Source organism: Solenopsis invicta, chromosome 7 (assembly GCF_016802725.1).
Source record: "Solenopsis invicta isolate M01_SB chromosome 7, UNIL_Sinv_3.0, whole genome shotgun sequence".
Lineage (NCBI taxonomy): Eukaryota > Metazoa > Arthropoda > Insecta > Hymenoptera > Formicidae > Solenopsis > Solenopsis invicta.
In genome coordinates, this window is record NC_052670.1 from 17,406,547 (window position 1) to 17,478,635 (window position 72,089).

The 72,089-nt window shown below is 36.7% G+C and overlaps 6 protein-coding genes across 7 annotated transcripts in view; 4 read left to right on the forward strand and 2 right to left on the reverse strand.

The window, feature by feature from the left end:
• Nucleotides 1–3,893: 3,893 nt before the first annotated feature.
• LOC105203445 lies at nt 3,894–5,909 on the reverse strand. Its single transcript, XM_011172244.2, has one exon. It carries the CDS (start codon nt 5,907–5,909, stop codon nt 3,894–3,896), a length of 2,016 nt encoding a protein of 671 aa, XP_011170546.2.
• Nucleotides 5,910–7,467: 1,558 nt separating this feature from the next.
• On the reverse strand, nt 7,468–8,532 carry LOC120358229. Its single transcript, XM_039451740.1, has 3 exons — nt 8,392–8,532; nt 8,244–8,306; nt 7,468–8,059 (listed from the first exon to the last, which is right to left on the reverse strand). Exons 1-3 carry the CDS (start codon nt 8,436–8,438, stop codon nt 7,486–7,488), a joined length of 684 nt encoding a protein of 227 aa, XP_039307674.1. The 5' UTR covers nt 8,439–8,532; the 3' UTR covers nt 7,468–7,485.
• A 493-nt stretch (nt 8,533–9,025) lies between these two features.
• Nucleotides 9,026–12,975, forward strand: LOC120358228. The gene is made up of 2 exons (XM_039451739.1): nt 9,026–10,192; nt 10,276–12,975. The coding sequence occupies exons 1-2, from the start codon at nt 9,063–9,065 to the stop codon at nt 12,806–12,808; spliced, it is 3,663 nt and encodes a 1,220-aa protein (XP_039307673.1). The 5' UTR covers nt 9,026–9,062; the 3' UTR covers nt 12,809–12,975.
• A 4,429-nt stretch (nt 12,976–17,404) lies between these two features.
• LOC120358292 lies at nt 17,405–20,170 on the forward strand. Its single transcript, XM_039452036.1, is given in 3 exon segments — nt 17,405–17,943; nt 18,365–18,512; nt 18,515–20,170. Coding segments are annotated over 3 exon segments (1,710 nt in total). The 3' UTR covers nt 19,538–20,170.
• Nucleotides 20,171–37,999: 17,829 nt separating this feature from the next.
• On the forward strand, nt 38,000–40,360 carry LOC113005677 (THAP domain-containing protein 6-like). 2 transcript variants are annotated; one of them, XM_039451879.1, is made up of 5 exons: nt 38,000–38,140; nt 38,461–38,626; nt 38,816–38,914; nt 38,998–39,277; nt 39,922–40,360. In XM_039451879.1, the coding sequence occupies exons 1-5, from the start codon at nt 38,043–38,045 to the stop codon at nt 39,948–39,950; spliced, it is 672 nt and encodes a 223-aa protein (XP_039307813.1). In that variant the 5' UTR covers nt 38,000–38,042; the 3' UTR covers nt 39,951–40,360. The 2 variants fall into 2 exon arrangements, with proteins under 2 accessions (XP_039307813.1, XP_039307814.1); XM_039451880.1 differs by having other exon boundaries at nt 38,003–38,140; nt 38,319–38,626.
• Nucleotides 40,361–68,072: 27,712 nt separating this feature from the next.
• LOC105202639 (ribonucleoside-diphosphate reductase large subunit-like) overlaps nt 68,073–72,089 on the forward strand; it is a 6,563-nt gene continuing 2,546 nt past the window's right edge. The window contains exons 1-5 of the mRNA XM_039451737.1: nt 68,073–68,569; nt 68,652–68,961; nt 69,041–69,208; nt 69,327–69,712; nt 69,781–69,980. Of these exons, the coding sequence (XP_039307671.1) occupies nt 69,535–69,712; nt 69,781–69,980 (378 nt within the window). The 5' untranslated portion in view covers nt 68,073–68,569; nt 68,652–68,961; nt 69,041–69,208; nt 69,327–69,534. The remainder of the gene's footprint in view (nt 68,570–68,651; nt 68,962–69,040; nt 69,209–69,326; nt 69,713–69,780; nt 69,981–72,089) is intronic.

Below are 72,089 nucleotides of genomic sequence, written 5' to 3' on the forward strand. Positions count from 1 at the left end.
TTAACAAAGAGACACTACGCACATAAGACACTTTGCGTAGGATAATCGTGTATTGTACACTCTCTTTTACAATAAATATTTATATTAAACAACACAAATTCCTAATTGGGGCTCAGCCAAGATATACCACGTGAGAACAGCAAGAGAAGAACGGGCCGTACATAATCTACAACGGAAAGACGATAAAAGACAAAGACGGCAAAAGATTCTAGAAATCAAGGTTAAGTTTGTGTTAAAAGGAAAAGAGAAGGACTATTCGGTACCGGCGTCAGAGCACATCCAGGTGGGAATTATATAAGATATAGCGATGGAGAGACTTGATCAAATTAAGATAATTGCAAATAATCTTAAAACAAGTTTGGCAAAGATGATTTAAGCGTTACATAGAGTCGTTTTTGAGCAAGACGGAGATAGAAGCAATCGAAAACGACTGCGAGAGTTTACAGGCTTCTCGTTCGCTAAAGATTCAGGCGAGTATAATAAAAAGATATTGTTTGTAGAAGCTAATCTCAATTGGGAAAATTTAGTTGCTGTGTGTAATGTTCTAGTACTCAAATATTCAGGAACAAAGAGAGATCTATGTCAACGCATATGCGAGATATTGACAGACCTCAGCTTACTCAAAGATGTCGCAGAATCAGATAAGAAGAAGATGCGACGGATAGTGATACGCAAATAGAGAAAGTAAATGAAGACGAAAGACGGAAAAAGAGATAAGAAAAACAAGTAAAGAATAAAGACGTAAAACGACAAGAAAAGAAGAACAAAGACGTAGAGGATGAACAGGAAGAAGAGAACAAATCTGAAAAAAATGAAAACAAAAAGAATGTAGACAAAGAGGACAAAATTCAGGACAAAGATAAAGAACGACGAGTAAGTTCAAAAACAATGAACACTAAATTCACAATGACGTTTAGAGATGTGAAAGATTCCATCAGACACTACGACGGAGATGATTAATATCCGGTTGAACGCTGAATAAGAGATATGGAAAAATCAGCTGAGTTGTTTGGCTGGACAGAAATTCAGAAGTTGATATTCGCAAAAAAAATTGCAAAATTGTTTATTCAAACTGAAAAAGACATTACGTCTTGGAAGAAATTAAAAAAGTCACTCAAAGAAAAATTTAGCTATAAAATGAATAGTGCTGAGCTACACAGATTGTTAAACAGAAAAAAGATGAAAAAAGACGAATCAGTGCAAACGTACTTTTTGATAATAAGAAAGATAGCCAACAGAGGCGAAATTGAAGAGGAAGCATTATTCTATTACGTTATAGATGGCATAGACCACAGTATGGCAAATAAAACTGTTTTGTATGGAGCAAAAAATATAAGAGTTTAAAGAAAAATTAAAAATATATGAGAAAATGAAGACAAAAACGCCAATCGCTAGCAAAGCTACAAACGTAGTCACAAGCAAGAAGATGAAACCAAAGGAAAAAGAAGAAGTTAGATGTTTTAATTGCGGTGTACTGGGACATCGGTCAATTGACAAGTAAATCTACGGAAGTGTCACTCTCTAATTTTTCTGAAATTTGGATATGTTATAATACATGAAAAACTAAGGGACACGTATTTTGTTTTAGCGGTGGAAAAACATATTTAGGGGGTGGAACGACCCCTCCCCCCCAAATAGGCGGTAAAATGGAAAAATTGCAATATTTTTGAGATCAGTGAAGTAATCTTAATGATTTTTGGTATGAAAGTACCTCTTGATAGAAGACAAAAATCGGTCTAGGTATGTTAGGGGGGGGAGGGGAACGAAAATTAGAGGGTCAACTACCCTTAAAGTGATCAATTTTTTGTTGCAAAAAATCAGTTTTGATCGAAGTGAAATCTATTAAAACTTCAAAAGGAAAGCTAATTAAAGAACATGTATTTTTTGTTTTTTTTTATATAAATATTTGGGGGGTAAATAACATTTATATTGCCGCGCTCGTTTAACATTGCGCATAAAACACCTTGTGAAACTATATTTTTGAAATGTTTGATCTTTTTAATATATTGGTTTTTGAAGTCGCTGAATCCGAATCTGAAATCAGATTTTCGAAATTTAATATGGCGGATCCAATATGGCGGACGAAAACTCTAAAAATTACTTGAATAGGCAGTAACTTGATATGCGACTTTCGAAATACAATAAAAACAATTTATGACATTTATTGTTAGTTGTGTGAAATGAATTAAACATGTTAAAAATATTAATTGTTTATAACCGCCGGCGTTAGCGTTACCCGAGATGTACCGCGCGGAGGTCGCGCCCACAATCGGATTTACATCGGGGTGCTTGATTAGAGTGAGTCCCCTTGCCTCTCACTATTTTCTGTGTGTCAGAACACGACTCATTGTTAGAACGCTTATGTACAGGTAACAAAAAATTTCTTTTGTTATTTAAATTTTATTATTTTTTGGTCGTTTTAATTTTATTTTTTTGTGTTTTTATTTTATTTTTTTTTTATTATTACTGTTATTTTATAAGTGGCTTATTTGACAATTAAATCATTTTTTGAAAATTTTGCATATGTGATATTCGTTAAAAAAATGTATTATGCACAAAGATTTTTTGCAATCACATTTTATTACTGCACACACATTGCAGAACTCGCAAAATGTCTCACAATTTTTAAAACAGAAATCAACACGGTTATCAAATTCCAACGGTTTTTCTTTTATATACTCACTTTTATACTATGAGTATTGTGCGCTGAACGGCACTGGAGCGCGCTTTTTTGCACTGATGCTATTTGGCGGGATGGAGATGCCGATTGAATTGCTTCGAATGTGCTTGTTGCGTTCGAAAAAAAATATATCTTTCATTTCGCACTGAGATAATCGCTTTCTGTGACCACGATACGTCTCGAAACCCGACTGCGAAGAAAAGGCGCGCTCCCGCCGTTTGCGGGAACCTATATAGCCCGCGACACGATCCGTCCCGAGGGTCTCACGTGAACCTTTCGCGGTTTCTCAGGGAACAAATCGTGCCAGGCTTAGCCGTTCGAATACGCGAGATCGTCGCGCATCGAACGTCAATTGGTCGGCTACAGCGCGCATCGCGCTACCACGCGCGCGATCACGCGGACGCCAGACCGAGCTCACCGCTCCGCTCCGACCGGCAAACAACAACATGTTGACTCCAAAGCCAAGAATTGATCGCCGGAATTTGAAAAATGATAATTTTAGCGCTCTGCAACATTCTTGGCTTTAGAGTCAATAATTGGGAAAGAAGTTGAAAATTGCGGCGCTCCGCAACATTCCGCCCACCGTCGTTGATGCGGTCAACGACTAATTGATACCGGCCTCGCAATCGCCGGACGACGACACCGGTAGGAGCACCAGCTTAGCGATAGGGCGAGTCAGCTCGGAAGTCGCCGTACGCACTGTTACGACGCGGACTCGCCCATCGTCGCCTGGACGCACGCTAATGACCCTTGCAAGAGGCCACTTGGTCGGAGGGCTGATCTCGCTCCTCAGTAGGCACAGGCGACCCACTTCGATGTCGGAGTTGGTCGTCCACCACTTTGGTCGATGGCTAAGAGCATGGAGGTATTCCCGCGACCACCTATCCCACAGCTGATCCCGCATACGCTGCACCAGCTGCCACCGGCCGAGGCGGCCAGCGGGTTCGTCCCGTAAGGATGGCTCCGGCACGGCGCTGATGGCCGATCCCACGAGGAAGTGGCCCGGGGTGAGAGCGGCCAAGTCCTCCGGGTCATCCGAGAGAGCCTGCAACGGCCTCAAATTCATGCAGGCCTCCACCTGCGCGAGAAGCGTCGTCATTTTCTCGAAGGTGAGAGTTGTCTCACCTAGCACCCACCGGAGGTGGTGCTTCATAGATTTGACGGCAGCCTCCCAGAGACCACCAAAGTGAGGCGCCGCAGGCGGATTAAAGCGCTACTGTATTCCCTGATTGCTCAAACCGTCAGTCACTCGCCTACCCTCCACGGTGCTGTCTGCAAAGAGGTCGCGCAATTGACGATCGGCACCTATAAAATTAGTACCGCAATCAGAGTACAGGGTATGGCACAGTCCCCGACGAGAAGTAAAGCGTTTCAAGGCCGCGAGGAACGCCTCTGACGAGTAGTCGGAAACGACTTCCAGATGAACGGCGCGAGAGCTCAGGCAGACGAACACGGCTACGAAGGCCTTGTACGCCTTATGCCCCCGCCCCCGGCTTGTCCGCAGCATGACTGGCCCCGCGTAGTCGACTTCTGCGTGTAGGAAGGTTCGAGATGGAACCACGCGAGGTCGCGGGAGATCGGCCATTCTCTGCGTCAGCGTTGCCGCCCACCATCGCACACAGGGCAGACAATGGTGGATGACGGCCTTAACTGCTGCTCTCCCCCCAGGGATCCAGTACCGCTGTCGGATCAGGCCCAAGGTCGCCTGAGTTCCACCATGCAGCGCCGCGCGGTGGCAGTCCTCAATAACGAGCCGCGTCAGATGAGCCCTCCTCGGTAGAATCACGGGATGCTTCTCGTCGTAAGACAACAGCGAGTGCCGCAATCGTCCTCCCACTCGCAGAATTCCCTGATCGTCCAGGAACGGGCTCAGCTTGACCAGAGAGCTCCCCCTCGGCAGCGCCTGACCATGCTCGACCGCGACCAGCCGCCTCTCCCACCAGACCGACTGCGTTAGCCGTATCAGTGACAGGCGAGCAGCCACCAGCTCGTCCACGTTAAGGGACGCTCCTCCACCTCCAACAGCCGACCGAACGCCGCCTAGCCACCGTCGACACCAGGCAGCGACGCGGATCAGTCGATTCAGCCCGGAGAATCGGGTCACCCAAGTCGGCTCCTCAGGATCGACCTCCATGTGATGGGACCGAATGCGCACCTCGGGCAGCTCCCGGTCCACAAGGAAGGCGGAGGGAGGCCACTCAGTCATCTCCTTCGTTAGCCAGCCAGGGCCCGACCACCACAGCGGGTGAGCCACGAGCTCGCCCGGCCGCACTCCCCTGGAAGCGCAATCGGCCGGATTGTCGCAGCCCGGCACATGTCGCCAATGAGCCCCCGGGACCGTTCGCTGGATTTCCGCCACACGATTAGCCACGTACGTCGTCCAGCGAGACGGGTGTCCCTGGATCCAACTCAAGGTCACGGTAGAGTCGGACCAGAGGAAGACCGGCACACTCTGCAGACTCAGCGCGGACTGCACATGTGAGACCAGGCGCGCCAGCAAAGCAGCACTGGCAAGCTCCAGACGAGGCAGCGAGACCTGCTTCAGAGGCGCCACCCTAGTCTTGGCTATGATAATTGAGCTGGTGCTCTCCTTAGCAGATCGTACGCAAAGATAGGCGACCGCCGCGTACGCCCGCTCGGAAGCGTCAGCAAACCCGTGGAGCTCCAGCTGGACATGATCGGAGGAGCACCGCAGCCACCTCGGAACGCGAATCCGCCGCAGCAGGTGGAGCTCGGACTGAAACGCTCTCCAAGCAGTGGCGTCCGCGTCAGCCAACGGGTCATCCCAGTCAAGACCCTGAAGCCACGTTGTCTGAATATGAATCTTGGCTCTGACCACGGCGGGAGCCAACCATCCAAGCGGATCAAACATCCGGGCAGTCTGAGAAAGAACGGAGCGCTTCGTGGGAGCTGACTCTGAAACTTCACTAAATAAGAAGGTAAAGTGATCTGAGATCGGGTGCCATTGCAACCCGAGAGTAGGATGGCTTTCGAGAGGTAGCCACGAAAGAGAGGATGATGTCAGCCGGTCGGCTGGCGGGATTTCCTCCAGAAGGACGGCATCGTTCGCCGACCACTTCTTCAGAGGGAATCCGCCCGCCGAGCAGATGCGTGCCAGCTGCCGTTGAATCTCTTTCGCTTCCTTGTACGGCGCCGGTGAGGACGTCATCCATGTAGACGTCCCGCCGTAGGGTCGCCGCTCCGAGGGGATAAGCGGTCTCCTCGTCATCGGCCAACTGCCTGAGAGTTCTCATGGCCAAGAACGGAGCGCAGGCGAGGGTGTCGAAATCAGGGTGTCCACTACCTGGAAAAACCTGTAAAGTCATGGAAAGTCATGGATTTCACATTATGCCCCCTAGAATTCTGGATTTTTCTGGAAATTTGATCAATTTGATCATTAGTCCAGGAATTTTTTGAAGTTTTACTTCTAAAATTTTATATCTTTTTGACAAATAATTTCTTACATTTTTTAAATTTAGTTTATTGAAATCACAAATATTACATTATATACGGCTTTCAAATTTGCGCACTTTTCATATACCATAGAGCATGCGCATGTTGTCATGGCGCATCTTCATATCGCTATATGTACCTTATCTGACAGGTTTCCTAACCTAAATTCGTCAATTTTAAGAATTGATATTTCGGGGGGCAGAGCAGCAATTATTTCTGTTATCTTCTTTTATTTTTAGCATACAGTTTAATTTTATCGAAATTGGAGGTAAGGCCCGTATAATTATCTAATGTAGAAATTTCGTTTCTATGGTTTGGATTATTTTTAGTAACAAAAATACAAAAATTAAAGTAACAGAGTAGTATAGTAAGGCGGATTCTAACTCAGGGATCTGAGGGGGGTGCGGGGGCAGGGGGGAAATTTCACGACGCGTCTTTGCCGTACTGACCATGATGATGTCATGTGGGGGGAGCGAGAGAAACATTTCACGGCATGTATTTGTCGTGCTAACCACGCCTTGAAGGGGAGGGGGTGATGCCACATGCCTACAGAAGAAACATTTCACGGCACGCGTCTTTGCCGTACTGACCGTGATGATGTCACGTGGGGGGAGCGGGAGGAACATTTCACGGCATGTATTTTGTCATTCTAACCACGCCTTGAAGAGAGGGGGTGATGCCACCTCGCGGCGTTAGCATAGATGACATTACGTAAGCACTGCGCTCTCACTCCTTCCTGTATACCTTCTTGCTCGCACGCCAACGCTCTCAATCGTCGTTTTGGAGGGGGGGGGTGATGCCACCTCGCGATGCTAATCATAGCATAGGTGATGCGCACATGTGTTTTCTTTCTCAATATCATTTATTAAAATTATTTATCTATTTCTAACATACACAAATAATTTTATTTGTCTTTATTGGATAAATTTTGCTTCTTATTTATTTTTAATAAGTATACAAATAATTTTGCTTTCCCACGGCTTATCTTATACTTCGCACGCGTTCTTATTTCTAAGATGTTTTCAGGAATGGAAGAGAATAGGGAAAATAATAATAATTTGCTTGAATGTAATATATTTATTCTTTTTATTTTATTTATTTTAAAAGAAATACATAAAAATGGTTTTGCTTCTTATTTATTTTTAATAAGTATACAAATAATTTTGCTCTCCCACGGCTTATCTTATACTTCGCACGCGTTCTTATTTCTAAGATATTTTCAGGAATGGAAGAGAATAGGGAAAATATTATAATAATAATTTACTTGAATGTAATATATTTATTCTTTTTATTTTATTTATTTTAAAAGAAATACATAAAAATAGTTTCACATTTGTACATATTATAATATTTTATTTGTCATTTAGCGAATCGTATGCAATATTATCTGAAGCATAAGCTATTAATTCACATTCAATATGTGAACTTTTATCATAAATTTTTCGCAAAATATTTACTGCATCGTTTTTATTAGTGATGCAATTCTGACGCAAGTAAGTTACAAAATATTTATATTTGTCAGTAACATTATTCATATTCTGACACAGTGCGAAATATACATGTTCAATACAATGCTCAAGTTCAAACATAAATGATACAGTTGCAGGCTTCATGCAAATATAAGTATTGTGTAATGTTAATTTTATAATATGTTCTTCACGCAGTTTAATCTGCTGCACAATCAGTTCGTGAATCAATAATGGAGTCGTTTTTGACTGCATAAGTCCCTCGATGTCCATACGTTTCTCAATCAACGATCTCCACGTTTTATAAGGCAGAGCAATTTGATTTCCGCGATTGTCGCCCAGCACCAATTCCACGTAGGATATAGATCCTGCGTTGATTCCGATATCCAACCATTTATAAGATGTAGGAGTTAGTGCAAACCTTCTCCCCAAAATGTGTGATGTGTATCGTGGTGGCGTTCTGTAAATAAGATTACAGATTAATGAGATAAAACAAAAAATATTGATAATAATGATGATGGTGATGATGATGATGATGATGATGATGATGTTCTATAAGTAATAAATAAAATAGAGATTTTATAAGAAACCATGAAATATGAAAAATATGAAAAAATGTATATAAAATAATTATAGATACTTACGATTTCTCACATGCTTCGGTCTGGATCGGAATATAGTAGTTCATTGATGTGTGTGGCAATGTTCTGTAAATAAGAAATATGGATATGTAGAAGAAAAAATATGAAAAAATATAATTTAAGGAATGTATAAAAATGTATAGATACTTACGATTTCTCGCAAGCTTCGGTTTGGATTGGAACGTAGTAGTTCGCCATTTCTCTCGTATTTTTCAAGAGTTGTCCGCTAACAATGAGCAACTGATGAGAGTAACGTTTTTAAAGTTCTTTTTATTTTATAATCCCCACCACCATATCGACATCAAATGTGGAAATTACATATTTTATGATGAGATCATACACATATTCAAACGTAAATCTTGCAAGCGTTGACAGATGTGATGAGATCGCAGAATAGTAAAACTCAGTTTTAGACACGTTTGAATGTAATTTAATATTACAATGAAATCATATAGTATTGCAGATTTGCATTTTCAGCATAAAAGCATGCGTCAGAGTACAGCAGCTGTGATGATATCATAGGCGCTGATATCACAGATCTATAAAATTAATTTAGACACACGTTTGAATATAATTTGACATTACGATGAAGTCATGGAGCAAATGTGACAGTTTTGTATTTTTTAGCGAACGCCTGCTGTGACTCGTTTAAAAGTAATTTGATATCACGATGAGATCATTTAATAATTTTACAAAGTCAGTGATATCAAATATACATGTGAATCTTACAAGCGCTGATTTATGACAGCTAAGAAGACTTTAGACATGTATCAAACTATGATACACTGTGAATAACATTTAAAGTGATGGTGTCATTATAAAATGACAAGATCGCGATGCATCCCATCAGTCTATGCAGTCAAGCACATTGTAAAAATGGAGCAAACGGAGCGCAATTTGGTGGAGCAATCCACTCGATTAAATACGCATAAAGAGTATATGGCGTGGGAGCAACGTTGTATCGAGTTCATCGAATCGTTAGATGAACGTAGCCGCAGTAAATATCCGCGATTGTCAATCGGCGGAAGACAATCTGTGATCGCTTGTATCACGCGACTAGAAGGTTTGAAACAAATGATGCGTGGACGGTTTGTGCAAATGGGCGCTGGATATAGTGCTGGACTCCGATGGCGTGAGATAGATACAGTTTTTGAAAGTCGTATACTGACTGGTGCAGTGATTAATTTCGAACACATTGAACCGTATCAATTTCTAGAGGATGCGCGAGAAATTGTGCTTGAGCACGTGCAAAGTGTCATGCAGAGACATGGCAACGTAAAGATAAACGCTATTTTTAATGGTGAATTTGTCGCAGGTGACAAACGCGCTAATAAGTGTATCACAACAAGAAATTATGAACTCTTTCAATGCTCCGATTTGCATGAGTGGTACCAGTTACACGTCATCGAGATAATCCTAGCATCGTTGGAGGAATTCCAAGAACGCGATAGCGGATGGGCGTTGTCGCGTATACTAAATTTAACAATAAATATAAACAAATATAACCCTTTGCATGCAGGATGCAACATCCAGTTACCAAGTAAAATTATGATGAAGAAAGCGATAGTTAATGTAAAATCAAATGACAATGCATGTTTTGCATGGTCAGTGGTGGCCAGTCTGCATCCTGCTGAAAGGAATACAGATCGAGAATCTTCATATCCACATTATTCTACGGTATTAAATCTGAAAGGCATTGAGTTTCCAATGACACTGCCACAAATTAAAAAGTTTGAAATTCTCAACAAAATCTCCATTAATCTATACTGCATCGAGGAGAAGAAATTATCTATTTTTCCTATACGACTCACCGAACGAAAAATGGACAAACATATAAATCTGTTATACGTGCAGGATGACAATGTGGGACATTTTGCGTTGATAAAGAATATGTCCCGTCTCATGAGTTCACAACTCAGTAAGAAAAAGAATAAGAAATTCTTTTGTGATCGGTATGTATATATTTCGGAAAATACAAAAATATGTATATATAAATATATTTTTTCTAATTTCTCAAAAATAAATTATATTTCAGATGTCTACATTATTTTAGTTCGAACGACAAGTTGGAAATTCACACAATGGACTGTGGAAAGATAAACGATTGCGCTATCATATTACCAAGCGAAGATGACAAATGGCTGAGCTTTAAAAATTACTGTCGAAAGGAACGAATGCCGTTTATCGTATACGCCGATTTGGAATGCATCCTGGAGAAGACTGAGGATGAGAAAAATTACCAGCATCATCGAGTATTTAGCATAGCATATTATGTACACTGTGCGTATGACAATTCGCTATCAATGTATCGGTTTCATCGCGATAAGAATTGTATCGCGTGGTTCGTCGAGCAACTTAAAGATTTAGCACAAATTGTAAATAATATTCTGTCGGTTAATGTTCCCATGGATTTAACACAAGACGATTGGAAAAAATTTAACAACGCTACACATTGCCACATTTGTGAAAAACCATTTACGAATGAAATAGAACGGGTACGCGATCATTGTCATTTAACCGGTCGATTCAGAGGTGCAGCGCATTCAAATTGCAATTTAAATTACAAAGATTCGCATTATATTCCTATAGTTTTCCATAACTTATCTGGCTACGACGTGCATTTTATCATCAAGGAAATAGCTACAGCATATGAAGGACGAATAGATTTACTTCCGATAACAAAAGAAAAATATATTTCGTTTACAAAAAATGATCAGAAAAATTGCATAAAATTAAGATTTATCGATTCTTTCAAATTTCTCGCATCTAGTCTCGATAAATTGGCATCTTTTCTTAGTAAAGATAAGCTATGCATAATGCAACGGGAATATAGTAATTTATCAACAGAAAATTTCGATCTGTTAACACGAAAAGGTGTCTTCCCATACGAGTATGTTGACTGTGTGGAAAAATTGGAAGAGTCATGTTTGCCACCGCGCGAATTATTTTACAGTTCATTGACGGGTGACACAGTATCCGAGAGCGATTACGCGCATGCTGTCAACGTGTGGCAGCGGTTCTCCATCCGAACGCTCGGAGATTATAGCGATTTATACTTGAAAACTGACGTACTGTTGTTGGCTGATATCTTTGAGAATTTTCGCGATAGTTGCATCGCGAGTTATGGACTCGATCCCGCGTATTATTATACTTTACCCGGTTTTACGTGGGATGCAATGTTGAAATATACACATATAAATTTCGAACTGCTAACAGACATTGACATGATCATGTTCATCGAACGTGGCACACGTGGTGGTCTGAGTCAATGTTCAAACAGGTACGCACAAGCCAACAACAAGTACATGAAGTCATACGATCCATCGAAATCATCATCGTACCTGATGTACTTTGATGTAAATAACTTGTATGGTTGGGCAATGTGTCAGCCATTACCATACAAAGATTTTCGATGGGTAGATGACATAACAAATTTTAACTTTATGGACATCGCGCTAGATTCTCCAACAGGTTACATTCTTGAAATAGACTTAGAATATCCACAACATTTACATGATGCGCACATTGACCTACCGTTCTGTCCAATGCGTGATAAACCGCCCGGTAAGCGGCAGGACAAGCTCCTCGCAACCTTATACGATAAGAAACGTTACGTCATACATTATCGTAACCTGCAGCAGTGTACTCGTCACGGCCTTCGAGTGACAAAAATACATCGCATATTACAGTTTGCACAATCACCATGGCTTCGCGATTATATTCAGTTAAATACAGATTTCAGAACATGCGCCAAAAACAATTTCGAAAAAAATTTATACAAATTAATGAACAACGCAGTATTTGGCAAAACCATGGAGAACGTGCGCAATCACGTCGATGTACGACTTGTGACAAAATGGAAAGGCAGATACGGCGCGGAGGCAATGATCGCTATGCCAAATTTCCACAGTCGTAGTGTCTTTTCAGAGAATTTGGTTGCAATCGAAATGCGTAAGCTTGAGGTGAAATTTGACAAACCAATCTATGTGGGTATGTGCATCCTTGACATATCTAAGACATGTTTGTATGAATTTCATCATGAATACATGGCGCCGATGTTTCGCGAGAAATGTAAAATTATGTATACTGATACGGACAGCTTAATATATAACATTGAATGTGATGACGTATACGAAATTATAAAGCGCGATATTAATAAATTTGACACGAGTGATTACGCGGTTGATAATGCATACGGTATTCCGCTTGTTAATAAAAAAGTGCCAGGTTTAATGAAGGATGAAAACAATGGTGCGATCATGACCGAATTCATAGGGCTTAGAGCAAAGATGTATGCCTTGCGCGTTGATGGTAAAAACGACACGAAGAAAGTCAAAGGAATCAAGAGCAACGTTGTGGCAAAATCGATAACTTTCGATGATTACACGCGATGTTTACATGATGAGATTGAAATGACACGACAGCAGTCAAGTATTAGATCGAAATTGCATGAGGTGTATACTATATCCGAAACGAAAATTGCTCTTAGTCCGTATGACGATAAGCGATATATTATGTCAGATTCTATTGACACGTTGCCTTGGGGACATTATAAAATACCAATGTAAATAAAACACTTAATTTGTATAATATATGTATATTTGTGTAATTGTAATAAAAATTACAAATATCTTGTAAATAAGTAATACATTTTTTTACAATACATTATCCTTGTGTATCCACGAATTGTGTGAATTATCAAATCCCAGCCATTTCACATAAACCTCATCCCCTCTTTTGCGTAAAATTTTTTCAACGAGATACAAGTTAGAATTACCGACTCGCTGAAGCTCATATTCGTAAAATCCACCGCTGATATGTTTTCCACAGGAATCCTTCAATAAATACGTCACGGGATTAGTTCTCTGCACTTTGGCAATTTTAAATATCTCCATAGTCCAATTCGGTGTATAACCTTTATCAAAAATGGTCTTAAATTTGCTCACGCGTACCGATTCACCCACTTTGAACCGCGCGGGTGCAGCAATTTTTATGCGACTATACACAGTGGATAAGAGTTTTTCGGCAATCGCAGGGGTAACATTGATAGGTCGCATACCAATAGTACGATGCCTTCGCGAGTTGTATTCTAATACGAGACGTGGTAACAAATCGATCCATTTATAATTTCCATTAAGCGTAAACTGCTTCCACATGTCGTTCTTTAATGAACGGTTGAACCGTTCAACGACTGATGCCTTCATTACGGAATATGTTGAATAATGATTGATATCATGTTTTTTCAATAGTTTCTGTACCGTGGCGTTGTAAAATTCTTTTCCTCTGTCAGTCTGCAAATTTTTTGGACATCTTTCATCGTCTCGTATTATCTTTGCAATCGCATTAGCCACTTCATTGCCACTCTTGGCCTTGAGAGGCACAGCCCATGCATACTTGCTCAATACATCGATAACGGTGAGTATGTAATGGTAACCTCGGTTAAATCTCATGTAAGGTCGCATCTCAACCACATCCGCTTGCCACAGGTCATCGTATCCGCGAACAATGACATGCCTTCTCGGAAAATTTCTTCTCGCTGGAGCATGAAGTTCCTCCACTAACAGCTGCTTTTCGGAATTATTCATGTTTGATTCACAAATGATGGAGAGATCTAATGTATCGTTTTTTCTACTCTGCGCTATGAGTCACTGTATCGAGTTGTCTTTGAATTTTGTTAAGCATAATCTCCACCTTATTTTGGAGAGTAACAATCTTCCTCTCGATTTCGTCCTGGTGATCTTTCAAAATTTGTATGCTCTGTTGTACATATCGTTTATTGGCAGCATCGCTATCATCTACAGGTAACGCTACGTGATGAATCTTGCATGACTTTGCATCAAAATTGGCGTTGACCTTGCAAAGAGCATTATCGCGGACGTAACTTCTTATTAATCCGTTCCATTTGTAATACGATTCCGTTCCGCTACTTCCGAGCGATATCCCAAACTTATTGATTGACATTTCAACGTTGACTAAAATAATATGAATAGCACGACTCAATTTATAATTAAACTAGCTTCGCGAAGTTCCTCGATAATCGACAGGATCTCGTTATCGTGAGCGTTGTGTCCGGCTTGGCGTGAGGCCTCGAGCAATCGAAGACGATCGACGAGTTCGTTCGGATCGTTCCAATGAATGTAATCAATCTTGTTGTCGTTTAACGTAACGTTGTTCGGTATACCTCGTCCAACTTTATCCAGTGCTAACATGGGGGAGATTATATTTTTATACTTGTGTCCTTTGTTACCTAGTATTGGATTATATTCACCATGGTCTCGCCTATGTGCGTTTGTAGTTAATATGATATCCTTATACTTCTCTACATCGTCATTCGTGTAGATATCAGCGTTGGGTATTTTCATGAAAATTAACTCGTACAGACCTTGAGTACCCTTGTATCTTTTACCGTCTATGGATATATCATCGTTCTTGTGCAAGTCGATACGTTTGTTACCAAGCATCGTTCCGGTATTGTTGAAGTAAACTCCGTAAACATTATCTACGTTGACCGTTTTTTTACCGCTCAAAACAGCTCCCATATATTTTTGTCCCAATGGACCATAATGTATTTGTAATTTTTGTTGCCCCTCAGACGTTTCTAACTGTTGTCGAACGGACATCACAAGCGGCTCATCGGTGATTTCGAAAACCTCTTCAACGGAGGGTGCATGATTCTGCAATAAATCGCTATCTTGTAACATTTGTGATGCTTTATTAAAATTAATTGGTACAGTTTGCAATTTAATTGGAGTAGAAGTCATTATTGAATTATTAAACGAAATGTTCGACCGTTTTCGTTTTGGTTCCACGTATTCTTCATCTCCCGAAAAGAATGCTTCACTCTCAGCCTGTTTAGACCCATTTTCAATGGTATTTTCAGCTCCAACGGTATTTTCAACAATCTGTTTTAGAGGTTCAATGATTGGCTTAAAATGTCTTTCCAATGCAATATCTTCTTCCATTTTACCCGTTTTTAATGCACGATATTTTTTGCGAATTGTGTTACTTGTTTTTACAATCTGTTTAGCTATCTTCTCGCGTTCTATGTTACTATCCATGTTGAACATTCAACGTATCGACAACAACTAATCATTCTACGGTATTGCAAAGTCGTTAAATCCTTTTCTATATCTTCCATCGACAAGCGCGCTGTCCTTGTCTATTACTAGAAATCCATATTTTTGTTGCCAACAAATCTGGCATAAATCGCAGAAATCCTTGTAAGACATGTCAGTGTTTACATGATCGTTGTATACATGCTTCAGATTGGTGCCATCCTGTTTGAACATAATTAACAAATTCGCGTTGTCACGTATAAGATGCTTCGGTATCTTGGCATACGTCTGACAGAGATAGAAGCAGTCAACGTTAGCATGTCGACCCATTGCAAAGTACTCTCTTATCGTATTTTGCTTGTCGCATGCTACATCATCAAAGATAAAGATGGAATTCGGAAGTGCTTCGCTCGGAGGAATGACGTTGCTGTTGTTGGAGAATGCAAAATACCCAACTTCTTCAATCGGTGTTAATAAGTTTTCCAGATATCGATATTTCGGCTGCTGAAGCGATTTCGAGTACACATACACGTTCTCGAAACGTACACCGTGCGGGCTTTCCAGCATGCTTATCAACACGTTTGTCTTGCCACAATTTGACGGACCGCAAATGATGCCACGTATAGAAATCGGTAGCATATTTCCATGTCTGCGTGTTTTTATTTCGGGTGTTACCTTATCATCAAAATTAATTACTCTAATTGCCTGCGGTTGCTGCACAAATCGCATATTTTCTTTCCCTCTACGGTAACAATAAACTGAAAAATTTCTATTGCGGGTAGCTTCTATTTATAGAGGCGCGTAGAGTGAAATCGCTCAGTATGCAAAATGTTTCTTATCGTGTCAGATATCTGTGATGTACACAGTTTGACTAGCGAACAGTTAAAATATATACCAAAAGTTGTTTTGCTACAAAAGTTTCACAATTACATCGATCATTTATGGGACAAATTGCCCAAACATATAAAAACAGATTCGGAGGTTCAACAGTACCGTCGGTGTTTCAAACATTATAATTTACCGTCTCAGCATACGCATATAGACGGTCCGGCACCGTTGAGAAAGAATTGCTGCGAATGCCTGCGAAAGGCTGCGGTTTGTTAAATCGCGCGATTAATGCACTTCCTTTCGAATTACATATCCCCGGTTATCAGTATTGCGGTCCAGGAACACGTTTAGAAGAGCGATTGGCTCGAGGTGACCGAGGCATCAATCCATTGGATGCGGCGTGTCGTGAGCATGATATAGCCTATTCGCACAGCAACGATCTCGCGAAAAGACACGTGGCTGATAATATACTCGCCTCGAAAGCACGGAAACGCATTACAGCGAGAGATTCAAGTCTCGGAGAGAAAGCTGCTGCGACAGCAATTTGGGCGGCTATGAAAACCAAGATGAAAATCGGTATGGGTCTGAAATCAAAGAAGAAAAAGAAGAAGACAACGCGCAAGCGGATACTTCCGGTAGCAAAACGTGGTGGTATCCTACCCGTCCTGCCATTGTTGGGAGTTCTCGGGTCATTGGTCGGAGGAGCGGCTGGAGTAGCAAAGGCCGTAAATGATAACAAAGCGGCACAGCGTCAACTGGAGGAATTAAAACGTCATAATCGTGTCATGGAAGGTCATGGAGTTTATCTCGCTCCGTATAAGCGCGGCGGAGCAGTATCAAGAAAAAAAAAAAAAAATGTCGATGAAACATTAAAAATGCCAAAAGGTGTTACTACAAACCTTGAATTACTTCAACTAGCAAAACGTATGCGCATTCCACATTTCCGAGGAATTTTTATGCGTACTTCATTACCAACGGGGGGAGCACGCCGAAACGAGAGCGGTATCATGAATTTGGACAGTGTCGAAGGACCGGGTACTCATTGGGTGGCGTACGCAAAGAGGGGGAATCGTGCTATATATTTCGACAGTTTTGGTAATCTTCGACCACCACAAGAATTGGTGCGATACTTTAACAGTGATGTGACACGTATCGAGTACAATCACGCGCGTTATCAACGTTACAATCAAAGCAACTGTGGTCAACTATGCCTACGTTTTCTACAGTCGGTTGACAATCAATTTAAAGATCAACATTTCGCTATTTAACTCAGTATACAACATGTCACTGACGTTTACGTTAACCGGCAAAAGTAACGTCCTCGCGGTAAGCTACTTTCCAGCTGTAGATTTAAGCGATGGTGATTACGAGCTCGGTCTGACAGACTTTGAAACCTACAATACGATACCTAATATAAATTCCTCAAATAACAAATTTTACTATGACAAAGACGACAAGGAAGTTATCATTCCCGAAGGATCGTACGAACTGCGTGACATTGACAAGTATCTGAGACATGCTATATCTCGTGTCTCAAATGATGTTACTAGGAAGAAGTTGCTTCATAAAGAGATCGATGAAGACGAGGATAACGAGATTATGATTCGCGCCAACAATAATACTATGAAGAGCAAGATCAAGTGCTCTTATCGAATAAATTTTAGCAAATCCAACAACATTGGATCGCTGTTGGGATTTTCCTCAAATCGTATGCTTGAACCTCGACAATGGCACGAATCAGACTTACCTATAAATATAATCAATGTAAACATTATTCGCATAGAATGTAACCTGACCGCTGGTGCGTATAGCAACGACAAGTGCGTGCATACGATACATGAATTTTCACCGAGTGTTCCTCCCGGGTATAAAATCTCGGAAACGCCTGCACAGATCATTTACCTTCCGATCGTCGTACGGAGCATTACTGACTTGACTATTCGCATTGTGGATCAAAACGGTCGATTAATTGATTTCCGCGGAGAGGAGATTACTGTTAGATTGCACGTACGAAGACGATAACGTGAGATGCTCGTGCTGAATGAGCAAGAGCGAGACACAATTTGCAACAAGAAGATCACAACAATCAAAAAGACAGCAATCAAGAATATCCAATTGCTTGGTAAAAAGAAACTTACTCCATCAAACGTTGCATATTTGAGATCACTGGGATTCACCGTACAAAATTTCTGAGATGTCTGATATTCTAAACATTGGAGGTGACCCGATCTTTGACGATAGCATTGTCAAGATTGAAACTCACTCGTATAATCCATACGCTAAGACTACGTTTGGACATAGTGATGAAATAAGGATACCTATACAACAACAGGATTTATACACATTGCCGTGCGAAAGTTTTCTCTATGTCGAAGGAAGATTAGTGAAGAAAAAAAAAATGATGATGATGACGATGATGCATCAGAAATAAAACTTGGAAATAATTGTGTAGCGTTCATGTTTGATGAAATTCGATATGAAATCAACGGTGTGGAAATTGATCGCAACAGAAACGTTGGAATCACTAGTACTCTAAAGAACTATGTATCTCTTACGTTTGACAAAGGAATGATAATGCAGAATGCCGGATGGGACATGTCGTCCACTCTGTGGGAAAATTATTTCAATTTTTGCGTGCCGCTAAATTTACTGCTGGGCTTTTGCGAGGATTACAAACGCATGGTTGTTAACGCACGCCATGAATTAATTTTGATACGAGCGCGCAATGATAACAATTCTATTGTGGGAACGAATAGAACGACGGAACCGGAAATTGAATTGTTCAAAGTACAGTGGCGAATGCCACATGTTACGTTAAATGAAGTCAATAAATTGTCCATACTACGAGCTTTGGAAAGCGGGCGATATCTAAGTATGAGTTTTCGTTCCTGGGATCTGTATGAGTACCCCTTGCTGCAGAGCACAACCAAACATTCGTGGGCTGTTAAAACTGCAACACAATTAGAAAAGCCTCGATTCGTTATCTTTGCACTACAGACCGGTCGCAAGAATATCATGTCTCAAGATGCTACTATTTTTGACGATTGTAATTTGATCAATGTGAAACTTTATCTCAACTCTGAATTTTATCCGTACGATGACTTGAATCTAGACTTTCGTAAATCTAGATACTCCATCTTGTTTGACATGTACCAACGTTTTCGTAAATCTTATTATGGACGTGATTGCTACGATACGCTGCTTAACGTGGTCACATTTCTGCAAAGAGGACCTTTTACAGTGATTGATTGCTCGCGGCAAAACGAGTCCATCAAAAGTGCTACTGTGGACGTACGCATTGAATTTGATTGCAAAGAAAATGTGCCAGCGAGCACTACCGCCTATTGCCTTATCTTACATGATCGTGTAATTGAATACTGTCCATTGTCTAACGTTGTGCGCAAAATCATGTAAAATGCAGCGTTAGCAAATATCTTTAATAAAATACCGAGATATTTTGTGATATGGTACAGTCTCAAAAAATTACTTGTCATGGTTGTGCCAACATTTGTGGATCTGCAAGGATTCACCATTGGAAAAAAATTTATTGTAAAGGAAGTAGCGGTATTGAAACAAGGAAACGTTCTCACGCATTACATTTTTACGAATTCCATGCCATGGAATGCATTGACAAAATCCGAAAGATCTTGCGTTTCTTGGTTGACTGCTTATCACCATGGATTACAATGGGAAGATGGAGTAGTTCAGTATCCGAAAGCGAAGCACCTGATTTCAACAGCTGTATATGATAAAAATGATGATGAAGCTATCGTATACGTTAAAGGCCATGAAAAACGAGAATGGTTGAAGAATATACTTGATGTCAATGTAAGAAATAATGTTATCATCGAGACCATGGATGCTGATTACGAAGACATTGAATCTTTAAATAATTTGGATACAGCGAACACTATACGATGTGCAAAACATATTAAGAATTGTGCTATGCAGAATGTATTTAAATTATACAATTATTGGTTACAATGTCAAAAAGATGCTTTAAAATAAAAAATGTATAAACGTATTTATGGTTTATTTTTTTATCTTTCCCTGTAATACATAAATAATTCGTAGACGTTAGACGTTTGATAATAGTATGGTTGAACCGTCAACCATACTATTATGAAACGTCTAACGTACTACGATGTACAATAGACGTATGGTAGACGTATGGTCGATGTACGATAGACGTACGGTAGACGTACGACAGACGTATGGTAGACGTAGACGTAGACGTCTAATAGATGTTTAATATCGGTTCAATAGACGTATGATGCACGTTCAATAGTGCGATCGTGTTATAAAAAAAGTGTTTAATATGCAACGGTCACTTGGTGTAAGACACTGTCATACCTCTTGATAAAACGTATCTAAGCTGCATGGTAAGATAAAAAATTGCTCCGTCAACCATACTATTATGAAACGTCTAACGTACTACACTCGAACGTCAGTAGTACAATGTAGTAGTATGATCGTCAACCATACTATTATCAAACGTCTAACGTACTACACTCGAACGTCTGTAGTACATTGTAGTAGTATGATAGACGTACGATGTACAATAGACGTATGGTAGACGTATGGTTGATGTACGATAGACGTACGGTAGACGTACGACAGACGTAGACGTGTTATCGTATTATTGTGTTATCGAAAATTTAAGCTGCATGGTAAGATAAAAAATTGCTTAGAGGTGTTCTCATTTTACTATGAGAACAATGAGGTATCAATGTCTCAAAGATAAATCACGTACATTTTGATTGTAAAAATATATGGGCTCTGCTCGCATCAATCTGTCACTCAGTCAGTCTGTCAGTCTGCCACCATGAACTGCGACGAATGTCAACAGTATTTCACGCCTTCAAAATGCTACACATGTATGCGTTTTCATTGGGCGAGAGAACGCAACCATTTGCTCGGGAGAAATGAACAAACAGGGTTGGGTAAGTTAATAAATTTTTAACTAAATTAAGTTAAAGTTGATTGCACATAAAATTAATTTAGTTACGTTAAAAGTTATATGAATAAAAATTCTTTTTAACTAGTTACTACTCAAGCCTGTGTACAAATTGTTCAACCCTCGATCAGGGAGCTCCCTCGAGTGGTTGTAGAACCGAGAGTTGCACCACATTTGCGAAGAGGATCACCATTATGGTGGCAAGCAGCAGATCTGGAGGTGGAAGAATACAATCGATCCCACTTTATGCCTAATTCTCTCCGGATCGAAGTAAACACCATTAGTGGTCATCGTGTGGTACGGATTGTACCACCGCGCTTTTAAGGTAAGTTCTCCTTCTCTCTCCATAATTTCCTTACTGTGCTTTATAATCTATTAGTTTATTTTATCGCTTATCTGACTAGGAGAAGGACAAAGCAGAAAAAGGACAAGGAGGATAACGTCACCATGTCATGCATAACACAATTTATGTTTTATCAATTTATCTTATATATTTTTTCATATCATTTTTTATATAATTTTTTAGTCTCTTATTTTTGATAATTTTTTCCATTTTCTTATAATTTTTAAATATTTAATTATTTGTGTATATTAAAAATAAAATAATTTTAATAAATAATATGTTAATAAAATCATTTTTATATATTCTTTTTAAAATAAATAAAATGAAAAAAATATATTACATTCAAACAAATTATTATTATTATTATTTTCCCTATTCTCTTCCATTCCTGAGAACACCATAGAAATAAGAACGCGTGCGATTGAGAACATTCGCGTGCGAAGTATAAAATAAGCCGTGGGAGAGCATGAGCAAGCGAGCGAGGATAAAACGTATGGGGGGAAGGAGGATGATGCATCGCCACACAGCATCGCAGCATCTGATGAGCGCAATATATGGGAGGGAGTGAGAAAGAAAACGCATGTGCGATTCCATCACCTATGCTATAATTAGCATCGCGAGGTGAGATCACCCCTTCTCCAAGACGGCGATTGAGAGCGTTGACGTGCGAGCAAGAAGATATACAGGAAGGAGTGAGAGCGCAGTGCTTACGTAATGTCATCTATGCTAACGCCGCGAGGTGGCATCACCCCCTCTCTTCAAGGCGTGGTTAGAATGACAAAATACATGCCGTGAAATGTTCCTCCCGCTCCCCCCACGTGACATCATCACGGTCAGTACGGCAAAGACGCGTGCCGTGAAATGTTTCTTCTGTAGGCATGTGGCATCACCCCTCCCTTCAAGGCGTGGTTAGCACGACAAATACATGCCGTGAAATGTTTCTCCCGCTCCCCCCACATGACATCATCATGGTCAGTACGGCAAAGACGCGTCGTGAAATTTCCCCCCTGCCCCCGCACCCCCCTCAGATCCCTGAGTTAGAATCCGCCTTACTATACTACTTAACAGTATTAACAATTACGGTGACTATTATAATTTCTTCGAATGTGCCCATCGTAGGAATTGTAATAGTCACCGTAATTATTAATACTATCACTTTAATTTTTGTACTGAAGATCCAAATTATAGAATCAAAACTTCTACATTGTTAATTTTTATTCAATAATAAAGTTATTATTTGATTATTATGTACATATTGACGGCTTTTATGATATCAAAATTAATAAAATTTCAAGAAATCTAGCTTAAAAACTCTGAATTTCAAAACTAGCTACAGCGTATAACAGAGAAGCCAAATTATTCTCGCTGCATTTTATGTTATTGCAATATTTTTTTGAGTAATATGGGAAAGTCAGCTCTTGTAAGTCACATGAAGAGCAAGAAACACATTGACCGATGTAATTCCATATCATTAAGAGATTTTTTAGCTACAGCTGATGATTCTGCTTCGGCTGTTTCTTCTATTTCTTCCTCTGAATCAGCTCAAGTAAATCCTGAATCTTCCTGACTTATTGCTGAATCTTTGTCTACGTGTTTCTATACTAATCAATTTTTATCTAATCAATCAATGCAACATAGTATTAAAACATTTTTGTTGAAAGATGATATTATAAAAGCTAAAGTACTATGGTGCATAGAAACTGTAATGACCCACAAATCATTGCGTGATTCAGAAAAAGACGTACGTGTCTTTAAGAAAATGTTTACGGATAATTACAATGCTCAAAAAATGCAACTGATGAGAACCAAAATTGGATATATTATTATGTACGGCATCGCTCCTTTTTTTAATAAGAAATTAATAGAAAATGTACCGTGCAACTTTTATTGCTGTTGGCTTTCACGAATCTCTCAACAAAGTTATAAAACGTCAGCAAATGAATATAAATGATTTTGGTAAGATGAAGAAAAAGAAGAAGTAGGAACACGATACTTAACTTCACGTTTTCTTCAACGCAAGAGCAACGGATCTTTTTGAAGCATTTAAAGAAGGTATTGGAAATCTAACAGAAAAATTGCAAGTATCTATGGATGGACCAAACGTAAATTGGGCTTTCTTAAAATAATATAAATTGGAATTCTCAAACAACAAATTACTTGATATTGGAAGTTGCAGTCTCCATTCTTTGCATTGTGCATTCAAATCCGGTATATGTACTACAGATTGAAACATTATCTCATACATGAGAGCATTGTATAATCTCTTCAAAGATGTGCCAGCTCGTAGAGCTTTATACATTCTGGTTCTGATATTTTTCCACTTAAATTTTGCTCCATAAAATGGTTGGAAAATTGTGCAGTAGCTCAAAGAGCAATTGATGTCACACAATGCATTAAAAAATTTGTAGAAGGTTTACAACGAGACAAAATTGAACCAACGTGTGAAAGTTATAAGATAATTCTAAAATGCATTCAAGATCCTTTATTATGTGCAAAGCTTGCTTTCTTCAAATCTCTTGCTTCCGATACAGAACCTTTTTTAAGGGAATTCCAATCAAACGCACCTTTGGTTCCTTTTTTACATAGTGCTCTTTGTTTAATGTTGAAAAACGTATTAGAACGTTTTATGAAAGTCGAAATAATAGACAATATATATCATCAATCTCATTAAAAGATGTTCAGACACAGGAAAATCTACTTTTAGCAAAAAATATTATATTAGTATTTGATACTCTAAAAGCAATAAAAAAAGTCGACATTAAGAATGTAGATTTTCTTCAATTTCGATAAGATTGTAAGAAGTGTCTCCACAAATTTGTTTCCAAATTAATGACACGATCTCCGTTAACATATACTTTGACAAAAGCTGTTACTTGCTTAGATCCAAGTCTCATAACTTTAAATTTAAATTTAGCCAAGAGACGTTTACACAATTTATGTAGTATTAATGAAAACAATCGTTTAGCTGGATTAATAGCTGATATCGTAATTTGACAATTTCGAGACCTTACATCGTGACCGTACATCATGGATACCATGGATACCATATAAATCTTATAATCGTAATGAAAAACGCTTAGATCACTTTTGGTGAAATATTGTAGGCCAAGATTTTAAGGAATTCATGAATGTAATAAAAATGATTTGTTGCCTTTCACATGGCAATTCAAATATAGAACAAGGTTTTTCAGTAAATGCTGAATGTCTTTAAAAATATGCGGGAAGAATCCATAGTTGTGCGTCGTCAAATATATGATACCGTATTACATGAAGGTAGGGTAAAGACGCCTATTATGGGATAGGCTCCTAATATGAGATAGCGAGGTTTTCGTTAAACTAATAAGCGTATATGATTGATTTTATTATGAACGTATTACTCTTGGAGTGAAACCTATTTAGTAGAAAATTTATTATTAGATCATATGTGCAGTCGTTAAGAAAAAAAATTTATGAAATTGGATACTGTTAAGTTTTTTGGAAGTAAGTTTTTAAACTTTGTTTATTACATAATAAATAAATATTTGGTAACAAATTCTACATGCAGTAATAGTGTAAGGTCATATTAATAGGAAAATATGAGAGATAATGATTTGCTTAATTATAAAGATTAGATTTGGTGATCGTGAAACTGCAAGGCGTAGAACTCATAATATGAGATACTCAAGGTACTCCTAATATGAGGTATAACCTACACTCGCGCCGCGAGCGGCGCAGTTGTAGCTTGTATCTCATATTAAGAGTACTCTGGCATACGCGCGGAGATGGAAGATAATAATCGTGATTTGAAGGTATCTATTTAATATTTATACCATAGTTTCATAGTTTTTTTGTTGCTTTAATGTACTCATGTGCTATAAATGATTTATCGCGTTGATTTGTAAATTTATTGCATATTTTACCGGTTGCATATTTTATAACCTCAAAATGTCAAGTTCTGCATTCTGTCGATGTAAGAATGAAATTATAATTACTGAGTATAATTAAAATTAAAACTTATTATGTCTCTACTTTTATATAATAAAAGTGTTTATATACAAATAAATTCTTCTTTTTTCTTTGGTTTCCTATTATGAGATACTATCTCATATAAGGAAATCCTTATGTCTCATATTAGGAACCCGTTTTTTGAAATGGCAAAATTGGCACTTTTGATAAAAAAATTCATATAAAACAAAGTATAGCTATTATCGATTACTGACTTTTGGTGATGAAACTTAAATATATTTCCTATAATTTTAACATAAAAATAGAAGTTAATGTTATAAATTTAAAAAGTTACAAGCATTTAAAAAAAGGTATCTCATAATAGGCAACTTTACCCTATTAATGTTTTACAAATACCTAAAGCTCTTTTGCTTATTGTTCGAAATGCTCATTTCCGTTACATAGAAGATCTTAATTGACGTCGACAGCAAGCATCTGTTGTGGAACAAGAAGCGTCTATAAAAAGGAAAAAAAACTTTAGAAGTAACAGAATTGGAGAATAAACGTTCAAAAATTCTAGAAAATACTCAGAAAGAAGCAAATGCACTTAAAGAATAAATTAAAACTTTAAAAACATAGATATATGTATATATGTATGTAACTACTTTGTGCTTACTAAATATTCAATTATTTAATTATATATAAATATTATTTTCTTTTATTAGATATATTATGTTTGTTATGACAATTTTTAATAAGTTTATGTTTATATAATTTTTGAACTATTTTTGTCTGAAAGAGATTTATGTTACATATTTTTTGTGACTATATAATACATATTTAAAGTATATTAAAAAGTATGTTAAAAAGTGTGAAATAAAATCAATTTATTTCAAAGCAACATTCAAAAATTCTCTAATCTTATCTGGAATTTTGATAAAAATTCCTGGAAAATCCTGGATTTTCATGGAATTGATTTATAAATTTTGAGTGGACACCCTGGAAATCGAGGAGAAGCAAACTGATTGTGTATCAGCGATTGTAGTTTAATGACGTTATTTCGATGGTGCAAATTTATGTCATATTGATAGTTGTGTAAAATGACATTATCTGAAAAGTACCTAACAAAATTCTTCCAAGGTCGAAAGAAAAAGACATCTAGGAGTTGAATCATCCCAGTTGTACCAGCAGGAATGGTTTTAATTAGAACGGATTTTCCAGACGTTGATTAAGTATTAAGTATTTGTGAATTCTGTTCACTCCAAGAATCTAACAATAGAATACTTTCATTGTTAGTTGATGCAGGAAAACCTTTTTAAACCATTCTTGGACTATGTTTGACGTTAAATTATCTGATTTGGAGGCAAGTACATGGACATTTTCAGGATTGAATAAATTCTTTTTTATTCTCGGGCCGAATATACTATCTTTTTCTTGGAGTACAATTAACAACGGAGATAATAAAGTACAATTAGCAGAAATAAGAGATTGAATAGTATAACTACGAGTCATCGAATTTAAAGATTGCGCCAATGCTTCGATTTTTAGTTCTCCTTTAAATGACAGAGTGCGCCCCGTATGCATCTCCAAATTAAATCCAGACTGATCAGTATTAAATATATTACATTCTCCTACTTCTGAAATAAGTCTATATCATCAACAAATTCTGTAGTTTGTTCTGTAAGTTTAACTTGATCAAGTACAGATTTTTGCGTTATAAACTTATTGACTTTTCTTGACACAATCTTGTACTTTGTTTTAAAAGTGTGAAGCCATTTCGATGATGCTGTAAATAAATCAGAGGAAAGTGAAAAGTCATCTCGAGCTTTTAAAGCTCATCTACGAATATCAACGTCGTGAATCGTTATTGACTGTTTAACCGTTTCTTGAAATTGGGATATAACATATTCAGAAATTTTCTTCGATTTCTCATTCCTAGTTTCACCTTTTTCAAGTTGAGCTTCTGCACAATATAACTGACGCTTTGATTTTAATTGCTTAAATTTACTTGGTTTTCAAATTTCACTTTTCTTTTTTTCCTGATTTCCAATATTCAATGACTTTTTGTTTTATATTCATCATCAACTTTGGAAGAGTTTAACTGTAAGTCAGAAAATGTTTCATCCTTAAAATTAGAAATGTCGTCATCTTTGATTAAAATAGGACCTTAAATATTATTTTGATCTTTAAAAATTAAGGTTTCATGTGTTTGCAAGCCCGCTACGCGCTTACGAGGTGTGTTCAAAAAGTATCGCGAATTTTGTTTTTTCAAAAATTATTTATTTATTCATGAATATCTATTTTGTCCCCTTCAAAGTAATCCCCATGAGATATTATACACTTGTGCCAACGGTTTTTCCAATCTTCGAAGCACTTCAAAAAATCATTTTTTTTATCTTGTTCAGCTCCTCCTTCGATGCCGTCTTTATCTCGTCAAGCGTAGTGTAACGTCGTCCTTTCATGGGCCTCTTCAGTTTAGGGAACAAGAAAAAGTCACAGGGGGCCAGATCTGGGGAATACGGTGGCTGCGGCATCATTAGCGTGTTGTTTTTGGCCAAAAAGTCGCGCACAAGCAACGATGTGTGAGCAGGGGCGTTATCGTGGTGCAAAAGCCAAATTTTGTTCTTCCACAAATCCGGGCGTTTCTGGCGGATTGCTTCGCGCAAATTGCGCATAACTTGCAGGTAATATTCCTTATTGACCGTTCTACCCTGTGGCAAGAACTCATGATGCACCACGCCCCTGCAATCGAAGAAAACTATCAGCAAAACTTTCACATTCGACCGAACTTGGCGCGCTTTTTTCGGTCTTGGTTCGTGCGGCAGCTTCCATTGAGATGATTGAGCTTTGGTTTCCACGTCATAACCATAAACCCACGATTCGTCACCAGTTATGACCCTCTGGAGCAAATTTGGGTCGTCGCGGACAGAGTCCAACATCTCATTAGCAATGTTCATGCGATGCTGTTTTTGGTCGCAATTGAGCAATTTTGGTACGAATTTCGCGGCGACCCGTCTCATGCCCAAATCATTGATAAAAATCGAATGGCACGAGCCAATCGATATGTTTAGGTCCTCAGCAACTTCTCTAACGGTGATTCGACGATTGGCCAATACCATTTTCTCCACTTCATTAATTTTTTCGTCTGTTGTTGAAGTGCTCGGGCGTCCGGCACGCTCTTCGTCGTTCACATCTTCTCGGCCTTCTGAGAACATTTTGTACCACCGATAAACGTTGCTTCGGTCCAAGGTAGCTTCTCCGTATGCCACAGTCAACATTCGGAATGCATCCGCGCACTTAATTTCGTTTTTCACACAAAATTTGATACAGGTTCTTTGATCCATTTTTTTGAATAGGTAAAAATCGAAGACGATCCAAAACACGTGCAAGCAAAGCAGCTGTCAACAATTAAGTGAACATTCAAAATGGCCGAGCTTGTCGGCATAAGTGAGAGACATGAGTACCAACATAACGCCACAAAAAGATCGAAATTCGAATATACGTAACCCGCGAAAATTCAAAATTCGCGATACTTTTTGAACACACCTCGTATTTCTCAGTACATTGATTACAGAGCTGACTGTAGTCACGCCCGTGCGAAAAACCGGGCCCGTCTAACCATCATTCGGCCGCGCGGAAGCTATACAAGCAAACGGCGTGTTCGTTTGATGTGAATTCTCTCTGCGCTACCGTTTCGTTTTACTTTTCCCTGCCGAATGGTGGGGGGCCGAAATCTGTAGCAGCGCGGCGTAATTGATGGAAAAGGAAATTCTTCGCCGTTCGGTATCACTGTTTGCTATCCAAAAAATATTATACGGCTTTTGCAAAAAGCGTTTGATCAACCACAGTATAATTTTAAATCTGCTGTAAACGACGATGAGAGGACTTTTAGCTTTTAATTAGAAACTCTAATAAAAGATTCAATAAATGATGTGTTACATCCGGAGGATTTCACGATTTCCCTTTTTGCATCCATCACATAAAAAATAAAATGCGAAACAAGCTAAGGGATTGTCCGAAAAATTTATAATACTTATATCCGGAACTTCACAATTTCTCTTTTATAAATAACACTATTGCTCAGTTATTATAAGAAAAAAATCAAACATTGTCCTTTAGAATATATATATAATGGCCACACATTACATCCGGAACAATAAGTCCGTTAAATAGAAGTAAAAAAAAGGAGAAATCGTGCGACAACAAAACTATTATACAAGCAACGATGCTTATTCTAATACAATATTCCATATAAACCAACAAAGCCTGGACTCGAAAGAGAAAAAACTAAATGCTATTAAAGTCTGGCATCAATCAGAGATAAGATTGAGTCGCGACGGAAACTATAAAACTATAAAATCAAAATTTGCAACTCCGGCTTTGTTTGTTCGAACCTCTGTTTCATCACGAACGGAAAGATGATTCATATGGAAAACGAGTCCCAAATAAATTGACGTGACGATATAAAAAATCGGGACCGAACGTTCCAAGAAGAAAAACCGTAAGATAACGAATCCATTAAGCAATTGGGTGATGCAACTGCTCGCCCCTCTTAAAGTTAAGAAAAATCAGGAGAAGATGGAAAATTAGCCAACGAGAGATCATTCAAAAAGATGATTGGTAGTGAGCGTTAGTGAACTACCCAATAAATAAGCCCAGAATTTTGATAACAAAGAATCTCTAAGGAAAGGGAAAAAGCTCAAAAGGTTTTACCCAATCAAATCTCTATCTCACCCATAAAATTAACCCTACGCCCTTTTTCTAAGTCCTATAAAATGTGCAACTTTCGAGCGCCTCGGGCATTCACATTCGCATTCATATCCATGCGTTTGCAAGTCTAGAAGCTGTGCGGGTATTCAAACGATCAGTGCTCAAGCATCTTAAAAATCTTCGAGCGGCCCACCAATTGAAGCATCTCTCAAAGCGGACAGCCTGCACTGCGTCGAGCACCTTTTCAACCCACAGAAATCTACATTTTTTTCTTTTCAACTAATAAGTAAGTTCTCCATTCTTCATTTTCTGGTTCCCTCGGGATCGCGATTAATAATCAAATACGGTTAATAGTGGTCAACCACGGGAACCGTCCCACAATCGGTCGCCGGGCCGCAAGACGTCTTCGCCGCGAGCGGGTCAGACGAGCGCGGATACTCCTCGACCAAGCGTACGAGGAGTACCTCCAAGAGTTAAGGCGCGAGCCCGTGGAGCAGGAGACTGCTCCTCCAGAAGAACACCGCGCTCCCGAAGAAGCGGCCAATTCGCGAGATCCCGAACCTCTCTCTCTCGAGGCTCCTGGAACTCCTCCGGAGCTCCGACCCGAGTCCCCCGCCGTCTCAATCTCCTCGTTACTCACCTACAGGATAGCTTCCGATTCCCCTCCCGAAACTATTTCTAGCATCTCCTATTCTCCGGTTCTCTTTGATCTTCCAGCATCAAGCCCCCCCTCTTTCTCCAGCGAGCTCCACATCCAGTGTGGAGTTTCTGGAAGAAGTCGAGCTCCCTCCTCGTTGCCCGCGGTATTATTATTTCAATGGGCTTCAAGGCTCCCTTGAAGAAATAATAAGGCAATTTCCTTTAAAAACTATACCTGCCTTCTTGTCAGATTTCTGCCTGCACTTTGACTTAAATTTAGATGCCCCATATTCTATAATTACGGCCCTGAATCCTCATGACCGGATTCCTGTCTTCCTCCCTGACAATCCCTACCAATATTACGTACCCATAGATTTTTTAATAATTTTTTTTCCCATTTACGGTTTCCATAACCGAAATTGATTAGTTCCATCTCCTTTTATATACATAATAACTCGTATAGTTAAGATTTTCAAATTAATTATTTGTAATGTTAATTCAATATGTATAATTTCTAAATCAATTATTCAGTAATCCTCAATGTAAATGTTACATACAGTAGTTTGAATATGCACCGCTTAGCTTTCTCAATTAAACAATTTACACTAACGTTAATTCTTTCAAGTAGTCATAATTAATTATTTGTATTGTTGATAACTAATTATGTACTATCCTGTAATTCTCAGTGTTTTCCAAACCTCAAAAATAATGTTAATTTCTTAGATTTTTCTATCAATATTAAACGATGTACTTAAATTTTAATTTTCTAAATAAGCATTAATCGACTTAAATAAGCATAAAAAGACTTAATCGTCTCATATTTTAAATAAGCTAACTAATTATGTACTCTTGTTTTGATTTTTCCTAATTAATAATAATTACTTTGCTGTATTGTTTTCTTTTTTCTATTAAATAACGATAACCGATTATATTTATTTGCTAATTCTTTCAAACAACTTTATAGAAACCTTATGTATGTAAATTTTAAGTATCAGAATATATGTTAAGTCTAGTTAAAAGAAAAGCTTTAATGTAAAATTTTATTTCATCAATCCATCTCGTTACACTAATCTCCCAACTTAAAAAGATCGCACTCGGTCCGATCCCGAGTTATAGAGATTGAATTCTCTGACTCTAATTAGGACCAACGATCGCACGATTCTGAAAAGGCGTTAAAGCGTGTCATTACACGTTGACGCATAATTTTGAAATCATCAAAAGTACGTTCGGCTCGTGCCGCACATCTCACTACTGTGGTCACGAGAATAAAAGAGTTTTTGTTGCATCCTTCCTCAAGTCCCAGGCATCTTTTGAGAGATAGCCTTTCTTTCCTTAAGGCTGAATGTAACAGATGCCTTTTTGTAGAAACACATGAAACCTTAATTTTTGAAGATCAAAATGATATTCAAGGTCTTATTTTAATAAAAAATAACGACATTTCTGATTTTGAGGATAAAACATCTTCTGACTTACAATTAGACTCTTCCAAAATTGATGATGTTAATGATGAATATAAACGAAAAGTCATTAAATATTGAAAATCAGGAAAAAAAAGAAAAATAAAATTTGAAAACGTTCCAAGTAAATTTAAGCGATTAAAAGAAATATAGAAAATAGTGAGATGCAAGGGGACTCACTCTAATTAAGCACCTCAAAGAGATGTAAATCCGACCGTGTGACCTCGGCGCGGTACACTCGGGTAACGCTAACGCCGGCGGTTATAAATAATTAATATTTGTAACGTGTTTAATTCACTTCACATAACTAACAATAAATGTCATAAGTTGATTTTATTGTATTTTGAAAGTCACATATCGAGTTACTGCCTATTCAAGTAATTTTTAGAGTTTTCGTCCGCTATCCCAGGTAGAACACGAAATCATAATTAGATCATGATGACATCAAATATAAGTCATTTTGGGAAAAATTAACATGACGTCATTTGATACACTTTTTAGAATGATTTTGTGATGAATTCGTGATATAGAAATGATTTTTAAGTAATTTTTAACTACGTACATAATAAAGGAAATCACGATTTTATCCTTACCACAAATTTATTTTACATAACACATCGTTCAATAAGTCCCGAGACTAACAACGAAAACAACATTTTTTTTCAAAAATCATTTTTATTCATCAATATAATCTCCTTTTAGAGTGATACAATCTTTCCAACGCCTCTCCAACTTTTCTATACCATGTTTATAGAAGGATTTATCCTTTGCTTCAAAATAGGCTTCAGTTTCGGCAATGACCTCCTCATTCGAGCCAAATTTTTTTCCCTGGAGCATTTTTTTGAGATCAGCAAAGAGCCAGTAGTCGCTGGGGGCTAAATCTGGCGAATACGGAGGGTGGGGAAGCAAATCAAAGCCCAACTCGTTGAATTTTACCATTGTTTTCATGGACTTGTGGCATGGTGCATTGTCTTGATGAAAAAGGATTTTTTTCTTCTTCATGTGCGGTCGTTTTGCTGCGATCTCCTCCTTCAAACGTACCAACAAGTCAATATAATAATCACTGTTGATCGATTTACCTTTTTCCAGGTAATCAATGAAAATCACGCCATGTGTATCCCAAAAAACAGACGCCATGACTTTGCCAGCAGACTGCTGCGTTTTTGGACGCTTTGGGCGACTTTCGCCAGCCGCGCGCCACTCAAATGATTGCCGATGCGACTCCGGAGTGAAATGATGAATCCATGTTTCATCCATGGTTACGTATCGACGCAGGAAATCCTTTTTATTGCGAGTAAATAGCGATAAACAGCTCTCTGAATCGTCGATTCGTTGCTGTTTTTGTTCCATTGAAAGCAATCGCGGCACCCACTTGGAAAAAACCTTCTTCAGGCTCAATTTTTTATGAAGGATTGTAAATACGCTTCCAGATGATATCTGTGTCATTTCTGCAATGTCACGGACCTTCACTTTGCGATTGTTCATTACGATTTTTAACACTTCACTCACATTTTCCGGTACAACGGCTTCCAATGGCCTACCCGAACGTTCCGCATCGTTTGTGTCCGTACGACCACGTTTAAACTCAGCATACCAACGACAAATCGTTGATTTAGATGGAAAGGAGTCCGGATAACATTTCTCAAGCCATTGCTGGGCTTCTACGGTGTTTTTACCCATTAAAAAACAATGCTTTATCAACACGCGAAACTCACTTTTTTCCATTTTTCAAACAAATTACAAAGTGACTTTGCTCTAACCTCAATAACTCAGCTGTTTGTGGTCCGATCGACGTGAAATTTGTACACGTTTCATGTGAAGGTTCGCATTCTAGGGAAACGTGGCCAGCTTGGTACTACTAGCGTTATCTCTGGGTTAGTCTCGGGACTTATTGAACGATGTGTTACGTATGTTTATTACCGTATTAAAAATTATAAAATTTGTATATAAGGAGAATCCTATGCATTGCCTGTTTCAAAAAACACATTCAGAAAACTGTAAATTTTTTCTCTAGTGTTCTAAAGTAAATTTGCGGCAGGGATACGTATGATAGCAACATAATGGCAACTGTTGCCATCGGTTTGTTGTTCGCGTTTAACAGCATATTGACGGTATGTTGCAAAAATGTAAAATTTTATGTGGAACACCGTTTCACACAAACGTCACACTTGAAAACAATGAGAGCGAGTATTCGTCTCGAGGTTACAACAATCAGCTCCTAATTAAGATTTTTATTGAAGTGTGAGCTGGTGAGTCAGTCGTGGTGGCGCCTAGATATAATGCCTGTGACCGCAATCGATTTACGAGAAAATCCCCCGCGGCGTAGCCGCCTAGCGGTGGCGCCAGCACTCACTTGTTCGTGTGGGGCCTTATACACATTAATTCGGCTGAATTATATACTACTGTGTCCAAAAAGTAAGGTGACATTGCATTTATTTCGAAAATTCTTTATTTATTCTTGCAAATCAATTTCGTCCCCTTCAAAGTAATCCCCCCCTGATATAATACACTTATTCCAACGGATTTTCCAATCTTCGAAACAGTTGTAATAATCGATTTCAGGAATGGCCTTTAGCTCCTTCTTCGCAGCGGCTTGAATCTCTTCTATCGACTCGAAACGGTGTCCCCGGAGCGGCCGCTTGAGTTTGCTGAATAGCCAGAAGTCGCATGGAGCCAAATCAGGTGAATACGGTGGTTGTGGAACGATATTAGTCGAGTTTTTGGTTAAAAAATCACGAATAATCAGCGCAGTGTGTGACGGTGCATTATCGTGGTGCAAAAACCAAGTGTTGTTTCGCCACAATTCCGGCCTCTTCTGTCAGATAGTGTTACGCAAACGACGCATAACGTTCAAATAATATTCCTTATTGACTGTTTGGCCCGGCGGAAGGAACTCGTAATGCACAACACCACGATAATCGAAAAAAACAGTCAGCATAACCTTGATTTTTGAGCGACTTTGACGTGGTTTTTTCGGTCTCGGCTCACCTTTGGCACGATATTCACTCGATTGGTCGGTTGTTTCGGGATCGTAAGCGTAGATCCAAGTCTCATCTCCAGTGATAATGCGTTTTGTCTTGTCAATGTAGTCGGAAAGCATTGCTTCACACACTTCAACGCGGCGCCTTTTTTCCAAAAAATTCAATGATTTTGGTACCAGTCGAGATTTGACGCGTTTGAGAGCCAACACATCCTTCAAAATGGAATTGACCGAGCCTTTTGATATGCCAATCTCATCAGAAATGTCTCTAATGGTTAAACGACGGTTTTCCAACACCAAATCTTTAATTTTTTGGACGTGAGCTTCGTCGGTTGCGGTTGATGGTCGCCCAGAACGCTCCTCGTCTTCAACACGTTCTCGACCTTCATGGAAGTCTTTGTACCACTTGTATACATTTTTTTTCGACATAACCTTATCGCCAAAGGCATTCTGCAGCATCCGCAACGATTCTGCAGCAGAAATTTGATTCCTCAAACAAAATTTAATGCAAATTCTTTGCTCAACAAATCTAGACATGGCAAAAAACGAGAAATTCACTTTTAGCAGCTCACAAAACAATGCGTATCTCAAACACTAATGGATATTTTGACGTGTTACTTCTCTTGGATGTCAAAGACAGTCCTACCAACCTAAAAAAAATTTTATTCCTCCAAATCCGTGCGCGCGGGAGATTTAAAATGCAATGTCACCTTACTTTTTGGACTCAGTAGTACATTCACCAACTATAAGATTTGAATGAGGTATTCCACATTCATAACTGTATGTATTTTGAAATCAACATTTCCATATAGAAACACATTAGTCTATAATAAGCAAATTACTATAGGAACATAATGACGGTATCATATCTCATCCATCGATCATAATAAAGTCAGATATTTTAATTTTCATTTATAATTGTATTTTTTATTGTTTACATTACTTTAACAATATATTAAAACAATATAAGTATTTTGGGAACTATAAAGAATGATTTTGTCTATAATATACTGTAAATTTCTTTTTCATTTTTAAATAATTTTTGCGTCATTTCTTATCGATGACTTTTAAATGATAAATAAAGTCATGATGATATCCTAATGATATCATTATGACTTTTGTGTTCTACCTGGGATATTAGATCCACTATATTGAATTTTGAAAATCTGATTTCAGATTCGGATTCAGCGACTTCAAAAACCAATATATTAAACAGATCGAACAGTTCAAAAATTATAGTTTTACAAGGCATTTCATGCGCAATGTCAAACAAGTGCGGCAATATAGAGGTTATTTACCGCCCAAATATTTATATTAAATAAAAAAAAAAACAGAAAATACATGTTTGTTAATTAGCTTTTCTTTTGAAGTTTTAATAGATTTCACTTCGATTAGATCAAAACCGATTTTCGCAGCAAAAATTGGTCACTTTAGGGGTAGTTGGTCCCTTAATTTTCACTCTCCCTCCAATATACCTAGGCCAATTTTTGTTTTTTATCAAAAAATACTTTCATGCCAAAAATAATTAAAATTGCTTTACTGATCTCAAAAATATCGCAATTTTTTCATTTTACCCCTTATTTTTGGGGGGGAGGAGGGAGTCGTTTCACCCCCTAAATATGTTTTTCCGCTGCTAAAAAAAATACGTGTCCCTTAGTTTTTTGTGCATTATAACATATCCAAATTTCAAAAAAATCGGAAAGTGACACTTCTGTAGGTTTACTTGTTAGTACTGTATGTATAAAGTACGACATTATAATATCATTAAAAATTGATACTAGTTCTTCATAACAGGTATTCTTAGTGTAGGAGACGTCGGGAAAATTTGCTCTAATATAAAGTTCTAATATAGTTTACGCGGATGTATTCTATATAATGATGGTGTCGTATTTTTCTTACAAAAGAGTCTAGCCTTGTGCATTCCTCTGATGGTGGTATTTTATACTCATGCTAGAAAAAGTTTTAAAACAGATATGGTACTCGTACTGGCAAGTTTTCAACTAACTTTCATTGTTTCTATATTTAAGCCATTCTTGCAATGTTTTCATCACTTCTGGGACAAATAACTATTTTTTCTCTTCATTTGAGGAATCAATGATTTTTCAAGATCTATTTAGAAAGTGCTTTGGGGGTCCAATTAACAGTCCAATTAACTTTTTTAACAGTCTCTTTTGTATATTTTATTTTAGATGACTATTAAAATCATTAAATAAGATTGCCACAAGTGAATCACCCAATAAAACTGATGAAAACTAATGAAGCCTTGGATCATGATTATCGTTGAGAAATATTCTTCTGTCAAAAGTATAAAACCGAAAACTTTTTGCTCCGCAAAGAGACGTGCTTGTCTCAAATAAAACTCCCAGATAGCACAGTTAATCCATTTGGATTCAAAAAGAATTCACTTTCTTAAGTTCATTTCGAGAAATCTGTTCAAAATAAATTAAAAAAAATTCCTTTTCGATAGTTAGAAAGGGATTCCTTAAAAGTATATATTTTGACTTCTTTTGAAATTAAATTAAAAAAGTCTTTTATCTTTTCGTAATAGATTCAAAAAGAACTCACTTTTATCTTGATTCATATTTTTGATGCTAGAGGCGCTCACCGTCTTACTAGCGTTGGAAGTCAAAAGGAGTTGGACGTTGGCGTTACTACCATGGTGGAAGAAACAAGGTGTACTCGTGCCATTGATGTATGACTATCTGGACGGAGCCTAAAGGCGCGGGGAGTGAACATTTTAGGGGAGGAGGGGGCCACCATATTGTCTGGCGACATTAGTACTGCCATCTGTGAGTAGACTAAGGAAACAACTGTGTTTTCGTCTGTTTTCGTCCAGTGCTCCAGTTTCTGTGTGACGTGTGACGTGTGTTGTGTACAAAAAATTTACCTTAAAAAATAATTTGTAAAAAATGCCGCTTTGTATTGCAATCGGTTGTTGCAATAAAAGCTACCGAAAAAGCAAAGAGCAAATTAATATTGAAAAAAATATTGCAATTACATTTCACCGGTAAGTACTGTATATTTATAACCTACAAAATAAAATTTGCTTCTATTTTATATATTTAAATAAAATAAGATTTAATGAAAATGTTTTTGCTGCTTGTGTCTGAGCGTCGAACATTCTCGTTGATTCATATTAATAATGTAGATCCTTTGTATCCATTATACATTATCCGTCTTTCAAGTTGTTATAGGCTTATTGACGGAAGCTCCTCGCGTGAACCGCGTGAACGTTGTTTTTACGCACGGACTTCGGTGGATTGAAACGTACCTTGCATGCTACTATTTATTTTATATACAATTTAGTTGATATGTGTGTTTCATTAGATTTCCACAAGATGAATCAAAAAAATTAACTTGGACTAAAGTTATGGGCCTTCAGATGGAATGTTTACCCAAGTCTTCACATTTATGCTCGTTGCATTTTTCGGACGACGACTTCGATCGCAGTTCCCTGACACGAATAAGATTGAGAGAAAATGCCATTCCAATTGTAAATATCGTTTTATTTGAATTATATTATTTTATTTATGTGAATATAATTCTGTTTGAAAAGTTTATTCGAGATCACATAATTGATATATTCAAATTATCAAAAAATCATTAGATTATTATTATATAGCATTTATAATATAAAATCTATGGATAAATGTATATATTAAAAGAAATTTTATATTTACAGTCAAATATTTCAAAAGTTGCGGGTGCAGAAGAAGTCTCTTTGCAAAGTAATACATTGTCAGCTACATCAACAGAGTCGGTGCACGAGGATGATTCGATTGTGAGTACTTTTCTCGAGCATAAGATTCATTATATTCAACTAAGTGCAATGAATAAAATTTTAAATATTATGTACAATTACAGTGCGAGCCGGAAATAAGCAGAATTACATTAAAAAGAAAAAGAGAAGAAGAGTCTACTTCATTTGGTGTGTATACCGAGCGACTGGAGGATACACCACGGAAAAAATTATTGCGCAAAACTTTAATGCACCAAAAGAAATATTATGAAAGGCAAGTGCAAACATTAAAACAAAAAAATAAGCGGTATGAGAAACGGATCGCGCAATTGAATATAGTTCTAAAAGAACTCAAACAAAAAAGTTTATTGGCAGACGAACATGCCGATATATTAAAAACAATAGGTAAGAGTAATATACACTTGTTGAAGCGTTTAACAGCAAAGAGTAAAATATCAAGTAGCAAAAAAAAATCTCTTTCTAAAGAATATTCTCCTGAGCTTAGAAAATTTGCTTTAAGCTTGCATTATTACTCACCTAAAGCATACAACTATGTACGCAAACATTTCAATTCATGTCTTCCACACCCAAAATCAATAAGTAAATGGTACAAATCGATTAATGGAAATCCCGGTTTTATGCAAGAAGCATTAAATAGTATTTCTGAACGGGTAAAAGCTACAGATTATCCACTCTTAGGCACCTTAATTTTTGATGAAATGTCGATTAGACAACATATTGAATACGATGGTAAAAATTATAGTGGTTACGTTGATTTTGGGGATGGAATTATAAACGACAATACTAGCATTGCCAAAGATGTCTTGGTTTTTCTTTTTGTGTGTATGAATGCTGCATGGAAAGTACCTGTGGGCAATTTTTTTATTAATGGAATTACGGCTGATCAAAAAAGTGATTTGATTAATCAATGCATTTGCTTACTGCATGATACTGGTGTGAAAGTGGTTGGATTAACTTTTGATGGTGCTACCACAAATTTATCCACGGCAAAAAAATTAAAATGTAATTTAATGTCAACTGCTTTACAGACTTGGTTTCCCCATCCAATTACAAATGACAAAATATTTATTTTTCCTGATCCATGTCATATGATAAAGCTTATTCGCAACTTGTTTGGAGATATGAAAGTAATTATTGATGGATTAAACCAACTTATCCAATGGCAGTACATTTTAGATTTACATAATCTACAAAAACAAGAAAGCTTACATTTAGGAAATAAGTTACGGTCAGCACATATTCAATATAAAAAACAGAAAATGAAAGTTCGTTTCGCTACTCAGTTATTTAGTAAATCTGTTGCTCAAGCACTTCAACTTTGTAAAGAAAACTTATGTCTTCCACAGTTTCAAGATTGTTCAGCAACAATAGAATTTTTATCCAAATTTAATGATTTATTTGACATTTTTAATTCCAAAAACATGAATCAGTTTAATTATAAACAATCTATTAACTCTTGGAATTATAATGGACAAATTAGACGAATGTAAAACTTATATTTTGAATTTAAAATTGCAAAATGGGACTCCAATTGTTGATTCTGTAAGAAAAACGGGGCTTGTTGGATTTTTGATATGTATCGAAAGTTTAAAAGGCTTATATAATGAAGTTTGTGAGAAGCAGGAGCTTTTGAAATATATTCCAACATACAAAATAAGTCAAGATCATATTGAATTATTTATTGGTTGCATTAGATCCAAAGGAGGCTATAATAATAATCCAACAAGTCGCCAGTTTAAGGCAGCTATTAAAAAATTGCTAATTCATTCCGAAATTCGAGATTCGGGCTCTGGTAATTGTATACCTCTTGAAAACATAGCAATTTTACACGTAACTTCTTCACAAAATAGTGAACAAATAATCAATGCTTCTACTCCGTTCAATTCATTAAATGATCTGCAATTAAACTGTAATGTGACTGCAGACATTATAGAAGATCACGGGTACTTTCCAGACATTCGAATCACCGAATTTTCTTCAAGAATTATTGTATATATTGCTGGATTTGTCGTAAGATATCTTAAAAAGTCATTGTATTGCGAAGACTGTGTTCATGCGTTAACTTCAGATGATAAAAATGATGAAAACTCTATTTTGATACAAATCAAAAGCCGCGGACGTTTACAATACCCATCGTCTAGTGTGACGAAAATTTGTCACGAAGCAGAAAGAGTTATCCGCTTTGCTTTAGCAGAAAGTGGAGGAAAATTTATGAAAAAAAAATTTACAGATACTTATCTTGTAAATTCGGTACTTCGAAAATTTACTGACTCCAATAATTTATTTATTAATTTAAAAGAACATTCACATGATCAAACTGCTTTGGAAAACCATATAATACATTTAACAAAAGCAATTGCTGGCAAATATATTAAAGTTAGATTATATCATATTTGTAAAGAAGCTATGGAAGATAATAAACAAAGTGAAAGACACTTTCGCAATAAATTAACATTGTTCCAAGGACAATAGTATTTCAAATTACATTATCTTGTGTTTTAATGATATTGTATCAATGTTATTCTCGAATGATTGTATCAATTTAAATAAATATTGTATCAATTTTTTCTGTAATTATTGTATCAATTTCAATAAATATTGTAACAAAAATTATTTTATTTTACAAAAACATATTATTTTGAACGATTAAAACCAGTCTCACTTTCTTTTCTTTAATTCAATAATACAATTCTTTCAATCAATTCATGTTGAATTTCAAACAGAGCGCCAAAATGTCGCCAGACAATATGGCCGATCCCCCGTCCCGCTAATATCGATCCCCTCGCCTGAAATCCGACCTTACGCTCCGTCCAGATATTCATACGTCAATGGCTCGTGCGCATACATTTTTGTTTGCCAATAAGAGAGTGTGACTGAACTCAGCCATCTTGGGTGGAAAATTCAAATGCATATAATAAAGAAAGATTCATGCAAAAAACGTGAAATGATAACTATGGTGAATAGGTGTTATAATGTATATATATATATATTTTTTTTAAATTTAAACTTGAATAAAGAAATGTAATTAACTTAATTAGAATAAATACATTTAGTATAACAAAATAAATAAGTGTTAACATATTAATTAAAATAGAACCAATAAAAAACAAGTAATTAACATATAACTAGTAAAAAATATTATAAATATATTAAAAATATTAAACGTAAAAATTAAAAATATATAATTTGGTATAATAATAAATAATAAGTTAAGGTGAAATTTATATTCGAAATGTAGTAACTTTACGATTTGTAAATTTGGAAATTTTTTTGTTATGCTTTATTTTTTGGTTTTCTGTAAAAATTTGTTTATTAATTTTTTTAATTCGTATGTAAGTACGCGTACGTACTAAGCATAACAATACCTCTCGCGGAATCTTTATATTTTTTTTTTCTCCTGAGTCCTATCAGCTACTGTTTTAAAGATCCATAGATCTTTACAAATAAAAGTTCAATGAAAAATCTGAAACTTTATATTTATGGCTTTCGCAACTTCATATAAATGAGGAGAAGGACTAATTAATTGTCCCCTAGAAATGTAGTTAATCCAGTCATTTTCTGGATTAACTAACATTTCAGTAGACGTCCCCAAATCTTTATATTTATGTATAAATCTGTATGCTGCATAATCGGCTATGTATTTCAGTCTTTCTTCTTCTATAACATCAACGACATCCAATGTTTCAACTTTATGCAATAATGCTTGTTCTTCTAAGGAAGGGATATAATTCAAGGTACAGGTGTCTGTAGAATAAAGATGAAGTATATATTTACTTTATTTATTTTATTTTTTAATACTATATACATTCTTTTATTACATACATATTATAGTTATTATTATATAATAATAATAATAATAATAATAATAATAATAATAATAATAAATAAATGATTTAAACCAATCGGAGAAGCAGATTTAGTACTCGTTTGGTACTCGTACTAAACGATCGGTGTAAACTAAACCGTTAATATCGTTTTCGATTATACGGGATTTAAACAATCCAAGGTTGATTAATCACTATGAATGCAAGTCTTTATGAGAAAGAAAAAATATTACCAACGTCTACATCTACTTTATGATCATCAGGTAACTCGTTTTGAAAATCTGTGACATTGAGAATTCCACATTCGACGTCATCTTCAGTCGGAGACTCTTTCTCTGAATCAACGTCAATGCCAGTGGTCAGACAAGTTTCATCTACTGTGGAATTGTGTGCAGTAGTATTGTTTCCTTCAGTAAAAATATTTACAGAATGCTTTCCTAATATGTACCTGCGAAGTCTGTAGCGAATGTCCAATGCTGTTGGCTTATCATTTGCTACTCCCTTTGCTCGTATATAGGAAAATAGATTTTCCACAATATCTTGGTTCAAACGGCTTGTTGTTATATATGACATTTCTGAATTGCTTGTATTAAACTTTTCTCGTAAATCAGAGTAAAGATGCTGTAACGACGAATTGCAGAGAAGAATTCCTTTTTGGAAAGGAAGCATACTTTGACGAGTACCAACTTTCATTCCTTTTACTGTTAATGTGACTTCGGTAAGAATATTGTTCTGTTGTAAAATATTAGCGCCATAACCATTTTGTCTAGGATGATGTCCAAATTTGCAGGTACTATTAAAAACATCAAACCAGTGATTGAACAGCTTTATAAATTTAGCTGTTGCAGCCCATTTTGGACAATTGTCCATAAATCCGCGGGAACCACACCAGTCAATTGCGGCTGCATTTGTTGAAGAAAAAACTTGTGTTGCAAGTTTTACATTTTGGCGTTGTGGTCCTTGGACGTGCAAATGAGTTTCTGATAATTTGTGTGCAATTTTTAAATCGCCGCTGTTGATTTCTAGCAATCTTTTCAAGGCCATTGATGTGATGAAATGACCATTTACATGTAATCCGGAATCAAGAAAATGATTGCGAAGTAATTTTAGTAGACGAGGAGGGTCTATGAAAACATGTACCTTAATATTTTCATCACATGGATGTTCGAAGTATGTTTTGTCCTTCTCGTTTGCATCAATATTTAATTTTACCAATAGTTTTTGATTCGATGGTCCCAAATCACAGGTTATTGCAAATACTATGTAGCCATTGTTATGTAATTGAGTAAGTATATCATATAATATTTTTTTTGTCATATCTTGATTAAAAGCGTAGAAAATAGGCTGTTTCCATTTTTTAAATAAACCACGAGCAATAGCGACCTGGCATCTTTTATGAAGTCCAAGAACTCTTTCCTTTCTTTTTTCAATTTGAACTTGGTTTGACAAATAAATTTCATCAAAGCAGAGAATTGTTGCTTTTTCCATTTCTGTCATGCCTCGACTTTTTTCTTTCATAATTGTTAATACGTCTTTTAAGATGCCTTCATCAATGTTAAAATCCGCTATCCATTTTCGAAGGGTTGACATTGCAGTCGCAATATCCTGGTAAGGAAGTTGTTTTGTTTTTCTCAAATATCTATAAGCTTTTGGGCTTACGCTTCTCAATGAAATTGCAGTCGCAATATCCTCCTTAGTCCAACGAGTCATCATTTGCGTTGGATTCAGAAGTAATTTTATTTGTCCTGACGTAAAAAACTGAGATAATTTGTCCTGCATTTTTTGCTTTAACTGCTTCTAAATTCAAAGAACAATGGACGGTTTCGGAACGGACAGTTTGTGTTGAGAAAAGTTAACTTATAAGTTTGAAATTATATTAAATTTTATTTCAGTAAATTATAAATTTTTAATTTTATTATTATAACTGCAGATTTAATATTTTTCTGCATACCTACCGGGTGTGTACTTCATATAATAATTTGAATATAAAAAAAGCTTTATACAGTTGCTATCAAGCAAGGTTATCGCTAAAACATTTCTATACATAGACGTTATATGCAGATGCTGTAGCTTTCGTAAATATTTGAGTTTTCCGACACGATAATTTAGTAAAATGTTTTATTGTTTTACCTTTACTCAATAAAAATAAATTCTTTTTTAAAGATACACAATCAAAAGACTAGTGAGAGTGTTTACGCAGTGATTCTTGAACTTTAATTCTTGTTTAGATTTTTTGTATTGCGATTAGTCATCGTTTATCGTCAAGTCACTAATTCATTAAAATTTATATCTACAAAATGTGATTGTCGTTACAAATTAAGAGGTATATCGTTATTTGATGCAAACAGTGTGTAAGCGGTGAAGTTATAACGTGTATATTGATTCCACGTGTAATTTTTATACAGTAATAGCTACTTCTGATACATGCACGCATTGATAAAGTGATCCTTGTAAAAAAACTCAACAAACTCGCTCTTCTTGGACGTTCGCGAAAAGTTAATACACGTAAGATTCTCTCGTGCTAACACGCGTTGGAAAAGCATTTCAAAAAGAAGACCAAATTATAAAGACCTTATAAGTCAAAACGTTTATTTCAGTAGATTATGTGACTTTGTTTATTAATCTTACCGTTTTATGTTTAGTATTATTTTTAATTACACTACAGGCTTGTTTTCTGTTCCTGTGCTATATTACATTTCCTTTTTGCTTTTGCTAATTTTGAAACATATACTTATTTTATTTTAAGTATGTACCCAGCGTCATTGATTATGTCTCTCAAAAAATTTTCCAAATTGAGAAGTCGCTATCTTTCTAGATACTTACAATTTACGATTAACGTAACAATCAATAAGCTCTAGTCGTTACGTTTGTTGAGGAAGGTTCTCGCATTGGAACATAAACCGTCATTCCCACCGTCACGCACGCCTCGTGTGGCCAATTCGCTACTCTCGCGCCTCTTAGTTAGTCGCAAGCGAACCACGGTCCAAGAGACACGCGTATAGAGAAGGTCCAAATAAAAGTTTCTTTCTGCATTCAAGCTACGGAAATTATTTAAAAACCTGTGTCTGTCCGAACCTTGATATCCAAGCCACGCTTCTTCCCGCGTTAACAGGTTATGGGCCCAGGCACCATACCAGCGTGCGAATATCGACAGTTATCCGGTTGAACAAAAGCGTGCGGGACGTGTGATCGGCGCGACCGTTACGGCCATCGAGGAACAGCACGTGCTGTGGTCGAGTCTCAGTCGAGCCTCGTATCCTCTCAATAAACCAAGAATCTCTTTGGGTAAAGGTACATTCTTGTCGCGGAACACGCGTAATCGAGTGTCAGTGACGAAATCTTTCCCCTGTCGGTGCCGTGTGAGTTTGCGAGATGCCGGACAACGTGTCGGCCAAGCTGATCAAACGATTTGATGGCACGAATTTCCAAGGGTGGAAATTTCAGATCACGGCCGTGCTGATGGCGAACGAGATCTTCGATGTCGTCGATGGTACACGGGTAAGATCGCCGAACGCCGCCGGCGTCAACGCTGAGTTAATGAAAGAGTGGATACGAGACAACGCCAAAGTAATGGCAATCATCGGCGATGGAGAGCGCTCAACTTGAGAGCATGCTCATCTGCACAACGGCAAAAGCCATGTGGGACAGACTGAGCGCGGTGCACGAGCAGAAGACGGCGTCAAACAAGCTCGTCCTTTTGCAGCGTTTCCACGAGTTCCGGATGTCCTCGTCGGACTCAGTCGTACAGTACGTCTCAAAGGTGCTAAACATGGCAAGGCAGTTGACGGACCTTGGAGAAGCCGTGTCAGAAGCAACGATCATAGCTAAGATTCTTGCCAACCTAACGTCGAAGTCCTGAGGACGGCCTGGGACAGTGTGGAACCTGAAAGGCAAACGGTCGAACATCTCCAAAAACGGCTCATCAGAGAAGAGAGCTGGCTCGACGCGGAAGGCGATGCAACGAGCGCGCTAGCAGCCTCAAAGCATAAGAATTCCAACGACGATTCAGGACCGAAAAGCGTCGAAAAGAAAAAAAAAAACGACGGTCAAAGAAGAACGTTCAATGCTACCGTTGCCAAGAGAAAAGTCACTACGCCAGCGAGTGCCCTACGAGGCAGAGCCAAGGCGAAAACAATAACAAGAAAAGCCAAGGTCAGTCCAGTGGCGGGTGCGCGTTTCTCGCGAGCGCGTTCGAAAGAAGCGGGAAAACTGTAACAAGCGACGGAGAGAATCTGAAGCCGACTCACGAACAGAGACAGCAGTTACTCGAAACCGACACGAAGGATGTCTGGCTTACCGACAGTGGTGCATCCGCACACATTACCTTCCGTCGGGACTGGATGGTGAATTTCCGAGCGGTGAAAGGTAAAACTATTTTCTTGGGCGACAACGAAGAGTGCGACGTTACCGGCACAGGAAATGTGCGGATCGAGAAGCTCACGAACGGGGTGTGGGAATGCGCGGTGATTGAGAACGTGTTACTGGTGCCACGATTGGCAAAGAACCTTTTCTTCGTCGGGGCGTGCGCTGCAAAAGGGTTCTGAGTAATTTTCGATAAAGACAACGTCGAGATTTCGCGTAACAGCGTCGTCGAGGCAACGGGAGCGCAACAATCAAACTCGCTCTATAGAATGTTCATCCGCAAGCCGCGGTCGCGCGGGGAAGCAAACGTGACTAAACGTTGGACCTTAGCCTGTGGCACGAGCGACTCGGCCACATACACAAACGAGCAATTAGTGACCTGGTACAAAAGGGCCTGGTGAAAGGAGTGAAAATGAAAAACGCAGAGGATTTCTTTTGCGAGGCTTGTCAGTTGGGCAAGCTGCACAAGCTTCCGTTCGACCGAGTCAAGGACAAAGTGAACAGACTCCCGGGCGAGTTGATGCACAGCGACGTGTGCGATTCTATGTCGACTCAGTCTCTCGGAGGTACGCGTTTTTTGTGCTGTTCACCGACAACGCCACCAGCTATCGCTACCTCTACTTTATGCGTCACAAGTCCAAAGTGTTCAATCGGTTTAAAGAACTCGATTAACTGTTAGAAAACAAGTTTGCTTGAGAAAGCTGCGCGCGGACAACGGCATTGAATACCGCAACTCGAAAATGAAGAAGTACGCAAAGGCGTGCGGAATCGTCATGAAGTACGCGGCACCGCATACTCCGGAGCAGAACGGCAAGTCAAAACGGGGCAATCGGACGGTCGTCGAGTCAGCCAGTACGATGTTGCAGGCGAAGAAGCCGCCGGTACATCTATGGGCAGCAGCAACAAACACAGCCGTTCACATTTTGAACCGAACAGGACGGTCCGCAGCCGGCGGAAGCAAGACACCATACGAATTCTGGGAGAAGCGGAAACCAAACCTTGGATACATGAGAGTATTCGGGTCGAAGGCCTACGAGAGGATCCCGAAGGAACTAGTAAAGAAATTTGATCCAAGGGCCAAGAAGATCGTACTCGTGGGATACGATGGCGATCCGGAAACTACAGGTTGTATGATCCCGAGACGAGAAAGATTTCTGTTTTCAGGCACGTGGTGTTCCGGGAAAGAACCGGCAGCAACGAGACGGGCGCGCTGATATCGGAAGTTGAGGTTGTTCTTCCGTCCCCAGGTAGACGCGAAGTCAACCAGGAGCCGAGAGAACAAGAAGCTGACCACGGAGTCAACGCCAAAACGCGAGGCTCGGTAACGAGATTGTCAAATGCGAAGAAGCATTCGACGACGTCGGTCCTGCGAGGTCCGGAGAAGACGTTGAAGTGGCCGGTCAGCTGCGGCGGACAGGAGCCGAGGAATCCAGAGTCTTGAGAGATAGAACCTTGATCAGACTACCAGAGAGGTATCACGAGGCAAATCTTGTGGAGTACAGTGTACCCACGTCGCCACAAGGCCACGACCGGGCCGGAGGCTGTCCATTAGATCGCAGCGATCAAGAACGAGCTCAAGGCATACGATAAAAACGGGACGTGGGAGATCATTCCAAGGGTTCCCGGTAAAAAGACTCCAAGTGGGTCTTTAAACTGCTGAGAAACTCAAACGGTGAAGCATACCGCTTCAAAGCGCGCCTTTGCGCGCGAGGATTTCAACAACGAGAGAGGGTGGATTACACCAAAACCTCTCGCCAGTCGTCAGGTACAATTCTCTTCGAGTGATGCTAGCCATCATAACCCAACAGGATCTTGAGGCCGTACAATTTGATGTACGAACGGCCTTTCTACACGGAGAAATGCAAGAGGACATCTTAATGGAGGTACCAGCAGGCTTGGTACGTCGACAAGGTGAAGTGCAACTGTGCCGGGGTTGTGTGCAAACTCGTAAAGTCCATTTACGGCCTGAAACAGGCACCGCGCTGCTGGAACATTAAATTTACAAGTTTTCTCAAGAAGTTCAATTTCATTGAGACAAAAGCGGACAAGTGCGTTTTCTTCGGGATCCACGATGGGTCAAAGGTGTACCTTGCGTTGTTTGTTGACGACGGCATAATAGCGGCTGGGTCATCAAAGGTATTAAACAAAGTTATAAACTGTCTTAGCGAGGCTTTTGATATCACGCTGGGCGACTGTACCCTATTCGTCGGGCTGCAGATTGTCCGAGATCGCATTAACAAAAAGATGTTCGTGCATCAGAAGACCTACGCGGAAATAGTTATTAGAAAATTCGGGATGAGCTCGGCAAAGAGGGTGTCCGTGCCTTCGGATCCCCGTTCTGTATCCGGTCGAGCCATCACAGGATAATATCAATGTTCCGTTGCGCGAAGCCGTCGGCTCGCTTATGCTCCTGGCTATCGTGTCCCGTCCGGACATAGCCTACGCAGTTAACGCGGTTAGTAGGTTTAAACAATTATAACGCAAGTCATTGGCACGCAGTCAAACGAATCTTTGTTTACTTGATAGGCACTTTAGACATCGGTATAGAATACAATGGCAAAAACAAAGCACTCGAATTGGTAGGTTACTCGGACGCCGACTAGCGATGTGGAAACGCGAAGGTCCACTACCGGATACGTTTTCAGTCTGGCCAACAGGCCGATCTCGTGGTCGTCCCAGAGACAAAGACTCGTGTCTATGAGCATCACAAAGTCAGAATACATCGCAGCCTCGACCGCCACAAAAGAAGCGGTGTGGCTGCGTTCTCTACTCAGCAGAGTGGGACATCCTTGCAAAGCGCCTACAGTGATACACGTCGATAATCAGAGTGCGATTAAACTTGTAAGGAACCCAGAGTTCCATAAACGCACTAAACACATCGACGTAAGGTATCACTTTATCCAGGAAAAATCCGAATGCGGAGTAATCAAAGTTACTTATGTTCCCACAGAACATCAACTCGCCGATTTGTTTATCGAAGCGCTTCCCAAAGTTCGCCTGCAAAAACTATGTACTAGTCTTGGTATTGTAAAGGGGCCTGTCAAATGCTCAAACGGCGGAAGTGTTGAGGAAGGTTCTCGCATTGGAACATAAACCGTCATTCCTACCGCCTCGCGTGGCCAATTCGCTCTCGCGCCTCTCTTAGTTCGTTGCAACCACGGTCCAAGAGACACGCGTATAGAAAAGGTTCAAATAAAAGTTTCTTTCTGCATTCAAGCTACGGAAATTATTTAAAAACCTGTGTCTGTCCAAACCTCGATATCCAAGCCATGCTTCTTCCCGCGTTAACAACGTTAATCATAAACTGCGAATATGTGGAAAGTTGTGACTTCTCAGTTTGGAAAATTTTCTGAGAAGCAGATTGAATGACGTCAGGTATACACTATTTTAGGGAATTCAGGAACAGAAAACAAACGGTAGGATACGAATAACTAACTTTCATAAGCCCATCTTTTATTATCTTTGACTTTCATTTTTAAATTCATATAATTTTTGTTCTACATTTAATTGTTTAATTTTCAATATAATCTATGTACTTTTATTGATCGAGTCTATGAATGTTATTTCGACAATTTATAATAGGAGCGAAAATCCAACGTTTAGAATAACGTTATTTGTTACTAGTGTGCGGTTTGGAATTATCATTTGTTATTAACTTTATTATTTGTATGTTCGTAATTTTGCCACTGATAAGGAGTAGGTAAGAACTGTAAAATGCCAAATGAAATAAATAATAGCTCATTCAAAAGGGGGGAACAAGTATATTAAAAGTGTAAAAGACTTAGCCTAAATAGGCCTTACTTTTTAAGAAAATTGCAATTAAAATTTAACATTTGGACGTTTGTACGTTAAGTACTAGAATCTTGAACCACTATCCAAGAGAGCGTCGTGGCTGAAAAGGCTAAGTTCTAGCGTTACAAATGTTAAATTTTAATTGCAATTTTCTTAAAAAGTAAGGCCCATTCACGTTAACCCTTTTACACTTTTAATATACTTGTTTCCCCCTTTTTGAATGAGCTATGATTTATCTTATTTGGCATTTTACAGTTCTTGCCTACTTCTTGTGAATATATTCCGCACTCATCCTTGTGGCAGAGAGATTTGTATGGTGACAGATTTGTATGGTGTTTGTTATATATTTTTGTCACAAAATATACTTTGTATTACATATTTTTGTCACAAAATGTATCTTTATTTATACTTCTTCCGTGCATTTAAAGAACTCGGAAAAAATGCACATTTCAGCCGATTTTTAGCTTTCCCTTTATCTCTTACTTCCTGCGCAATCTAAATGCAGATTAACATTTGGATTTTGCGCTCAGATTGGTGAGATAAGGGGAATAGCTGAAAATCGGCCAAAATGTACATTTTTTGCCGGGCTCTGATTTAAAGCGTTCCAATAACCTAACCTAATCCTATCCCACTTTTGGATTCTAAAAAGCATACAAAATGCTTAATAATAGAGTTCTAATGAAGCTCTATTAGAGTACTATTTACAAATTATTTTGAATTTATTGCAAATTTTTATGGACTCGAAAAGGGATCCTTTTTGAATCTGAAAAAGAACTCACCTTTGGTAACATATAAGTGAAGTCTTTTGGGATTCTTTGGAATCCTAAAGAATACTTTTGAAATAGAAATGAGACCGAAAAAATGTTCATTTTGTAAATCGTGGATAAAAAAAGAATTCTATTTGAATTTTCTGTGCTATCTGGGACTATTAACTAAATGTATTAAATAGAGTCAATCTGATTACATTAGCGAAACATAAAGAAAGAAATGTCAAGCGGTCAGATTACTGTATATAAACAGTAAACAAATACATAAATAAATAACAGAGATATATCAGACAAAAATATAAATAAATTAGTAATGAGTCAGCCGCTAAAATTGAAATAAATTGCAAATTATCCATCGTTCAATAAGACATTAATTCTTCTATAATTTTTTCAATAGTAATAGATAATACAGGCATTTAGCGTATTTGAAATTTAAGACTGTTATTTTATAACTAAATATGAAGCCTTTTAAATATTAACCGTCTGTTTAAGAAACATTTGTTAACTACAGTTTTTATGTTCTCCCAATCGACTTTGTGATTACATTTTATTCTGTATTTGGTAATGACAGAATAATTATTAGCGTTCCAATTAAAGTTTGCGATGTTCAGTAATTCTCGTTTTTAATTTTCTTCCGGTTTACTCTACGTATGACACATCGCAATCTTTATATACATTTCTTTAAAAAGAAATGTTTCTTTAAAAAGAAATATTTCTCCCTAAATATCTAGGGAGAACATTCTTCTAAATCTGTCTCATAAGAAATCCATACTTAAACCTTAAACACGTAAGTGGGTCTGAGAGATCCCATATAAAGTTCTGAACGCTTCCTGTGTGAAGACAGAATGAGATAGGAGGTTCGGACGTAAAGAACGTAAAAGAAGTTTGAAATCTCCTCTTTCGATTGATATGGTTGATCAACTTTTTTGGTCAATTAGAATTCAAACGGCATGGCAGCAAAGTTTTGTTAGTGTATAAGTGAAACTTTTTCTGTGAGCATTTTACATAAAAAAGCTGGACAAAATAGGTTTGAACAGGTCGGTTCGCGGATGTTACTCGCATATACTCTGTCTAAAGTTGGAATACTATAAAAGAGAGTTTTTCCGAAATATATCATGAAACACATCAATTTTTAATTTTAGACACGATTTAATAAAAAATACCTCATATTCGCCTTGTTACATAAGTACATTTTTTAATAGAAATGACAATAATATAATTTTTGTTTGAAAGTATGAATCTTTAGCTTTAAAACGCCGTATTGTAAAGTCTTTAAAAGTTTTTTATTGCAAAGATATGATTTTTTTAAGAAAAGTGGATTTTTAAACGCCCAAAAATACTTGATATTCTCCATGTTACATAATTATACTTTTTAAAAGGAATTTTACTTTTTAAAAGAACTTTGCCAAATTTTATTTTGAAAATGTGACTTTTTAGCTTTAAAACCCCGTATTTGAATGTCTTTAAAAGTTTTTTGTTGCAAAGATATGATTTTTTGAAGGAAAAGTGAATTTTTGACCAATTTCTCATTTTTGCTTAATGGTTTTTCCTTTATAACTTTACAATAAATTATTTTTCGGCAATGCCAATTGTGCAGTCATACTCTTGAGATTCTGTACTTTCATAAAAAAAAAAAAAAAAATGTAAAAAAGTATTGATTGTAATCAAAGTTATAGCTTCTCAAAGTTGAAAAAGTCTCCCAGACCCGAAAATGTGTTTCCGTATTTTACAAGATCGGTGTGTTTAAGGGTTAATTACGTTTATTAAACTAACACACCAATATGGGTACAATCACATGAAACGTACAGAAAATGCTAGTGTTTTTTATGTGCCAATTTATTGCTCTAACTGCAATTTTAGTGCTTTAGCCGTTTAGCTAGAAATCATTTTCCTGACTTTTAAGAAAGTTTTAATTAACTTTTAAGAAAGTTATAATACCCATTAAGAGAAAAAAAATAAAATGAGTATGTTAAAATTTAGTGTTAATTATGTGCTTTTAGTATATGCAGTATATTTCAAAATTTTTGTGCTCATCCTCTTTGACCAAAAAACCGCCCCCGATGTGAAAACGCACAAGAGTAAAGTGCGAGTTAAAGTATGTATAACAAGTTGCTTGTAGGTTTAAAATATGCTTCTATTTATGTGTTCTCGAAATATGCACAACAAAATTTTTGTGCTTATCCCCTTTGATTAAAAAAACGCTTCCCATGTGAAAACGCACAAAAGTAAAAGTATATTTTAAGTCTACAACCAACTCGCTATATCGTACTTTAACTGGCATTTTATTCTTGTGCGTTTTCACATCGGGGGCGGTTTTTTGATTAAAGAAGATGAGCACAAAAATTTTATGGTGTATACTGAAAGCACATAATTAACACTAAATTATACTTATTTTATTTTTTCTTTTCTTTTCTTTTAATGGACATTCTAACTTTCTTTAAAAGTTAGCAGAAAAATGATTTTTAGTTAAACGGCTGGAGCACTAAAATCGCAATTAGAGCGACCATAAATTAGCACATAAAGAGCACTAAATCCTCTATACGTTTCATGTGATTGTGCCCATGTTGGTGTGCTAGCTTAATAGATGTTATTTAGTTGCTATGATAATAGATTTTAAATCTATTATCATAGCAACTAAATAACGTCTATCAAAAAATGAATGTATGGAGATTTATATAAAAGTAAAAATATATTTGTTTCTCATGGAGCACGCGTGTCTTATGGGGCAGGCGAATTTTATAATCTCAAAGAATTTCACAGATTTTAATATTTCTTTGAACGTTGAAAAAATTGTTGCATCTTTTAACACAAGAAAAAGCATAAATAAAAAAAGCTATCAGAATGTCAAATAATAATATCTCTCAATATAAATGATAATATGATAATTTTAAAATTTCTTACGCATTACTTAATCCAACATTTACGCCACCAGTTATATCAGATTTTGATCATCTTATTACGAAAAAAATGATTTTGTTTTTAAATAAAGGAAATGCTTCAATTAATTCGCGAAGAAAACCTTGTAACAACACATGCAGATAGCATACGTCATTCTCGGTGAACACCAGCCGGAGGCCGCTGTTCGGCTTAAAGAACGCTCGCGCCTGCCTAAACGCTGCCACAGAGACGTCGCCGCTAACGGCCGAGGACGACCGTTAGCACGAGACAGACCCGTGCACGGTACAAGACCGCGCGCACGCGCAGCACCAACCAGCCGAAAGAAGAAATCCCCTCGAGAAGCGCGTCTGTACCAGCAGCCGCGGAGGAACAGGAGTCTCGAGATAAAATCTCGACGAAGAGCGAAAGCGCATGAAAACGACCGAGTGCGCGAGCCAGGAGGTATAAAAGGCCTCCGCTCGCACACTCAGCATCCATTCCACCACTCCGAGTCCGATCCGAAACTCCTCTGGCCGAACGAGCGGTAAAGGTTCTTTGCTGCCACCAAGGTACTTGGTGGCTCCGGGCGGTCCAGCCCAGAACAAGACCCGTGACTTCGCGCCAGCTATTAAGCCGAGAGGAAAAGACCACGCTCCGAGCACGAACCACCGGGCATTTAAAAACCGCACCGGGCTAGCCCGCGCGTTCGCGCCGTCGGCGCGCCTTGCGCCCCGCCGCATACCAGCGCAACCGCGCCTTGAAGCTCGACCGACCAAAGTTCTCGGAAAGCCGACCCCGCTTCAGGGAACCACGAGATTCCCGCTCGGCTCCACCTCCACGGCCAAGGCCGTTTGTAAATAGACTGTAAATAATCCACCGTCCAGAGTCATTGTATTCTTTTCCGCGTTTTCAGTGTTACCGCGACCTATATTCATACCTAAATATAAATGTTTTGTTCTATATTTGTCCATTATACTACAGCGAACTATGCCTGTACCGGAGCATAATCTGTCAATCCGCGCCCGTCTCGTTTTTCCCAATCGCGACAGCGCAGCACAAACTTGTATCGAGTACACGACTTCACAATAAACTAACACGCATATTGTCAAGACCACGTCTATTTTCTCTCTCCCGCCTCAAACCTATTGCGTTAGCCGAACCGCGAGCTGAGTCCGCGCACAGTAAAACGGAATAACGGTTATTCCTGAATGATCAAAAATCAACATTCAAACGTATTTAGGTCTCTGAAATAGACCGTTTTCCTGAACGTTTTCCTTAATAATTTTTAGCTTTGTTTGTATGTTTGTGGCACTTATCAGATTAAAATCGCGTAATTACGCTAATCACATTAATGAATCAGGTGATTTTGAATTTGTAATCGTAAAAGAATCTGTAAATTTTGATTACGCGAAATATTTAATCAATAGCTTCCCAAAATAGCAACTTATTCAAAGCTCGATTGCGTTCTAGACACTCAAATTCTGTTAAATATTTTGTATATTTACTTGATGAAACAAAAAATGAAATTGATGCTATTATTGGGCATACTTGTGGATGCAAGGTAGGTCAATGTGTTGTTGAATATTGTTTTCACACTTTGTTGCAACACTTGTGTGGTGTTTTGGTAATGCTCGATTTTAAAAGAATATCTCAATGCTTGTTCAATTCTTCGATGACTACTTTAATGAAGAATTGTTAACATCAGATTTTGAAAGTGCAGACAAAATGTGAATTTGCTTATTTTTATATTATACATTCGCATACATATGCATATATATATGACAGAGAGGGTTTAGAGTTATAAAATACCGCAGGAGTGACAAACTGTGGAGTCTCAATCTTTGCCAAGAAATGCTAGGTGAACTATATCTTCATATGGTGCATTATAGATAGCACTAAAATAGTCTATGATCTTTACATGCAGTATGTACCCACAATTTTAACCAAACTAATGGGTTTCTAATTATTAATTATATAATGTGGTTAATGTCACTTTTACTACATTTAAGGCATTCTTGCAATGTTCCCATCACTTTTGGGACAAATAAATATTTATTTTTTGTCATTTGAGAACTCAATGATTTTTCAAGATCTATTGAGTGCTTTAGGGGTCAAAATTGACACTTTTCCTTTAACATTCTTCTTTATAGGGAGAGTCATCTTCTTTGACATTGTTACGTAAAACTGCCATTATGGATTTGGCAAACCATCACTGACTCAACCGTTTCTTATTGTTTTTTGAACTTGATGATTGCTAGACATTTTTTCAAGATTTTATTATCGAACTGAGAATGACTCCAAAGAGTGAGTCGAAACGTTCGTTTGCATGTGTCATTCAAGATGAGTAAATATTTATAATAATATTAATAACTGTGTTTGTGCATCTATATCCGCGCTGTACTCTCACTAATCTTTATCGTTTAATTTTGAGAGTCCTGATTTAAATACATATATTGTATAATTAAAGCGTATTATTTATATAAAGTTATAATTTTTTACTGATTTTCACAAATGCGGAATAGCCTTTGAAATAACTTTTCTATTATTCGTTTAAATAAAAATGCAACATGACCCATATAACAAAAATTGATCTCAGGGATATCTTGCGGATGTGTGTCAAGGGATTTCTAATATCCTGAGGATGTACTTAAATAAACTTAAAAGGTCCTAAGGATATCCTGTGGATGTCTGAATGTCCGCTATGTAGAGCCTTAGGATATCGTAATTCAGATATCCTCAGAATGTCTTTGGATAATCAAATTTGATCCTGAGGATATCCAATGAATGTCTTGAAATAACTTTTAGGACTTTCTAATTCTATGAATTTTTCTAAAATATTCACATATTATTACACCACATAATTCCAATGAACAAAACAATAATTTTGTAACATTTTAAAAAACATTTTTTGCAAAAAAAAATTTGAGAATTTTCTTTCAGAAATTCCCAAGTGGTCACCCATTCAAGTTGTGACCGCGATGGACGATGCTTGACTTCTACGACTGCTGCGAACTGGATCCCTCGTGATGATCTGTGAACATTTTATGCTAATACGTTTATATAACTGATAGATTAGGTGAATATATAGTATTAAAACAATAAACCGTATAATTAAAGCTTATTATTTATATAAATATATATAAAATTATAGTTTTTTTAGTGATTTTTACAAATGCAAAATAGCAAAACCTTGTTAATAACCAACATTCCTACAATATTGGAAGCTCGTCACCGGGATCTGATCACAGGAAAAAAAACCGCTTGTATTAATACAACGACGCTAGAAACGTCAAAAAAATTTTGAGGTTTGTTCAATAAAGCAATCAATGAGAGCAAGAGTTCTTTCCAGGAAAAGACGAGGACTATTAAGACGATGGAAAGGCTTGAGCAAATAAAAGTTATCGCACAATTTGAAAACGAAGGCGGTAAGCGCATTGCACAAATTAATTTTTGAGCGAGAAGAAGATCGTAGTAATAGGAAACGACTGCATGCATTTGTCGGCTTTGCGTTTGATAGCGATTCGGAAAAATATAAAAATAAATTAATATACGCAGATACAAATTTTGGATGGGGAGACTGCAAATATTGCAATCTGCAATATTTTAGTAATGGATTATGCAGGAACAAAGAAGGAGTTAAACCAACGAATCTGTGAATATTTGATGGATCTTAATTCGCTCGACAAAGCAAACGAAAATAGGAAAGATGTTGAAGAAGATGCTATAGAAGACGACAACAATGAAGAAGCTAACAAGAAAGAAACAGGGAAAAGCTAAGAAGGAAGACGAAAACGATGTAAATAATGACGATGAAGACGATAGACAAGCAGGTAGGAACAGAAATGCGATAAAGAATAAATTCGCTATGACGTTTAGGGATGTAGAGGACTCGATTTGGCCCTTCAGTGAAGACAAAAAATATTTGGTAGAACAATGGATCACAGATTTAATAGAAACAGCTGACCTTCCTGGATAGACGGACATCCAAAAAATGATATTCGTCAAAAAGTCGTTACGAGGAATAGCTAAGCTATTTATTCAAGGGGAACAAGGCTTAAGTACATAAAAAAAATTAAAAAAAGCACTTAAAGACGAATTTAGTGACAGGATGAACAGCGCTGAGTTGCATAGGCAGTTGAATAAAAGAAAGATAAAGAAAGATGAGTTGGTATTAGCGTATTTCTTGGCCATGAAAGAAATAGCTGCTAGAGGCGAAATAGAAAAGGAAGCGTTATTTCAATCTAATTGATGGCCAATTTCAATACAATTGATGATATAAATGATCAATCAGTCAGTATACTGTATGGAGCAAGAAATAAGAAAGACTTCAAGGAGAAATTGAAAATATACGAAAAGATAAGAACAAAGAGTGCAGCCACTAGTAAATCATTGAATTCACCTACGGTTGAGAAAATTATGAAATTGAAAGAAGAAGTACGATGTTTTAATTGCGATGAATTAAGTCATAAATCAAGAACGTGTAAAAATAAGAACAAGAGCAATAAATGATTTAGATGTAACGAGTTTGGTCATAAGTCATTTGACTGCAAAAAAGAGAAGTCGAAGAAGATAAAAGAAGACATCAACGGAAATACGAAAAAAATTGAAGCAGTGAATAGCTTGAGTGCTCCAAAAAGAATGTACAAAATGATAGAAATGAAAGGGGCAAAACTCAATGCATTAGTCGACACTGGTAGCCAGTATAATATTGTAGCTCACATAAGAAAGTAGGTTCGCCGATATTGTCAAATTTGGCGTTACGGTTCTCTGGATTTGTTGGAAGTAATGTAGCACCGATAGAATGTTTTAAAAACGTAATCTCAATCAACGACGAGCATTTTGAAGCAACAATTTATATGGTGACTGATGATACTATCACGATGGAAGCGGTTGTCGGAAATGAACTACTATCACAAGTTGAAGTTAAATTAAGTCAAAACAACATAATTATCATTAAAACTCCAAAAGTGAGTGGTGTCCTTTCTCCGAATTACGCTGTTGAACTGGATTCATCTACTATCGATTATGCCGTCTGCAAGGAAAAACAAAGAGAAGTTGAAAACTTATTGGATAGTTATGCTGTTAAAAAGATAAAAGCGTTTAACATCGAGGTGGTTATTACTTTAAGTGAAAATCAGAAAATATTTACATGATCAAAACGCCTACCATTTCACAAGAGGAAGATTGTCGATGAACAAGTAGAGGGATGGATTAAAGAAGAGATACTTGAACCTTGTTCTTCAGAGTATGCCAGTCCAGTCGTAGTGACTAAGAAGAAAGATGGAACAGTAAGATTTTGTATTGATTACCGGGCGATTAACAAGGTAATAATGAAGGATCGTTATCTTTTGCTCCTTATAGAGGACATTTTAGATTGACTGCGAGATATCAGCTCTCTGGATCTTAGGAACGGTTTCTTTCATGTTTCTGTGGACAAAAAAAGCTAAAAATATACGGCGTTTGTGACGCACAGTAGACAATATCAGTTCCAAAGGGTGCCATTTAGTCTTTGCAACTCTTCAGCCGTATTTTAGCTGTTTATTAACAAAACCTTTAGTGACTTGACAACAAAAGGAATTGTATTACCATACATCGATGATTTAATAATACCGGCAAAGAACGAAGAAGATGCTATTGAGAGGCTGAAACTGGTGTTAAAAAGAGCAGAAAAACATGGATTGGAAATTAATAAAAAAAAATGCCAACTATTGAAACAACGTATTGAATTTTTAGCCACGTCATGAAGATGGAAAGTTATTCCCTTTAACGGAGAAAACAAAAGCAGTTTTCCCGGAGCCCAAGACCGCTAAACAAATACAGAGTTTCTTTGGACGAACCGGATACTTTCGGAAATTTATTCCGTAATATTCTAAAATTGTTAAACTAAGTGATCTGTTAAAGAAGAAAACATCTTTTTGATTTGGTAAAGAAGAAATAGATGCATTTAGAAAATTAAAACAGTGTCTAACCATAGAACCAGTTTTAATCATCTACAATCAAGAATATGAAATTAAAGTTCATACCAATGGTTACGGAGCTGTATTACTACAGAAACTGTCTGAAGATGAAAAATTACACTTCGTATACATTATGAGTAAAAAAACGTCGGATGGGAAACGAAAATATTCAAGCTACAAGCTCAAAACATTAGCGATAATGAAAGCTTTGAAAAAATTTCGGATATATCTTTTAGAAAAGACGTCCAAGATTATTACTGTGTTGTTTTCCAACAGACTATGCAAAAGAAGGATTTTACACCTTGGATAGCCAGGTAGGCTATGTTTTTACAAGAATTTAATTATAATATTAAACAAAGATCTGGTTCACGACTAAAACACGTAGATGCGCTCAGCCGTTATCCCGTAATGACCATAGAATTTACTCATGATGTTATTTTGAAGATGAAGAAAGTTCAAGAAGATGACAAAATTATCAAGAATAACAAGAAGCAATTGAAAAAAGAGCTATATCTAGACTACATACTACGGAACGAATTGGTTTATAAACAAGCTTAAAGGAACAAACTGATTATGATTCCTTCTGCTACGCAGAACAAAGTCATAAAGAATGCACATGAGAAGGAATACTTTGCAGCAAAGAGAACTGAAGACAACATAAAACAGGAATATTTTATCATGAATCTTTATGCCAAGGTAAAGAAATGCATTGAAAATTGCTTAAAATGCATTCTAATCAACAAGAAGTTAGGCAAATTAGATGGATACCTAGGCAAATTAGATGGATCCGTTGAACAAAGGAGACCATCCTCTACAGACTTACCATATAAATCATTTAGGACCACTGGAGTTGAGAAACAAAAATTATAAATACATTCTGCTGATTACAGATGCATTTACCAAGTTTGTGTGGCTATACCCTACGAAGACAGTACCTTCAAAAGAAGTCATCGAGAAGGTAGAACTTCAGAAAAATATTTTTGGCAATCCAAGGAGAATAATCTTTGATCGAGGTACTGCCTTTACTTCAGCAGTTCTAAGATTATTGTCAAAATGAAGATATTGAGCATAATAAAGTCACAGCGGGCTTGCCTCAAGCTAACGGACAAATAGAAAAAATCAACAGGACGATCATCCCAGTACTTGTCAAGATGTGCATAGATGAACCTACAAAGTAATACAAACATGTTGCAAGGCTACAACAAGTCTTGAATTCTACTTATCAAGGCAGCATTAAAACTACTCTATTCGAGCTATTTGTAGGAACGACAATGAAAACTAAGGATGATCTTACCATGAATAAAGAGATTGAGCAAGAAATGACTAACTATTATGACGCAACAAGAAAACAGTTAAGGGACGACGCTAGAAGACAAATAGAAAAGGTGCAATCAGAAAACAAAAAACGTTTCGATTTATGACGAAGAGACGCAAACAAGTATCATCTCAATGATTTGGTAGCCATTAAACGCACACAGTCAGGACCAGGATTAAAATTAAAAGCGAAATTTTTGGGATCGTATTGCATTATAAAAGTGAAACTCTATGATACATATGATGTAAAAGTTGAAAGTTGTGAAAGACCTAAAAAGACAATAACATGTGCTGAATATTTGAAGCGGTGGCTAACAGGAGACCCAGCTAGACAGTACTGAATAGCGTCCAGGAATGACAAGCGCCTGATTTCAGAGATTTAAGATTACGCGTATCTGCAAGATTACAATTTTCCCTGTAAAGAATTATTTTGTATTACACATATCCATTTCTTTTTATAAATAAAACCTTGTTAATAACTAACAATATTAGAAGAGAAGAGTAATATGACACCCATTTTCATTTTATTGAATAACTTTGTTTATAATTAATATTTTCTATTGAAACTTGAACGATTACATTCAGAGTGTTGTTTGACAGATTCTAGACTCAAAGTAATGAAATATTTATTATTTAGAACGCGATATATATAAAAATCTAACGCACCGCATAATCGGTGGAAGAAAAAAAGTGGTTGTATTGGGTTGGCAACTAAGTGATTGCGGATTTTAAATAAAAAAAAAATTTTTAATTTTTGCTTATAAACATAATTTTATTCAATTAGGTACTGTCTGTTTTTGTTGACGACTTTTTGCCATCTTTCAGGCAATGTCATAATTCTATGTTTATAAAACTTCTGATTTTTGCCAGCAAAAACTGAATTAAATGTGATTTTACATTATCAGCATCAATAAAAATTTTATCATTTAAAGAGTTCTGCATGAAACAAAATAAATGGTAATCTAAAGGCGCTATATGGTGGATGTGACAACACATCGCAATCTAGTTCCAATAATTTTTGAAACCAAGTGACCAAAGATGTGTGGAGCTTTGCATTATCATGCTGGAAAACAACGCTCTTCCCAGTCGACACAGTTATATGTTCACTATATAGTAGTTATATATTTCAATATCTCCTTTTATATAACGTGAAAGTTGCTGCAATATTGTAGCTATATTATAATTTCGCCCTTTTTCGTAAGTAACAGTAACGACATATTTATACCTTTTCAAAAAAAAGTAAAAAAAGGTGCCAATTTATGTGTGTGCGCGCGTACCTTATCTATAATTTTTTTTAAAAACTCAAGTGGTACTATTTTTTAATTCAACCTAAATGTATTTTTTCCAAAAAATGTATGAAATCTTTAAATTGCGCCAATTATAAAGAGAATATATTGCTGTTTGAAATAACTGTTGTACTACTTTTAACGAATAAAATGCAAGTGATAGTATATTTATTTTTTAAGTAAAACTCAAGTAGCGGTATCTTTAATTCCTTTTTAAATAAAATTCAAGTGATACTGTCTGTGACCGTCTGATTTTTATTGAAACATTTTTCTGTTTTAACCTAAGTGGATGTACTTAATTTGAAAAAGTTTCAATGAAATATGTAACATTTAATCTCAAAGAATTAAACAGAAATGAGAATGTTTTATTAAAATAAAAAGTTTTTAAACTACAAAAATTGGCGCTTGAGAGAACCGTTTGAGAGAAGCCGGTCTTCGTTCTCGTGTTCGTGCACAAGTACCAAGACTCACACTCGTACATCGCCAAGTACGTTATCAATTTGCGCGCGATCACATAAATTGGACCGCTAGGGATTGGAGAAATGTATATTTCTCCGACGAATCATGTTTTTGCCTTTATGGCAATGATGCTCGTATACGTACTTGGCATCGACGAAATGAACGCTATGATCGACGTTGCGTTATGCCAATACGATCCTACAACGGCGGTTCCGTGATGGTGTGGGGGTGTATATCACTTACAAGACGAAGTGATCTAGTGATCCTGCCACCTCCGGCAATGACGGGTGTTCGTTATATCAACGATATTCTACGACCACACGTTTTGCTATTAAATCGAACCTGTCGGAACTTTATTTTTATGCAGGACAACGCTCGACCTCATACGGCGAATATAACGCGACGTTTTTTTCAACGACACGCAATTAGACTGTTAAATCATCCCGCCAATAGCCCGGACTTAAATCCAATCGAGCACATTTGGGATGAAATGGAACGACGATTAAGGCGTCGCGAGGAACAGCCGCGAAATTTAGAAGAATTGGGAGAAATTTTAACGGAAATTTGGCACAACATTCCGCAAGATCGTATTGCAAGATGTATAAATATGCGAGAACGCTTGCAAGCAGTAATTGATCAGAGAGGAGGAAATACACACTATTGAACTCTCATGCGCGCGAGCGCATACACACACAGCAGAGAGGGTTTGGAGTCATTAAATACTGCAGAAGTGACGAACTGCGGGGTCCTTATCTCTGCTGTGATACATACATACACACACACACACACACACACACACACACACACACACACACAGATGTGCAAAAATCCGACCGACAACCTCCACGTGGTGCACATTGGGTAATGCTAATGTCGGCGGTAGACGTCATTTTTCGGAAAAATGTACTGTAAAAAATGTATATCTTCAAAGTCTTGTAACTCGGTCAAAAAAAATCGTAGAGAAAACTTTAAAAAAAGCATTTTGTAGAGAAAATGTCATACTTTATGGCACTTGCATTGGATTTGTCGAGAAAAATTTTTTTATTGAGCTACAGGCTGTTAAAAATACGTTATTTTAAGGAAAAAACAGTGTATCTTTTTTGGGGCATAGTACTAAGAAATTGAGAAAATTTTTGAAAACCATTAACAGCATGTTAAAGCTGGAACTTCGAGCTTTAAAATGGTTTTTTGATTTTTTGTCTACGATGATTTTTCACGGAGTACGGATATCATTTGTAAAAAATGCAGGTTTAGCTTCAAAGTAGCGTAACTCGGTCAAAAAAAATCGTAGAGAAATTTTAAAAAAAGCATTTTGTAGGCAAAATGTTGTAGTTTATGAAGCTTTACTTGAATTGTTCGAAAAAAATTTGTTGGTCGAGCTGCAAAGTGTCAAAAATACGAAATTTTAAGGAACAAAACAGGGTGTGCTTTTTTACTGCATAAGACAAGGAAGTTAAAAGAATTTTGAAAATCTGCTGATAGAGCGTTAAAGTTGGATCTTCAAGCTTCAAAATGCTTTTTTTATTTTTTATCTACGATGATTTTTCACCGAGTTACAGTCATTTGAAAATAGCCTAATTTTTGGTGTCTGGAAAGTGTTCCCTATTTTCTTTTGAGTAGTGTATATATATATATATACCAAGCAAATCAAAAACTGCTTACGTGAATATAATTAACCTCAACTCCCATCCACAATAAATAATATGTCTCTTGTATAGACAAGATTATATGTTATGCACTTTTTTCAGCCGAATTCGTTTGTCTTGTACAAAAACGTGTTGAATAAGTGTATTATTAATAAATATATGCAGTTAAAAATATATATTTTGCATTAAACTAGAGTCAATATTATATTATACTCCTACGAATGCTACGTATAAAATTTTTCAAGTGTCATAAGATATGATTGACAAAGTGCATATGAATATGATAATGAAACATAGCTAATTAGATTGCATGAGCCTTATTAAATTTATTTTTATCTTTTTATCTTTCTTCAATGCATATTTTTCCCAGCAAAAATGTGGTTTGCTTTTTCTCAGGTCTACCTCTAAGTCATACTTTTTTAACTCTAGCATAATGTAAATGTATATTTTGAATGAATTGACGTTTGAAACAAGTGTCAAATGATTGAATAAAGATATAAAAATATGTGTAATTTTACAAGTTGAGTCTCAGAGGTCTCAACGCTGCGTATTCTCTCTGGTTTTAGAAATTTGTAACTAGATTAATTAATAAGTATGGTAAGTACATTTTGAATCCTGTTTATTAAAGTTAACAAAGTTAAGTGTAGCTCTTACAATATATATTGAGTTCACTAAAGTAGTTAAAATAATACATGATATTAAATATGCTCGCTGTGTTACAAAATAAATGTTAATTGTAAATAAATAATATGTGTTAATCTTGCTGTTACCTGATATTTAATAATATTTCTGAGCGTCTTATGAAAGATATTTTTTCTTATAAAAGATAATTCATTTTGTAACACAGCGAGCATATTTAATATCATGTATTATTTTAACTAGTTTTCAGTAAACTCTATATACATTGTAAAAGTTACACTTACTTTATTAACTTTTTTAATAAACAGGATTCAAAATGTACGTACCTTATTTATTAATTAATCCAATTATAAATTTCTGAAACCAGAAAGTACACGCAGCGTTGAGGCCTCTGAGACTCAACTTGTAAAATTACACGTACACCAGGCATTGGAATCATTTTTATATCTTTATTCAATTATTTGACACTTGTTTCAAACGTCAATTCATTAAAAATATACATTTACATTAACGCTAGAATTAAAAAAGCATGACTTAGAGGCAGACCTGAGCAAACTACATTTTTGCTGAGAAAGGTAAATATGCATTGGAGAAAGATAGCAAGATAAAAATAGATTTAATAAGGTGCATCCGATCTAATTAACCTTGTTTCATTACCATATTCATGTGCACTTTGTAAATCATATCTTCTTATGACACTCGAAAAATTTTATACGCAGCACTCGTAGGAGTATAATATATAATAATATTGACTCTAGTTAATGTAAAATATATATTTTTAACTGCACATATTCATTAATAATAGCCCAGATAACATTTCTTGCTGGCAAATTTTGCGCGCGATATGCATGCGAACTTTGTAACAGATTTGCATGCGTTTTGTTCGTAGAACGTGTTACATCGTGTATATTGCTTACAAGTGGCTAGCTCATGTATTGTCCCATGTACTGGCAAATTACATGCAGATGGCTAACATATTGCTAGTCGTTTGCTCGTAATTTGACAACATAGTGCATAACTTCCCAGAAAGTATTTTGCGTGTAAATATTCAACAAATCACGCTCAAAAACGATTCATATTGTGCAAGCAAAACCGTGTTTTAATGTGCTATTATATAGGTAACAAATAGCGCCAGCAAACTTTGCGCGCAATACTCTTGTTATAAACATGTAAGACGTATGCCAATTATACGAACGATGTGCGCACATTGTTTGTATGACTTCCAAACTATTAAAATATAAAACTTGAGTCTAAATAAATCAAATTTAGAAATATAATTAATTAATCCAAATAAATGTTTACAAAAATGCAAAATTATTCCTAAATTATAATGTATAAATATTGTCGTATGAAATATTATACATTCAGCATGGTAACTTTTTAAATAAAAAAAATAATCAAACGGTACGTTTTTGTTAATAATTGTAAAATATTTATATTTCAAATTTAAATTTATCTAATTGTTGACAAATATTAGAGATTTTAGTTTGTCAAAACTGCTTTATTCTACGTATCATCTTAACGCAATTATTCAAAATTGTCAATTCGTGATTTTTAATGCTATTATTGTACAATATTCGCACAGTATGCCTCGAATTAATAAGAAAAACCTCTAATTAAATTATGTATCTTTTATTTCTTTCAATAGATGTAAAATACGTACTCCACAAATTTATTAAAAAACAATTTAATAAAATGTGCGCACTTGGAAGTTTTTATGAGATCAATAAATAAATACCATATGAGTAGATTTTTTTGTAAGATTAGATAAATAAAAAAAATTATAGGTTAATATGCTTTGGTAACTATATAAAATTAAAGTTAATAATTTTTCAAATTAATTTTATTATGTTAAAATAAAATTTACATGAACGTAAAACTTATTTTAGTTAAAAGTTATAAGATTAAATTAAAATAAATTAAAAATTAATTTTGAAAACATTGTAAACGACTAATTTATTAGAAAGTAATTTTTTTAAATTATAGTTTTTGGAGTTATTCAAATATAATAATATATATGGATTGTTTTAAATAATTTAATATTTTATTTCTAAATTAAGTTTATATGAAATAAAAAATATTACTTTTTGTAATAAATGTGTAATTAGGTAAGAGACAACGCTAAAGTACATTAATATTTATATTTCTTTATTTTGATAAATATCTTAAATAAAAAAGTTAGTGAAAATCCGTGAAGCTTTTTTGCGGTAGCATTTCCGCTTTCTGCGATGCCGATTGGTCGGCTGGCGTGGACGAGTCCGTGTAATAATGGGCGAGTCGATTGAGATCGGTGAGGTGCGTGGTGTGTGAACCGCTCGAGACAAGTCTTTTTGGGTTGACCGCGTACCCAGTGAGCGTAATTTTCACTGGTACGCGATCATTAACGTACGGGATAAGTATGTGTGGTGTGTGCAACCGCTCGAGACAAGATCTTTTTGGGTTGACCACGTACAGTGAAAATCATGCTCACTGGTGCGCGGTCATTAACGTGCGGTGAGGTTAATTGTTTAGTGTATGCAACCGCTCGAGACCATCTACCTGTGTTACTGCAACACGGTCTTTTATGCAGCTCTGTTGACTGGATTATTCCTGGGAAGAACAAATTACTTGGTATCATTAATTAAATTGAGGAATTGTCGATTGTCTTTTTGGGTTGACCAGTGTGGCGTACCAGTGAGAATTACGCTCACAGCTATTACGCTGTCATGATAAAAATCTGGACAGGATTTAAGAAAAGAAGGTCCTTCTTAGTGGTGAGACATTATTGTATTAAATATTAATATTGCATTGTTTATTAATATATAATTTATTATTAATATCTTTTATCTTACACAGACATAATAGTCGATTTGTATTCATCCAATAAGCTCACAAGACGCATTGGCAGGTGCCAAGCAGATTCACATATTTGATAGGATAGCTGATGAAACCATCTCCTGGATACAGGAGAAGGAAGCGGCTCACAGCTCGGACGACTACGGCCAAGATTTAGAAGCGAGTCAAGCACTGGTAAGGAAGCATCAAGGATTCGAAACTGATTTGGCAGCTGTGAAGGAACAAGTGGAGAGCGGTTATTAGACAATTCTCATCGTGCGCCACATGACGAACTTAACGACTCAGTCGACAAACATGAGTCTGCGAATATGTGAGTAAAAGTTAATATACTCGAAGCTGAGATATTCTACATAATAATTTGAATTTTTCACAAATATCTTGCTCATCAGGTTATCTCCGCTGAAAGGTGCTACTGCTTCGGAAACAATAGAACCTGCGACATCTCAGAAGCCATTTGGTTTAACACACATGTTAGGCGAAAGATTAAGACGAGGTACGAAATATTTATGCAAGGATATCAATAACTGGGGTGATAAATTTGAAGCTTTATATACAAAGTAATTGATAAGTATTTTTAATATTATTGAAAATTACACTACTTGAGCTTATATATTTTAAGAAAAAAATACATTTCTGTCATATTTATATATGAAAATCATGTTTCTGTCATTTTAGATATGAAAAAGGACATGTTCTCGAAGACAAGTTAAAGTCAGGAAGTTGATAAGGTTCCTCATCATTCAAGTACAATTTGAAATAGGAGTATCACATATAGTTTTTAAAAATCATTGTAATCGCAAATTGAATCATCAGGATCTGGGTACAATTGAATGCAGCAGTTTCTCTACTGAAGTAGTTCAATATTTAAGTTTCAATAAATGCCATGTGTAACATAGCTTCAATCACTGTCAACATGTTTGTGAATTCTACTAAGAGAACTTTCGATTTTTATGAACTTAAGGAAGTGGCGAAATTTGTCACCTACAATTTGGATAAGATTGACGATAATTTTTATCCTCTGCCAGAGGTGAAATTATCATGTGATACACACAGATCTATCGGTAAGCTACTTATACATAATTCACGTATTCTATATATTGCTGTTTTAAACATTCATTTTTAAAACTAGGTATTAGTGTACAAGGATTAGCAGATGCGTTGATTTTGATGAGATACCTATTTCAAAGTAACAAAGCTAAGGAACTCAAGGTCCAAATTTTTGAGATTCTTTATTATGGCGCTCTAGAAGCAAGTTACAAAACAGTTACTGAGAAAGGTCCTTACGAGTCAGATGAAGGCAATCCAGTCAATAAAATTGTGTTTTTTAAGGTAAATATTATCTTAATTATGTTAAAAATCGGAGAGACATGCATAAACTTGCATGGTAAAATTAATATTTTTATATGATAACAATTGTACCGTTATTTCTAATAAATATAATAATATTGCATATAAAAAAGATTATTTTATTAGTTAAAGTATAATAATAATTGGAAACTGTATTATCTATACTTTAAAAAAGCGCGCGCTAACGCGGCCAAATTGATGTATAACCAACTATTGTGCGCGTTCAAACTGGCAAATCAGCTTGCCTAATCAAGTTAAATGTCATTTGTTACATCCGCAAACAACCAATCGTGTACATACAATCGCTTCGCAGAGCTGCCTATGGGTGCGTTCCGTTTCATACATGATGCGCATATATCTTTGTTTAACGTTCGCTGAAGAACAAGGATAAACGATGCATCGCACGCATTATGCGTGAAACGGAACGCACCCACAGTTGCTATGCCGGCTTTAGAACTTTAGACGCATCCGATGTTTGCTTATACCAATTATATGGTCGTCTCTTGTCACGAGGGAAATGTCCTACGTACAATCCAGTCTGCAATCTGCATAGATCCTCTCTACGGAGTCATAAAACAGCGATAATAAATGCGTATATAATTTATATATGTAACAGAGTGGGCATAAATGATCATATAAAAGTTTGATTCAATTATAAACATCTGCAGTTACTTTTTTAGTAAGTATAATACTAAAAATCTTTTCCAAAGATCTTAGACAATATAAAGTTCAAATTTGGCTCAAATCTTTAATATATTATTTATTATTCGATTTTGGACTTTATGTGTATTCCAATGAGAACATTAATAATGGAATTGACATCGAATGGACGTCAATTCCATTATCATTTCTCACTGGAATTTATATGTAAGAATTATAATGTATAGAAATATTCCCTATTTATGTAGAAATAATGTATAGCAATATTTATACCTATTTATATTTATATAGATTATATACAATTCATAATGAAAAAATTTGTTGGCCGACCACCAAACAAACCGTTCCACAGTCTTTCTATTCGTCAACAACAGCGAATAGAGAAAAGAATGAAAGAACATGACCACGATAACATAGCAAAACAGAGGAAAACACATGATATCAATTCAGCAGAGAATACAATATGTAATAAATCTTCACATTTAGATTTAGATTATTCTTCCAATAATCAGTTATTCCAATTTCAAATAAATAAAATAAAGGAAGGAACAGATTCTGAAACAAATTTTGAAACAGATTCTGAAAATGAATTTAATAACTGCGATTGCATTGATGATAATGAAGAATGTGACACTGACAATGACAGTTTTGAATTTGTTGACAATTTCCAGAAACAATTAGCTTCGACTTTTGTTGAAATTAATTTAACTCATGTTCAGGGAAATGCCATATTAAATGTTTTAAGATCTCATTCCTGTTTTTCCTGTCTACCTAAGGATGTGCGCACTCTTTTGAAAACTCCCTCTAGTATAGCAGACATTATTACACTTGAGGATGGAGAATACGTTCATATAGGTTTTGAAAAATCTATTATTACAAAATTATCTAATATGTATTCTCAGGTAATTCCATCTTCTTTAGAGATAGACATTAACACTGATGGAGCACAATTACATCGTAGTGGAAAAATTCAAATTTGGCCAATTCAATTTCGGGTTTGTAATATAATAGATAATAGCCCTGGAATTGTCGGAATATATAAAGGTCATAAAAAACCTAAAGATTCAAATGAATTTTTTAAATATTTTCTTGAAGAAGTACGAACAATTTCCTCTAATAAAGGCATTATGTTTCAAAATAAAGTAATACCTATAATTTATAGAAGTTTTATAGCCGATGCTCCAGCCAGAGCTTTTATTTTAAATCATAAAGGTCATAATGCTACCAACCCTTGCTCCAAATGTAAAGTTTCAGGAACTTATATTAATGGATCAATGTCTTTTCTTGGTGTAAATCATAAATCTCGTACTGATAATGAATATGCACAATGGCTATATAAAAATCATCATAGTAGTGATACAATTAGTCCTTTGTTACAATTTCCTTTGAACATAGTATCGCAAGTACCTTTTGATTACATGCACTTAGTTT

What these genes read in the sequence shown, in the direction of transcription:
- LOC120358228 (XM_039451739.1), top strand. Translation starts at nt 9,063, where the DNA reads ATGACAAGATCGCGATGCATCCCATCAGTCTATGCAGTCAAGCACATT. An exon ending in AAGAAATTCTTTTGTGATCG is followed by an intron (nt 10,193 to 10,275) that starts GTATGTATATAT and finishes ATTATATTTCAG; the next exon opens with ATGTCTACATTATTTTAGTT.
- LOC120358229 (XM_039451740.1), bottom strand. Translation starts at nt 8,438, where the DNA reads ATGGCGAACTACTACGTTCCAATCCAAACCGAAGCTTGCGAGAAATC. An exon ending in ACCGAAGCTTGCGAGAAATC is followed by an intron (nt 8,307 to 8,391) that starts GTAAGTATCTAT and finishes TCTTATTTACAG; the next exon opens with AACATTGCCACACACATCAA. An exon ending in ACCGAAGCATGTGAGAAATC is followed by an intron (nt 8,060 to 8,243) that starts GTAAGTATCTAT and finishes TCTTATTTACAG; the next exon opens with AACGCCACCACGATACACAT.
- LOC113005677 (XM_039451879.1), top strand. Translation starts at nt 38,043, where the DNA reads ATGCCGCTTTGTATTGCAATCGGTTGTTGCAATAAAAGCTACCGAAAA. An exon ending in ATTGCAATTACATTTCACCG is followed by an intron (nt 38,141 to 38,460) that starts GTAAGTACTGTA and finishes GTGTTTCATTAG; the next exon opens with ATTTCCACAAGATGAATCAA. An exon ending in CGATATATTAAAAACAATAG is followed by an intron (nt 39,278 to 39,921) that starts GTAAGAGTAATA and finishes ACTGCTTTACAG; the next exon opens with ACTTGGTTTCCCCATCCAAT.
- LOC105203445 (XM_011172244.2), bottom strand. Translation starts at nt 5,909, where the DNA reads ATGACGAGGAGACCGCTTATCCCCTCGGAGCGGCGACCCTACGGCGGG.